At 39.4% G+C, this 72,089-nt stretch overlaps 5 protein-coding genes across 9 annotated transcripts; 2 read left to right on the top strand and 3 right to left on the bottom strand.

Moving 5' to 3' along the window:
• The first annotated feature begins 6,331 nt into the window (after positions 1-6,331).
• On the top strand, positions 6,332-7,719 carry LOC122034909 (uncharacterized protein At5g19025-like). 4 transcript variants are annotated; one of them, XM_042594264.1, is made up of 2 exons: positions 6,332-6,698; positions 6,792-7,719. In XM_042594264.1, exon 2 carries the CDS (start codon positions 6,799-6,801, stop codon positions 7,465-7,467), a length of 669 nt encoding a protein of 222 aa, XP_042450198.1. In that variant the 5' UTR covers positions 6,332-6,698; positions 6,792-6,798; the 3' UTR covers positions 7,468-7,719. The 4 variants fall into 4 exon arrangements, with proteins under 4 accessions (XP_042450198.1, XP_042450197.1, XP_042450200.1 ...); XM_042594263.1 differs by having other exon boundaries at positions 6,332-6,605; positions 6,676-7,719; XM_042594266.1 differs by having other exon boundaries at positions 6,332-6,605; positions 6,761-7,719.
• A 7,078-nt stretch (positions 7,720-14,797) lies between these two features.
• On the bottom strand, positions 14,798-15,580 carry LOC122033979. The gene has a single exon (XM_042593120.1). The coding sequence runs from the start codon at positions 15,578-15,580 to the stop codon at positions 14,798-14,800; it is 783 nt and encodes a 260-aa protein (XP_042449054.1).
• Positions 15,581-22,032: 6,452 nt separating this feature from the next.
• Positions 22,033-23,670, bottom strand: LOC122035030 (E3 ubiquitin-protein ligase SIRP1-like). The gene is made up of 2 exons (XM_042594393.1): positions 23,485-23,670; positions 22,033-23,256 (listed from the first exon to the last, which is right to left on the bottom strand). The coding sequence occupies exon 2, from the start codon at positions 23,241-23,243 to the stop codon at positions 22,239-22,241; it is 1,005 nt and encodes a 334-aa protein (XP_042450327.1). The 5' UTR covers positions 23,244-23,256; positions 23,485-23,670; the 3' UTR covers positions 22,033-22,238.
• A 2,097-nt stretch (positions 23,671-25,767) lies between these two features.
• LOC122035125 (protein LURP-one-related 5-like) lies at positions 25,768-26,538 on the bottom strand. 2 transcript variants are annotated; one of them, XM_042594512.1, is made up of 2 exons: positions 26,201-26,538; positions 25,768-26,132 (listed from the first exon to the last, which is right to left on the bottom strand). In XM_042594512.1, the coding sequence occupies exons 1-2, from the start codon at positions 26,474-26,476 to the stop codon at positions 25,773-25,775; spliced, it is 636 nt and encodes a 211-aa protein (XP_042450446.1). In that variant the 5' UTR covers positions 26,477-26,538; the 3' UTR covers positions 25,768-25,772. The 2 variants fall into 2 exon arrangements, with proteins under 2 accessions (XP_042450446.1, XP_042450445.1); XM_042594511.1 differs by having other exon boundaries at positions 25,768-26,135.
• Positions 26,539-36,090: 9,552 nt separating this feature from the next.
• LOC122035117 lies at positions 36,091-38,238 on the top strand. Its single transcript, XM_042594508.1, has one exon. It carries the CDS (start codon positions 36,957-36,959, stop codon positions 37,929-37,931), a length of 975 nt encoding a protein of 324 aa, XP_042450442.1. The 5' UTR covers positions 36,091-36,956; the 3' UTR covers positions 37,932-38,238.
• The last annotated feature ends 33,851 nt before the right edge of the window (positions 38,239-72,089 follow it).

Genomic DNA, 72,089 nt, shown 5'->3' on the forward strand with positions numbered 1-72,089 from the left:
ATATGATGATATGACCTCATCAAAAAAAAAATCTTGATAAAATGTCGTCTTGCGCAATTTTTTGTTGCCATTTGTCAAAATGATGGCATATGTTGACTTATAGCAATTGACAATCATACAGTCCATCACTTTGCTTGAGACTTAATTCACTCTCAACAAGAATCTAGCAAATTTCCTCTAAAATATAGTAAAATTATTGGAGAATAATCAAAAAGGGCATTATGAAAATTGTCGAAAGGGTATTTTTAAAAACTAAAAAAATAATAAAAAGGAAGCCCCCATTAGATATTCTTATATCCAAAATATCTCTTACTCCAGTGTTGATATATAACAGCAATAATTGACTATTTCATTTTAATTAAAATTATTATATATAAAATACTATTATATTAAATAAATTATCAATTTGGTCAAAATTATTTTAAATTAGTTATACAATAATAGTTAAATCCTAAAACTTTGAACCTAAATATTAAACCCGGAATATTATTATATCAATTTTTTTTCATCTCAATGAAAATTATTTAAACTTTATCAAAATAACTATAAATTGATCAAATTCACTTTAAAATAATTGTAACAACTATCTAAATATATATTATACGGTTGTAGCTGCTACTACTATAATAATATTGTATTAATTATTATACATTGTAATAACTATTACAATAGTATTGAAAGTAAAAAATTGTTGGACAATCTATTATCGAAGATATTGAAGAAAATTATTGAATTGAAATTATATAAAATCAGTTCTAACTTATCTGTTAAGATGACTTGAGCGGATAATCTCAGGTTGTCAGCGGGGCTGGTTCTGCCAAGCTTTCAGTGGTCCGAGTTGCGGAGTTGATGCAGTGCGTAGCAGAATCGGAAGTTGATTGCCGAGTCAGGAAGGGAATTCGCTGAGTAAGATACCGAGACATACGCTCAACACAGTTATCTTGAAACAAATTCACCCCACTTCTGGCTGTGTTTCGAGATTCTCTCGGGTCGTTTATTTCTCAGGATACAATGGCAAAACTATGAACGCAACCAAGCACTGGTTGTTCATGGCGAACTGAGAATGCACCCAAGTAGTTCAGTTGAACAAGATGCACAGTTGAGAGAGTTTTCCTTTTATCGGAGAGCACGGGTGGACAGAGGTTTACTTTCTACTCTTCCTCTCGTTCTCTCTTTCGCTTATCTTTTGCTACTATCTATCCCTTGCTCAAGATTCAGTCTCCTTCTATAGGAGCTCTCACCTTATCTGCAATGAATGACCAAATTATGATCATTTAATGTTGGGTTTAATGTCACCATTAATGGATTATGTCTTCATTAATGTCGAGACATTATAGAATTATTATTAATGAGTTTAATGTCGTCATTAATATTGAGATGTTATTAAATCACCATTAATGTTGAGACGTTATAGAATCATCATTAATTTCATATTAATGCTTCTATTACACTTTTGAGCAGGTAGCAAAACGTTGGCTCATTCTTTTGGGCAAATTTTGCCTCGGCCGGTTTGACATTCAACGCACGTAGGTCGTTTTCGCATGCGAGTCAACTTGGTTCAATGCAAATTCTAGCCCTAGATTTGTACCCACCCATGCGCACCCACACGTGAGAGATTCTCTCCCATGTATATATTTATAACATCAATGCATGTGCCATAATTTAAACCAACAATAAAGCCAAGAGACTTCTAATGTGTGACTTAAAAATTCATACACAATAGAGTCTATTTGTCTCCACCTCTTTATTTCATTCACATTTCCAACAATCCCCCACATGAATGGAACACAAGGTATGTGATAACATTCAATAGTTGAGTCAAGTATATGATAGGTAGATTTTACTCTTTGAACCTTTCCTTATGAAGATTTGTTTGCATACTAACTGACAGTAGACATAATGTTCTTGAACTATTTTATCGTCTGTGTAAGCACTGATAAATCTCACCCAAGACTTTCCCTGATACAACTCAGTTCTCATGAGTATGTTCGTTCTTGACCATGAAAACACTTGGTTCTGTGAAAAGCTCTAAGAATTGTGCCTCCAATTCTCTTCGAAACAACTCCACCTTTTTCTCACATAGGTGATCCATCGAGAGTAGTCATCTATTTTTCTTGATCATTAAAGTCCATTGGCTTACCCTGTTCCAGTCACTATTTTATTGGGCTATCCCCCATAGTATGTCTAGTCAGTATAAATTAGTTGTCCCTTTGAACCTAGTTCTTGGGATCTCCAATCAACATACGTTGAGTGTCTTCTGCACTGATCGTTGACAACAACATCAAACTCATTCCTCATGATGAGTTTGTAACTAACTCTTAATTTAATATTTTAGTTAGCAGATCCACTAGGTTATCCTTTAACTTCACATAGTCAACAGTGATAATTCCTGTTGAGAGTAGTTGTGTAATGATATTATGTCTACAACGTATATGTCTAGACACACCATTATACAAATGACTCTGTGCCCAGTCAATTGCCGATTGACTATCACAATATATACAGATTGTCGACACCAGTTTTAGTCATCTTGGAACATCTTCTAAGGATTATCGTAGTCATTCAACCTCTTCACTACATTTGTCAAGAGCTACAAACTCAGATTTCATCATGGATCTAGTTATTATAGTTTGCTTAGAAGATTTTCACAAAATTGTTATACCTCCAAGAGTGGATACATATCCACTGGTAGACTAGAGTCTTTTATATTAAATATCCAACTTGCATCGTTGTATCCTTCAATTACAATAGGATATCTCATATAGTGCAGTCTATATTCACGAGTATACTTCAAGTACTTTAGTACTCTTGTTATCTCTTTCTAATGCTCAACACCTGAATTACTTATATATCTACTAGTTTACTTACTGTGTAGGCCAAGTCTAGTTGTGTACAACTCATCAAGTACATCAAACGCCCAATCACTCGAGAGTATTCTATCTGAGAGATATTTTCTCCCCAATTTTTTGATAGATGTTGATTCATATCTATCAGCGTTCATGCCAATACAGTATCACCCTTGGTGAATTTCTCAAGAATCTTATCCACATAATGAGACTAGCTGTCTTTACATCCATCTGATGTATTTCGAGATTCCAAAAAGCGATTATAGCTAACAATACTTTTATGAAAATTATTCTTGAGACCGAAGAATATGTATCAAAGTAATCAAGGTCTTTTAATTGTCGATATTCTTTGATTATCAATGTAGCCTTATACTTATCAATTGTGTCATCTGACTTCATTTTCTTTTTGAAGTCCACTTGTAACATAGTGGTTTACTTCCCGAAAGAAGATCCACAAGTTCCCAAATGTGATTTTACAAGATAGATTCTATCTTAGATATAATTATCTCTCTCTAATAAGGTCCATCAGAAGAGTTATTACTTCTGAGTAACTTCAGGGCTCACTTTTCAACATGAAAATGATAAAATTCAATCTGTAGGATTTTTCTACTCAAGCTCTTTTATTCCGTCTAACCTCAACCTTGAATGGTTCCTCATTATCATTTTCGCCTTATGTTTCTCATGCCTGTTTTAAGGATCTAGCATTCTCTCAGATCTTATACGGAAACACATGCTCAAAGAACAAATCATTTCTCGATTCTATTATTAATTCTTGTGTATATCTGGTATTTGACTCATACACAAAAAATCGATAGACACTATTGTTATGTGCATATCTAATAAATTTGTAATCAATAGTCTTTGGTCCTATCTTAATCCTTTTCGGATCAGACACCAAACTTTGGCAAGACACCCCTAAATTTATAAATATTTGTAGGACAGTTGTCTTCCATTCCACAACTCATAAAAGTTCTTATCTATTTTCTTTCAGAGCACTTTATTTTAAAAGATAATTAGCTATTAACACAGCTTCCCCCCCACATGAATTTTGGCAGGCCAGAGCTCAATAAAAGAGCATTCATTATCTCCTTTCATTTGTGTTTCAGATAGTTCTTGAAGTCCTTCTAGTCTGGAGGCAACTTCTCAATGATAGCAACCACCTGGAAGGTTTCACTCAGAACTATCCCTTCTAAGTGAATTTTGTGCAAGATCACCTGAAAGCTCCTAGACTTGGCTGATCACCGTCTTGAAGTTAACCATCTTGTAGTTCAAGAATCGACTCCCAATAAATTTCTTGGCCCTTTCATTTTCCGTCTTGTACTTCTTGTACAGGGACTCCCACAGCTCCTTAGCCATTCTCTTAGTGCTATACACAACATATAGCGAGTCAGCAAGGCTATTGAGGATGTATGTTCGACAAAGGTACTCAGAATGAGTCCATGTCTCGACTGCATTGATGGTTTGCACATCAGCATCCTCAGCATGCTTGGGAGGGTCGTCGGTCAAGAATCAAGCCAGATTGAGCGTGATCAAGTAGAAGAGCATCTTCTGCTACCACTTCTTGAAGTTTAATCTAGTGAACTTCTCTGGCCTTTCCTCGTGGTTGATTAACACAGTTCTAATTAGGGGCGGAGGGAGCCTTCATGTGTTAAGTCTCTTACATCTCAACACTTTGTTCTGTGTCTATCTCAATAAAATGAAATTTATTTCAAAATTGTTAGAAAATCTGTTGCTGGAGATATTAGAGAAAATTACTGAATTGAAATTACACAAAATTAATTCTAGCTTATCCGTTAAGATAACCTGAGCAGATAATCTTAGGTTGCCAGCAACGTTGGTTCTGCTAAGCTTCCGGTGATCCGAGTTACAGAGTTGATATGGTGCATAGTAGAATCGGGAGTCGATTGTCGAGTTAAGAAGAGAATTCGCTGAGTATGATACTAGGCCTTCGCTCAATGCAGTTCCTTGAAACAAATTCGCCCCACCTCTGACTGTGCTTTAAGGTTCTCTAGGGTCGTCTATTTCCCAAGATACAAGGGCAAAACCACGAACGTGACCAAGCACTGGTTGTTAATGGCGAACTAAGAATGTACCTAAGTACTATCATGAGTAGTTCAACTGAACAGATGCACGGCTGAAAGAGTTTTTTTTGGAGAACACGGGTGGGCAGAGATTCGCTTCCTGCTCTTCCTCTCACTCTCTCTTTCACTTATCTTCCGCTAGTCTCTATCATTTGCTCAAAATCCAACCTCCTTATATTCACCTTGCCTGCAATGAATGATCAAATTATGATCATTTAATACTGAGTTTAATGTCACCATTAATGGATTTAATGTCTTTATTAATATCGAGACGTTACATAATCATTATTAATAAGTTTAATGTCGTCATTAATGCCGAGATGTTACGAAGTCACCATAAATGAATGTAATGCCACATTAATGTTGAGACATTATGGAATCACTATTAATTTTATATTAATGCTTTTGTTACACTCTTGAGCAGGTAGTAAAAAAATATTCAGGTGGCAAAACGTTGGTTCAATCTTTTGGGCAAATTTTGTCTCGATCGATCCGACATTCAATGCATGCAGGTCATGCTCGCACATGAGTCAATTTGGTTTAATGCAAATCCGAACTCTGGATTTACACTTATCCGTGCGCATAAATGCATGAGAGAGTCTCTTCCCTATATATATGTTTATAATATTAATGTACCTGTCATAATTTAAATTAATAATAAAGCTAAGAGACTTGTAATATTAGACTAAAAATCTATATATAATATATCATCTCTTATTTCATTTATATTTCCAACATGAATAATATTATAGTAGCCAGAGAAAAGAAAGAGACTTTTTTTTTTCTTTTTTTTGAAAAATATATTCTTATAATTTACATAATTTGAGATTTATCCAAAAATTTTACTCTGCAAAAGAACCTATAGTTCATACGGAAGATAAGTATGGGTCAAACCACATACAAAATAAAAATAACCCTAGTTCAAACCACAAATTCATCCAAACAAGTTAGGTCCATTGTCATACTATTTGGGGGAGTCTTTTTGATTTTTTTTTTAACTCATGTTTAAATATTTATAAAATTTGTGATGCTTTTTCAATTTTTGCCCTTATTCAAAATCCTTCCTTGTCCTAATATAAATTAGTTTTCACTTTTGATACAATTATATATTTTCTTGTTACACAACTTTTAGGGTCTAGTTCGGTTGCTTGACGTGCTTAAACAGTTATAGTGACCCGCAGAAAACATTTTTTACTTTCTAAAAGTAGTATTTATATGGGAAACCCTTTTTTTTTTTAATTTTATTTTTTGTACTTTCGATTAAAAACGGAATTTGTTTACGTTATTTTACTTTCCAAAAGTTATTTTTTAATTTTATTCTTTTGAAAATATTTTTGTTATTGTGGCAAATGCTTCGAAACCCATGCTTCTCTCTATTTCCACGCGTTTATATAAGCGAGACTCGATCCCTTCGTTTCCTCCCCTCGGACTTCGTCTATACGGCAACTGTCTCCACAGCCCAACGCCGATCTATCTCCCTCCCTTCCCCCCTCTCTTTCTCCGTCGCCTTGGTCGCTCAAATTCCGATCTCGATTCGGGTTCACGATCCCGTGGACGGAATTGCTTTCAATTGATCCAAATCGGCGTCAATCATTTCATTCCACCTCCGAGATCCCCTTCGCTTTGCCCTATCGGCTGATCGAGATTTCAGTTTGTTGGATTCTGCTGAGCGATTCAGGTAAATTCATTAGCGGTTTCTGAGATCTGATCTTTTCTGGTATTTGACCTCCTCGATCCTTATCCGGAAGATCGGAACTGCTGCTTCTTTGGGGTGCGATTTTGCTTGCGTCCGAATAAAGTTTCGATATTTCCGGTGTTTTGTCTGAGTGTTAGGACGATTTCGTGGTTGGCCTTGGTGATTTAGGGTCTCGATGGTGGACTGTCGAAGCTTGATCGAGTTCTGCAGGGCTTTTGAGCAGCACCGGAACATGGCCAACTCCCAGGCCCCGTCGGAGCGAGGGGGCGGCCAGTCGAGGAGGAGGAGCAAGTCTTTGAATCCCCTGTCCCATCCCTTCTGCGAACACTCCGCCTTCTCTGCCATCGACTTAGTGCTGCTGGTTCTGGTCCTTGTAGCGCTCGCTGTCCTCGCCCTCCCCTACTTCAAGTTCATCTTCCAGGAATCGTACGAGCTGCTTCCCGTCGCGATAGACGTTATGGGCGATGTTGTGTATCAAGCGCCCATTGCTTATGCTGCCGGACTGATCTTCATGCTTGTCACGGTGATTGTTGCCTGGGAATTCTTCAGTTACCATGCGAGGAAGTGCGGTAATCCCTACTGCAAAGGTCTGCGAAAGGCAGTAGAATTTGATATCCAGCTTGAGTCAGAGGGGTGCGTCAAATGCTTGCCACGATTGCCAAATGATGCTTTTGGGATTCGCCCCTTGGACTTGGGACAAGACCACAAGGAACTTGAAGCTGAGCTGAAGAAGATGGCACCACTGAATGGACGCACTGTTCTCATCTTCCGATCCCCATGCGGCTGCCCTTTGGGAAGAATGGAGGTCTGGGGAGCCAAGAGATCACGAAGGATCAAAAAGTAGGCAGCAGTACTTGATAAGTCCTCTAGTACTAGATACTTTTTTTCCCTTTTCCCCCTCTCAACAACAATAAACAAGAAGACAACAACTATAGCATATCAGGTTCATACATAATCATGGTTCACTCTTGTAGATTAAGGCTAGGGTATGCTATGTTACTTTGCACTTCATGGAACCAATCAGATCGTATCCTTGTTGCTATTCTGAAATTACTAAAACATTAAAATTACTGAATAATATCTTACAGTTTAGTAATTCCTTCGTTTGCTATACTTTCACTTATATTGTTCCCTGAACATTGCAGTAGATCTTCTTATAGTGGTACTCAGAAACCATGTTGAATTGACTTGTGTGGTATACCTACAATGTGCTTATTCTTTTCTGTTGAGATAGATGGTTATTTGTGTTATACATTTTGCCGGATAGAATGCATATATTCTATCTTCCTATTCAGTATATATACTATATGAATACTTGTTTATATAAATATGTTTGCATTTTGTCTTACTCTGTGTGCTAAGTTGAAATTTACAATGAGCACCTTCTCCCATGAGAAGTTTCGTAAATTCCAACGTGCTTTCTTGTTTGATACATTCTTCATCTGAATTCTGAACTAGAAGAATTCTTGATCATGGGCATACACATGACATGCTTGCTTCTATTCCCATTGACATGAAAGAATGATGTTCTGGGGCTCTCATCAAGACCAATTATTTCTTGCACAACTCACCTTGCAAATCCTGTCCAGTTCAATAACCCTGTGCGCATATGATTCGGAACTAGTTCATTCTCTTCAGAAGTGCTCAAATTCAGACTGTGTATTTCTGAATAAGGTGCAGGAAGTATAACTCATTTAAATTCTAGACACATAATGATCTTCTTAGATCTAATAGTCTTGCAGATGGGGAGAAGTTGCCATCCGTATTTTCCTTTTCAATAAAAAGGAAAATTGGTAGCTAGCTCCTCAGAAGTTCTTTCATGTAATGGGAGTTATATGCAGTGTTGGCAACTTGATTTCCCAACCCAATGATTGAAAAACTGGGAGACAAAAAGGGAAAATCATACTCCTGTTGCACTAACCAAAACATCATCCTCACCTAAGATGAGTATTCTCAATCAGATTTAGTTTATCGATGTCCATTACTCTTATCTTCTTAAGTCTCACATTGCATAAATTGGCCTAGCTGCAGTAGCTTCTCAGATCTGCCATGAATATAGCAGAACATCCAATAAGCATCGAGAGGGCTGTGAATTCATCTCATCAAATATTCTCCTGTCATGTGTTAACCAAATATTAGATATTTGATTAGAGCCGTTAATTTGAGTTGGCCCATCGGGTTGACCCGCCCTGTTAAATATTTTAAACTAATTGGGTTGGAATTTTATTATCAAACCTACCATAAACTGACCCGCCTAGGCCCGTGACCCATGCGGATCGGACCGTGACGAGCTTGGGTTGGCCCACAGATTGAGAAATACGAACACCTAATGGACAATTCCATCATCGATCCACTTTTGGTGAACATCTTTAGCAAGGATACATGGCAACTTGGCAAGTGAGTTTCAAGATCAGCAAAGAAAAACAATAAGAAGGAATAGATGGAAATGCTACAACAACTCAAGGCATTTGAATTAGTATGTTAATCCTTCATGTGTGTCTTTATTTTCAATGGCCAAAATAAAATCCAGAAAGCTTTCAAAGTCCATCTCACGAGTATTACCCACTCCAGCTTTACTTCAGCGTACATGTTCATCAAAGACTTTGCACGGAAGCAAATAAAGAAGAGACTTCAGGTTGTTCATGCTGTTATGATACATTAGTTTTTTTTATCATGGCAGTCTAGGTTCTTAAAAGAGGTGAATATTTTTAAAACAGAGAAAATGATAGCAAAGGCTTTGCTGCACAGAATATGTTCATCTTGTATGGAATTATTAATCTAGCTAAAGAAACAACATAGTGGTAAGCATTAGGTGTCATGAATGAAGTTCACATAAAAAATGGGCCGACTTGTGGGTTCTCTATCCATTTTTAATTTTTTTTAAAAAAATTTAATGGGTCCGTGGTTTGACCTGCCTAACTTGTAACCCGTCTTAGATTAGGTTGGGGTGAGAATTTTTCAATCCGCCAAGATGATGGGTCGGCCCGTCCCGTCCCGCCCCGTCAAATGGCTAGCCCGCCACAGGTTGACTCACCCCACCATGTGTTTGCCCATTTGATAGCTCTATAGTTGATCATGTCGAAGGAGAGGAAGATGATGTGCTGGCTAGATGACTCTGATGCTGATTGTGAGAAAACTCCCTACAAGAGGAACCTGGTGCTGCAGACTATCCTACGTGGAAAAAACAAGAACTGAGAGAAAAAAGTATTAGTAACCGGGTTATGGAGGGGTCCTCGGTGTAGGAACTCCGACGCTTAAGTCAGGCAAGTGGTGGAAGAAGAAAATGAAGAGCAGGGATGATGAACAGTGAACTCTGATGACAAAGCTTACCTGCACCTGAAGGTAGAAATCCTCTTATATAGTGTTACTTTTCCTCTCATTTCTGTGCTTTGTAGGGTAGAAGCTTCCGCCATATGACTCACACGGAGAATATTCCCTTAATTCTCTAACAACGGTTGCATAAGATGCCAAAAAGGAATATTATTAGGCTATTGATTTGGTGGGTCATTAATACGCTTTGCTGATAGGCCGGCTGAGTCCCTTTTAGTGTCTTATCCTGTCCGAAGGCGCGAAGTTGGAAAGCCAGGGAGATGGCAGTTCCGCTGACTGGATGAAGACCTCGCTCTCTGCAAATAAAACCAAAACCAAGGAAAGGCTCTCTGACGTGACCCTCCGACGCTCAAGTTAGAAATAGGAGAGAAAAAAGTGTATCAAGGATAAAAAAATTTCTTTCCTTTTTCATACTTGGCGTGCCCTTTTTATACCTTTTTTGGTGACCCTCCATCTTCCCTATTTAATGATATTGATTACCGACAAAGGATGTCTTTGTCTTGACTTCTTCTTATTTAATGATAGATGGAGTGCTCTATTTGGTTTTCTCTTTATTAATTATCCGTCTTTTCCTCTTTTATCATTTTATAAGTGTATAATGCCAACGCCATTCTTTAAGCCATACGGGTGGTCCGCTCGGCTCGGGCTGCCGGCTCGCGTAGCTTGTTCTCCTACCAACCTGACTAACTATAATTGTTTACTCAGATGGCCGATCGGACAAGGGACTTTCCGATCGGCCAATGATCCGCTTCCCTAGTATTGACCGCCTTGACTTTGACCTACACCGCGACCATTGACTCGTGCCAAGTAGGCTCTTCCTTACTGCCGCATCACAAGCCTCCCCTTCAAGTCTAGTCGAAAGAGGTTGCAAATCTGACTGACTGGATAAGATGTCGTTGGCGACTTTGAAGCCCGTTCGGCCCGAATGCTATAGTGTCCGATCGGATCATGCTCGATCTGTAATCGCTGGTTGGCCCACAAGCCGACGTCGATCGACTTCATTTCGTCGTTGCCGGGTTCAGTCCTGTGGCTCATTCCTTGTGCCGATCGGGAAGATGAGCAGCAACACTTGACAAATTGCCTTTTGTTATGTGTGTCCTAGGGCGAGTCTGATCGTGACTGATGTCATCCATATTTCTTGAAGATCATGTAAATCCCTGCTAATTATGGCCGAGCACGTGGCCATGCCTTTTTAATTAAGTGCATTAAATGTTATCCGGTGACCGCAGGACACACGTCCCTTACTGTCGTTGCATGCTTAATGTGACAGGCGGACATTCGCTTGTGACGAGACGTGCACCTTTTCAAAATTAACGGTTGAATATGCTTCTAGGTTTACGTAACCTTGGATCGGATGGCTGAGGTCGATCTGCCGCGATGTTTATAAGCCTCGCGTGCTTCACTGTCTTCCTCACTTTTGCGTCTTCGTCGGGGAGCATCTCAGCGACACTGTGTCCTCCGCCTTTTCCGTTAATCTCAGCGATTTCTCTAATAAGCTCTCTTCTCCTTTCAATCGAACCTATCTATTGTTCTTTCTTAGTGCCATCTCTTTCAGTCGAGTTTCTTCGTTGTTTCCCGTCGACTTTTATTTCCAATGGCAAGCTCCTCTCAACCTCTTGTCTCCGTCCCTGGGCTCTGGTATACGTCCATTGAGTCCAAGTTCAACGGAGGCAATGCTGAGAGTTTGAGAGCTGCCTTTGAAATTCCATCCGATTATCAAATTGGCCTTCTTTCGGCTTTTGACCGCCCGAACAAGCCGTCTCCGGGTTTCGTATGCTTCTTTAAGGACCAATTTATCGTCGGTTTGTGGTTCTTGATCCACCCTTTCTTCTCTTCCGTTTGTAAATATTTTCGTATTTCTCTCCACCAACTTGTGCCGAACTTCTTTCAGCTACTGTGCGGGGTCGTCATTCTATTTCGCCTGCACGACATTTCCCTCACCCCTCGGCTCTTTCACTATTTCAATTATCCCAAACTGTCCGAGCCGGGGATTTTTCATTTCCACGCCCGAGTGGGCCTAGTCTTCTTTGACAAGATGTCGTCCTCCAACAAGCATTGGAGGGACTACTACTTTTTCGTTCGTTTTCCCGAGCGGCCGAACTTTTCGACCAGGTGGTAATTAGAGGTGTCGAACCCTCCAGAGCTCAAGATATACAAGAGTCGTTTGGACTATCTTCATGCAGCTTCCAGCTTGGCCGGTCAGAAATACCACATACACAAGTTGCTGCTGGAGGGTGTCCTTTACGTGTTCGGCCTGAGTCCGATCCGCACAAGGCTTCCATCCAGCCTAGGTACGCTCCTTCTTGGTCTAACTTTTGAATCTAACTGATTTCTCCTTTTCTTTTGCAACCCAAGTTATGTTGCGTGCACATTTGGCCAACAAAGCGAAACTCACGGACGCGGAAATCAATGCTGCAGCCATGGCCAAATTGGAGAGTCGCGGCTTGCTGCCGATCAGTTCATACGAGGATCCGCTCGGCGAAAAGGAAGGAACTCAAGTGTTGGGAAGCGGCGCTAGCGGAAGCCGGATAGCCGAGAGTGATGCGGCAGCTACCATAACGGACCTTCTGCCTGAACAACTGTCCATGGTTCTGATAGCTGTTGCTTCGGAGTCGGCAACTTCTGACGAGCCCCTGCAACACCGCAAAAGGTGTCGAGCGGAAGGTTCCTCCCGAACTGTTACTTTAGCCCTCCAGACCCCCACCACGACCAGCTCTCGACCCCCATCTGAACAGGGTCAGATTTCTCTCCCACCCCCATCCGAGCGGGGTGAGACTCCCCTTCCTCCTCCTGAGCAGAGCCTTGGGGAATTCCCTGCGTCTTTGTCCTTCAACTGGACACCTTCATTGTCCAGGTTGCCTCAAGGGACGATCTGCATGCCGCCAACCACCTTCATGCCCCCATCTTTGCCGGTGGCGTAGGTGTCCCACATCCGGTCGATCTCCTCATAACCCACCGGCTGGATGACTTCTGCACCTTCTGGCCTGAGCGGCCAGAGATCGATAACGAATCCACTTGCCGACTGACGAGTACCGCCATCCGGACGACCCAACGTCCCTCACCCCCGAACATCAAATAAGAATATAAGGGCCGCTCGCATAGGTATGGGTTGATGCACGAGCCCATGCAGTTGTGGTAGCTCCGGGGGAACTGACGAATAGCCACACCAAGATGTCTGCTGGGGTATGTATATTTTCCCCTTTCTTTTGTCCACTCAGTTTGTATAATGCTTAACGTCCTTTGCAGTATTTGGTGGAAAGCCTGGTCATGTGCCATAGGCTTGCTTACCTGGAGCGTGAAGTCCAGCAGCTCCATGCTTCGAGCGGCTAGTCATCTGCTTCTCAAGCACAACTGGAGCAGATGAACGCCGAGATGACTCAATTAAGGGCCGATCTGAATAAAAGCTCCGAGCAGCTCGAAGCGGAGAAAGGCAAGAGCGCCGAGCAGGCGGTACAGCTGGCCCGACTTAATAAACATGCCGCTTCCTTTTAGTCCAAAATTCACTTGGTCAACACCAGGAAACTTCGATCCATTGAAGATCTAGTGATAAAAAAAATAAAGAGTTTCGTGTGTTGACTCAGAACCTAAAGGAGACTAAGGCCACTTTGAAGGCTGAGAGGGATCAGTGATCGGTAGACCAGACCGCAGCGAAGACCCAGCTCGCCGTAAAAGATGAAGAGCTGGCTAAGTTGAAGGAAGAGCTGAAGGTTTCCTGTGCGCCCTTAGAGACTTATCAAGGAGCTGAGTCGAACAGGTTTGATCTTATGAAACAAACCTACAGTTGCTTGGATGCTTTTAACGATAAGGTCGTCGATCGGGCACTCTGTCTATTCGACCTGGCTCTCGACGGGACGCTTGGTCAACTGAAGGAAGGCGACTACCTCCCCTCTGCCCTGACAAGTAAGGTCATCAGTCGGGACAAGCTGACTGAGTTACTGTCCGATGATGTTTTGGATTATTTAGAGTGAGTCTACTAAGAGTTACACCTTTGTAATTTTTTTTTTGAAGTATCAATGAAGACTTGTCCATTCGGCTAACCCTTATATGTTTTCTCGCCGTTGGGCATTTTAATTTTTCGACTTTTAATTCAAGCGTTGTCGCACAAACTCAAGTGTAGCCTAGCTGGGTGGCAACGAGTCATCTGTGTAGCCGACCAATCATTTTCGGATTTAAGGTTACCACTCGATCGCTGATGAAGACGAGGGTTTAAGGTCGTCGCTCGACCGCTGATGAAGACAAGGGTTTAAGGTCGTCACGCGATCGCTGATGAAGATAAGGGTTTAAGGTCGTCGCTCGATCGCTGATGAAGACATGGGTTTAAGGTCGTCGCTCGACCGCTGATGAAGACAAGGGATTAACGTCGCCGCTCAACTGCTGATAAAGACAAGGGATTAAGGTCGCCACTCGACCGCTGATGAAAACAAGAGTTTAAGGTTGCCGCTCGACCGCTGATGAAGACAAGGGTTTAAGGTCGTTGCTTGTCGCCGCTCGACCACTGATGAAGACAAGGGTTTAAGGTCGTCGTTTGACCGCTGATGAAGACAAGGGTTTAAGGTCGCCGCTCGACCACTAATGAAGACAAGGGTTTAAGGTCACCGCTCGACCGCTGATGAAGACAAGGGTATAAGGTCGCCGCTCGACTGCTGATGAAGACATGAGTTTAAGGTCGCCGCTCGACTGATTTTATCCGACCGACTCATGAGTCTGGAATGCTTACAGTTTTATTCATATTTGTCCTATATTTGGAAGACATGCACGCACATACAAGTAAAGATAATCATTTGCACCTCTTACTTGACCCTATAGGGTTGTAGGTGGTTCGCACTCCACGGCCGCTCGAGCCATCATCCATCTTCGTCCTCCAAATAATATGCTCCCGAGCGGAGTTTTTGCAAGACCTTATAGGGTCCCACCCATGGAGCTTCGAGTTTAGTGATGTCGCCGACTGACTTTATCTTTTTCCACACTAAATCACTGATCTGGAAGGACCGCGGGACAACCCTTCGGTTGTAGCTCTGCTTCATCCGTTGCCGGTATGCCATCAGCCAAACGGCTGCCTTGTTCCGTACTTCGTTAACCAAGTCCAGCTCCATCAGTCTCCGTTCGCTGTTATCCTCGTCGTAGTGCTGCACACGATCAGACTCTACTCCAACTTCCACTGGGACTAGTGTTTCACCATCGTACACCAGATGGAATGGCGTTACATCGGTCGCCTCCTTCGGAGTCGTACGTAGGGTCCACAGGACGTTTGGGAGTTCGTTGACCCAGCTGCCTCCTGCGTGGTCGAGCCGAGCTCGCAATCCTATGAGAATCTCCCGATTGACCACTTTCGTCTGTTCATTGCTTTGGGGGTAAGCCACTGAGGTGAATACCTGCTGGATACCATAACCTTCGCACCACTCTTTGAGCCTTCGACCGACGAATTGCCTCCCGTTGTCTGAGACGAGCCATCGAGGGATGCTGAACCAACACAAGATATTTTGCCAGACGAACTTAATGCTCATCTGTTCACTTATCTTTGCCAAGGTTCGACCTCCATCCATTTTTATAAGTAGTCCACAGATACGAGTAGGAACCTCCGCTGAGCTATCACCATCGTAAATGATCCAACGATATCCATGCCCCATTGGTCGAACGGACAGGACACCATGGATGTCCTCATCTCTTTGGTTGGCCGGTGTGGGATGTTGTGATATTTCTGGCACGACAAGCAATTGCCCATTGTCCGAGCGACATCTTCTTGGAGCGTGGGCCAGAAATATCTGGCGAGAAGGATCTTTCGGGCTAATGAACGGTCGCTTGGATGATTCCCATAGGAGCCTTGGTGTATTTCTTGGAGAATGTACTCTATGTCATCCGATCCGACACACTTGAGCAGGGGTCTGGAAAAGGCTCGCTTGTAGAGTTGATCCCCGATTAGCGTAAATCATTCGCCCCTTTTCTTTAGTATATGATTGGCCTCCTGATCAGACGATGTTACCCCTAATCGGAGAAATTCAATGAATGGCGTCCTCCAGTCGCTTGGGAAGGTGAAGCCTTCCATCCGATCAATGTGCGCTACCAGTAAAACTTGCTCGATCGAGCATTTAATCACGACTGGCGTTAACGAGCTAGCCAATTTGGCTAAGTCATTTGTCGAATGATTGTCTGATCAAGGGATCTTTTGTATAGTGACTTCTTGAAAACTTGCTTTCAGTTTTTCAAAGGCTTTTGCGTAGAGCTTGAGCCGAGAGCTATTTATTTCAAATGTCCCTGACAACTGCTGAGCGGCTAGTTGAGAATTCAAGTGAATGAGGACCTTTGTGGCCCAGACGTACCGCGCTGCCTGTAAGCCGGCGATTAACGCTTCATACTCGGCTTCATTATTGGTGGCTCAGTATTCCAGCCGAATGGAGAGTTGTATTCGATCTTCCCTTGGTGAGATAAGTAGTATGTTGATCCCGCTCCATTACCGAGTGAAAAAACCGTCCACATATACTCTCTAAGTTGCTTCTAGCTCCGCATTCTGGACTTCTGTGACGAAATTAGCTAAGACCTGTGCTTTGATCGCCGTTCGGGGTTGATATTGAATATCAAATTCGCTTAATTCAGTTGTCCATTTGATCAGTCACCCGGACGTCTCTGGGTTGAGGAGGACTTTTCCCAGGGTACTGTTAGTCATGACGATGATCGGGTGTGCAAGAAGGTAAGGGCGAAGTCTACGAGCAACAATCACTAGAGCGTAAGCTAACTTTTCCAGACTAGTATAGTGAGATTCAACATTTTTTAATATATGACTTAAAAAATACACAGGTTGTTGTTCATGACCGTTCTGCTTGACTAATGCCGAGTCGACCTCATGCTCGGTGGATGACAGATAGATCCAGAGAGGCTCTTTGACGCTCGGCTTAGCTAGCACAGGTAAAGAGTTAAGATACTCCTTGAGCTCTTCCAAAGCCCGGTCGCATTCTGCGTCCCATTGGAATCTCGTAGTTCGGCACAATACTTTGAAGAATGACAGACTTCAATCGGACGTCTTAGAGATGAACCTTGAAAGCGCGGTGATCTATCCGGTCAGCCGTTGGACCTCCTTCAAATTGCGAGGTGGAGGCGTGTCTTGTATGACCTTCACCTTACTCGGATTTGTCTCTACCCCCGCTCGGTCAAGATATACTCGAGAAAACGACCGCTCCTCGCACCGAACAGGCACTTGCTGGGGTCCAGCTTCATTCCATAGGTTCTTAAAGTTTGGTACGTTTTCTCAATGCCCATATAGAGGTCGGTCATTCGGAGGGATTTTATTAGTATGTCATCGATATAGACCTCCATGTTTCGGCCGATCTGCCTACGGAACACTTTATTCATCGACCTTTGGTAGGTTGCTCCGACATTCTTCATTCTGAACAATATGACGCTGTAGCAATAGGTTCCGTCGGCCATGATGAAGCTGGCATTCTCTTGATCTTCTAGGGCGAGTGACACTTGGTGGTAGCCCTAGTATGTGTCGAGCATGCAAATTAATTCGTAGCCCGCTGTGAAATCCACCATTTGGTCTATCCGAGGCAGCAGATATAAATCCTTTGGGTATGCCTTATTTAAGTCACGAAAATCAATGCAGCCCCACCATTTATTGCCTGGCTTGGAGGCCAGTACTACGTTAGTGAGCCAACTTGAGAATTGGACTTCTCGTATATGGCCTACCTCCAGTAATTTCTCTATCTTCGCCCGGATAATCAAATTCTATTCCGGGCTGAAGTCTCTCTTCTTCCGTTTGACCGGCCGGGAGTCCGGCCGGACATGTAGCTCATGCTGAGCCACGTTTGGAGAAATGCAAGACAATTCGTACGTCGACCAGGCGAACACGTCATAGTTTCGTCTGAGGTAGGCGATCAACTCTGTTTTCTTCTCGCTTTCTAGATCGGTGGTGATAAAGGTCATCGCCTCCGATCGATTTGGATGGATTTGGACCTCCTCCTTTTCATAGTAGACCAGAGTAGGAGGCTTCTCCATGATAGCGCTCACCTCCAAGCGAGGTGTCTTCCGAGCGGTTTGTGCTTCCGTTCTGATCATCTCCACGTAATAACGCCGAGCAACCAACTGGTCACCTTTGACCTCGCCCACTTTATCCCCCACCGAGAACTTGATTTTTTGGCAGAAAGTGGATACCACTGCTCGAAACTCATTCAGCGTCGGTCGGCATAGAATGACGTTGTTGGCTGACGGCACATCCACTAAGATGAAATTTGTCGTCCGTGTCCTCTTCCACGACTCTTCCCCGAGCGAGACGGCCAGGCGCAGTTGTCCGATTGGCAATACTTCGTTGCTGGTGAACTTGTAGAGTGGAGTCGTCATGGGCAATACATCGCTCCGGTCGATTTACAACTGATCAAATTCTTTCTTAAAGATGATGTTCACCGAGCTTCCTATGTCAACAAAGGTACAATGAATAACATAATTAGCTATTATTGCTCGGATAATCAGGGCGCCGTCATGGGGGATCTCTACCCCCTCTAAATCCTTCGGACCGAAGCTGATCTCAGGTCCCTCGGTCTTTTCCTTGTTGCAGCCGACTGCGTGAGTTTTAAGCCACCGCACGTACAACTTTCTCGCTCGATTGGAATCACCGCCGGTCGACCCCCTGACGATCATTTCTATTTCACCTCGGGCGGCGTTGCTCCTATTTTCTTCCTCTCGAGCTGAGTATCGTCTCCATTGGGCCTGCTCCTGAACAGGACTTGGACTGTTCCGTCGTTGAGATTGATGACAGCGTGATTCGACTGTTGTCTTCCCTTCACCCATCTGATCGGTGCCTATATCTCCGGTTGGACGATTGTGATTGATGATACTGCCTTCTTGGGGTCGGCCTATTAGCCAGGTAGCAGTCCTATGTATTATGAGTCGCCGACTGATGGAAGGAGCAAAATATCAGCGTCCATATTTTACCCCTGGAGGCTTTTGGGTGTCTGGCCCCAACGTGCTACACGGCATGCGTCCTAGGCTCGTGTTGTGGTTGGGTTCCTCCATATCGAGGCCCTTTAGGAGGTTGATGGTTGCTCGGTTGACGTCGCTCGAACGTCGCCATTAGTTCGGCGGGTGCTTCCTTTTTCCTGACCACCTAAGCTTCTTCTACATTGATGTATTCATTGACCCTTTTTTGTAGATGGCCAAAGTCCTTTGGCGGCTTTTGAATGAGTGACCGGAAGAATTTTCCTTCAGTGAGCTCCTGAGTGAAAGCGTTTACCAATACATCCGAGGAGACTGCCGGGATGTCTATCGCCACTTGATTCAAGCGTTGGATATATGTCCTTAAAGCCTCTCGCAGCCCTTGCTTCAGTGAGAATAGATTCACACTCGTCTTCTGATGGCGGCGACTGCTAGCAGAGTGATGCAGGAAGGCCGCTCGGAAGTATTTGAAGCTGTGGATCGACCCGCTCGACAAACTTTTGAACCAGCATTGTGCCGATCTAGATAATGTGGTAAGGAAGACTAGACATTTTACCCCATCCATGTATTGGTGCAATGTGGCTGCGTTGTCAAACTTGGCCAGGTGGTCGTCAGGGTCGGTCGTCCCATTATATTCCTCTATCGTCAATGGGGTGTAGTGCTTCGATAGAGGGTCATTCATAATCTCCTATGAAAACTGTTGGTTGACCTGTTTAGGCGAGTCGTCCTCCCTGGGTTTCCTTTTTCTTGTGTTTCGAACGGGTGTCTCATCAGAGGATGATCCCCGATCTCTGTTAGCCCGACCCCTTTCTTCTGCTGGGGTCTAAAACGACGCTCGACGTAGGGGGGCCGGCGCATGAGGTTCTTCCCCATAGGTGCCGATCGACCTCTTTCCCTTCAGGTCCTGAATGGAAAGATGTTCCGTTCGGTCTTCTCGCTCTACCCGGCGACTTTCCGTGGAAACTGCAAACTCCTGTACTTGTCGTTCGACCATCGCCTGTTATTGCTGTTCCTCCAATATCTTTGTCACTTGAGCCTGTATTAATGCGTCAAGATCCTCTCGCGTCAGCATCACTGTTGTAAGTCGTTCAGCATCTTCCATCTTCTTGCTCAGATGCAGGCTAAATTCTCACAGACGGTGCCAAAATGATCCTATCCGAAGGCGCGAAGCTAGAGAGCCGGGAGGTGGCAGTTCCGCTGACTGGATGAAGACCTCTCTCTTTGCAAAACAAAACCAAAACCAGGGAAGAGGTCTCTGGTATTGGCTCTCCGACGCTAAAGTCAGAAACAAGAGAGGAAAAAGTGTATAAGGATAAAGATTTTTCTTTCCTTCTTCATACCTAGCGTGCTCGTTTTACACCTTTTCTGGTGACCATCCGTCTTCCCCGTTTAATGATATTGATTACCGGCAGAGGATGTCTTTATCTTGACTTCTTCTCATTTAATGATAGATGGAGTGTTCTATTTGGTTTTCTCTTTATTAATTATCTGTCTTTTCCTCTTTTATCATTTTATTGCTTCATTAAGTGTATAATGCCAACACCATTCTTCAAGCTATACAGGTGGTCCGCTCGGCTCGGGTTCTCGGCTCACGTAGCTTGTTCTCCTGCCGACCGGACTAACTATAATTGTTTACTCAGATAGCCGATCGGACAAGGGACTCTCCGATCGGCCAATGATCCGCTTCCCTGGTGTTGACTGTCTTGACTTTGACTTACACCGTGGCCATTGACTCGTGCCAAGTAGGCTCTTCCTTACCGCCGCATCAGCGCCCATTCGGACCTTGTTCTCGAACGGGGTTGGGTCGGCTAAAGAGTGTTGACCATCTCGAGGACTCGGCCACATGGAGAACTCAGCTCGTTTGAGGACTCGACTCTTCTGAGGACTCAGCTCTTATGAGGAATCGACTCGGATTTCATCGAGCCAGGAGGACTCGGAATCCGATCAAGCAAAAGGTCATATCGGCGTCCCTTCTGAGGACTCGACTCGGGATTATGTCGAGCCAGGAGGACTCGTAATCTAATCGGGTAAAAGGTCCGATCGGCGGTCCTTCTGAGGATTTGGCTTGGGATTTCGTCGAGCTGGGAGGACTCGGAATCCGATCGGAAAGAAGGTTAGATCGGCGGCCCTTTTGAGGACTCCACTCAAGATTCCGTCGAGCCAGGAGGACTCAGGAATTTGATCGGACTAGTGGGTTGATCAGTTGGAATATTCGGCCAAGGCGCCGGCCCCAAGTGTTGTCCTCGTTTTGACTTTGACCGTCACATCAATCAACTCCCTTGATTTCGGCCCTCATCTCAGGGGCAGGGGCCTACCTTATTTCCTATCAATAGTCTTGACTAACTTGAATTACTTCAATGGCAAGAAGCATTATTGTACATTGCATACGGTATATGTGAGCTAAGGCAGTTCGGATCCTCTGTCCCCATTTCTCTCTGTCCCCATGTCCCACTACCGATCGGACGGGTCAGATTACATCTCAAGGATGCCTTGCACATCACGAGGATACTGCACACATATTAAAGATGTCATAATGCATTGAAATATAATCTGGTCCGTCTGATCAGCAGTGAAATACGGGGACAGAGAGAAATAGAGACAGAGAAATGGAGACAGAGGATCCGAACTAGAGCTAAGGGAGTTTGTTTTGCTTGCTCAGGAAGATACTTGAGTGATTTTCGAAAGAGAGAGGAATCTGATTGTATGCTGATGCAAGTGGCAATATTCTCTAGTTGTTTGCACATTTTCAGAGATAATTCATAACAATTGTATGCCTCAAATAACTTGCTCCACTCTTCATCATGTGCTTGTGCCGTTGTATTATATAATTGTTGATTTAACAACTGTTGACCGATTGAAGCTTGTGGATTCATCATATGATTTAAGCATCTTCGTTTCTTGCAAGTCCACATCTATTGTAGATCCCTACATCATCTGGTAGTTTAAGCATGTTAGCCTTGTTTTTTCACATGATACATCCTTAATTTACTTCTGAATTCAGCCTTCCAACATGGTATTTTTGAAGTATAAATACTTCAAATTACAATGTTTTCCCCTCAAATGGTGTCATTTTGGTCAATTCTACAAGTCATTATGTTACACTAATTAATGACTTGGTGATTTTATTTTTTTGGTTAAAAAACTATGAACAAATAAATTGCCAAAAATTGAATATTTTATATCTACAATCTGTTTTTCCAACAATCTCTTGGTAAAAAAACAAAGGTGCATACAACGCAATTTCACATTCAATTATTACATCTTCCATAAACAAAACAAGTTAAACAAAAAACACAACGGTCCAGAACAAACTTCAGGATCGACATCCACAAACTTTCACCATTGAAAGAGGACCCAACAAAGTCAGTTCTCACAATGAGAGTTGCTGCTTTCAGAGTTAGACGCCGCCGACGACGACGAAGATGGTGCATTCCACGATGAGTTCGCCCGGCTCTGCGAAGAAGGCGATAACGAGAAGAGTCCATTGAAAGGCCATGGGACAGGAACCCATAGCCCGTTATGATCTCTAGCCCCCCTCTCAACACTGGCGCCATCACTAGACCCATTTGAAAATTTTGATTCATCAGCAGGCAACTGAGACCTACAGACGGGGCAGGAGCTGTGGAGCTCCAGCCATGGCAAGATGCAACCACTATGGAACTTATGCCTGCACGGCATCTCTTTCGCTTCCATATCGATGTCGAAGTCCTCGAGACAGATCGAACAGCCTGCGGCAGCTTCCTCGATCTTGACCGTGAGCAGGGCATCTATGGCCTCTTTCTTAGCTGGTGGAGTGCCGTACCCGCTCGGATCATTGTCTTCCAAATGCTGCAACAGGATGTCCAGTCCGGGGCCGATGAAGTAGTCCCCCAACGAGGCGCCGACGCCGCCGCTGTTGATCGATTCCTCATGGCCTCCGTTTCGGTTTGTGTCCGACGATCCTTGGAGAAGTAGGGCCTGGTTGAAAGGGTCGATGAGAATTAGGTTTTCCCTTTCCCTTTCCCTTGCCCTTTCCAGACCCGCTTCCATGTTGCCTATGCCTGACCTCAGATCGTCTTGCAGGCTCTGAAGCAGCCGGACAATGGCAGACCCCCTGCGCCTCCGCCTCACGAAGTTCTCGAACTCGCGATCCAGATTGGGGCCTCTTCTGGATCTGGGTCGCCGAGCTGACCCGCCCAGCATCTCTAGCAAGATCGGAGCCCAGAGGGCGAGGGACGGATCGGAGGCGGAGTCATTTAGTCCCCCGCTCTCCATCTCTTCCACGAAGCCATCGTCGCAAAGGGGGCACTTCAGTTCTGGTTCCGCGACCGGATTCACCATTCGGCCGCAGGCATGGCACCAGTATCTTCCAGCGGGCGCTTCACTCATCTCGCCTCCGATGCTGCAAAAGCAAAATGAATCGATGGAAAAACCACTTCTTGGAAGAGCAGATCTGATCATATCTTAGCTCCGGCGAAACGGTTGAATCCAGGCATAGATCAGGGTCGTGAGAAGAAGAGAAACGCACAAACAGAGGCGACAACAAGTTTCATCTACTGGTCAAATGTTCCAAGAAGAGGAGCCAAAAATGGAATCCCTCAGCATCCTGCAATCAAAGAAAGGGATTTACCTTGTGCGTTCTTGGATGGCGCTGGATTTGTTCCTTCGGATCCGAGCAAAGAACAAGCAGGAAATTGCTCGGAAGGAACAGCCATGGTCCGGGACCTCTCTTTCCTCAATCGAGGAATTGATTAGTGTGGCATTTTTTTTTTTTTTTTTAATTTTTTGAGTGGCCAGTTCATTCCCGAAATGGCTCCATTATTTATGCAGAGATCTGATTAAATTAATGTTCTTGGATCGTGCTTCATTGTTTTTGTCCAAATTTAATCTGCCTCTATGTTTGGTTTCTCCCCGGGGAGGTTTTAATTTTAGTGGCGATGACGCTGCTTGCTATTTTAACCAACGATTAGAAAAAAAAAATCTGTCTAATTGTAAACGGAGCTATCAATAGTCACTTTTGTTTTGATGAGTAATTGGATGGAATAAATTTAAGAAACTCGTTTGAAATCTAATTGTGGAAAAGTGATATGGGAATTATAATTTGCACATTATTCAAAATCTATGTTTTTTTACTTAACAATATAGGAAAATATGAATGGTAACGGTATGCTCACGGATTTTAATCACAAAAATAACATTTTATAGTACGAAATAAAACTATACATACAGTAAATTTAATATATTTTGACAAACCTCTCGGCTGATATAATTGATTTAGGTAGGGATGTAAATGAACCAAGCCGCTCACAAGCTATTCGAAGCTCGATTCGATAAAAGCTCGTTTGAACTCGTTTAATGAGGCTCGTTAAGATAAACAAACCAAGCTCAAGCTTCGCAGTATTCGGCTCGTTAGCTCGTGAACACGTTCGTTAAACTCATTAAGTAATTTTTAAATAAAAATAATAATAATTTTGATATTGAATTTATAGATTTTACACTTTACTTATGAAAAATATAGACAAATATATTAAATTTATTTATTAGAATAAAATTATAAATTTTAATAATATTATTATAATTTTCTCTAAATATATAATGTAGTTTTTAATGAATATTTAAATTTATGATTTATATTTATTAAGCTCGTTTAGGCTCGATAAAAGTTCGAATAAGCTCGTGAGCCATGAATATATTCGTTAAATAAAGCTCGAGCTCGACTCGATTATAAACAAGCCAAGCTCAAACATTCAAGAGTTCGGCTCGGCTCGATTACACCCCTAGATTTAGGTAAGAGTATTACTATCAATAGATTTGAGGATGATTTTTAATGGATGCGAAATGTTTTGTTAGTTATCTAAACTCTTCTTTATATGTACTGTTATTATTGGGTAAAATCCTTTGTAATTTGTCTCCTTTTAGATAATGGAGAATCATTCTGAAGAGATAATTAAGATGATGATTTCACTGAACAATATAATTTGATAGACCTAGAGTTTACATTATATCAGAGAAATTAGAGATCTAGTAGCTTAATTGCAATCACTTGAGATAGACATGTTGAGTTTTTTTTTTTACAAATCTGTCACCTGACGGTCCTCCCACAAGTGCCCCATATCAATGAGAAAGAGAGTAAATTAGGAAACCGAAACTAGCTATCACATGTGAGGATAATTCAAGTTTTTTCTTGTTGTACAATACCCATGTGATTAATTGATAACATATATACTAACTATATTCACAAAATGGATTCAAACGCACCAACTATCAACTAAGCTGAAAAGTCAGAAAAATGGCGCCTTGTTCCACATAATGCCCAGTTAGTTAGAGGGTAATAGATTTACTATAATAGAGTAAGAGATTAATTTCCGACGGATACCTCTCGTTGAAAACAACTTCTCCATCCCCTAATTATTTGGGTGGTTGCTATAAGTTGACCTCATAATTTACCTTCCTTCATATAACATAGGGACGAACTATGAAAGATGATTGAGATGAATATAATCATCTTTGCTACAATAGAACAATGACTCAATTAATTCAGAAAATGAATTTAAACGCATCAACTACTAAACGATAAATTGCCCTAAAATCTTCATACAAAGTTTCAAAATATAGAGAGAGAGAGAGAGAGAGAAAGTAGAAGAAGAAGATTATCTCTGGTTTCTCTTCATCTAAGCCTCAATCTCAAAGCGATCTTTCCATCCATGATGATACACCAATATCAATCACGAGTTCATATCTGATTCAACACAACACGGTGGAGATTTTGTTTGTTCATTTAGGGGATTTTTTTCATAGATTTGGCCTAACACTTGTTCTTGGTCAAGTGGTAAGGCCATTTGGCTGACTCACTTGCTATTTCCAAATGCTAAATCGACACACAAGCAATCCCTCCCTCCCTCCCACCCTCCACTATTACTAGAAGATGCGATCCATGACGACAAGAAACGCCATGACGAGCTCTGCATCCACTCCTGGTTGAATCACCAAGCTGAACACATCGTCTCCCAGTGTCACCGAGTTGTTCTTCACCTTCTTCCTACTGATCCGCGCCACCACTTCCTCTCCCTTCCCGTCCTTGATCTCGCAGTTTCTTCTTCTGAAGCAGCCTTCAGTCCTGAAGCTGGCAGTGGAAGACGATGAATCCATGAACACCTCTGCTTGCTCACATCCGTTGAGGATTGACCTCCTCCTCATGGAGAAAGCATGAGTTCTGTGACTCATTTCCAGACCATCTCCGCATTTGAATCCACTCCATTTGTCACGCACGCTCAGAATCTGCTACATATATATATATACAAGATGTCTTAACTCATCCTCGAGCAAGAATTAAACTAGCTTTGTACCTGAGGCTTCAGAGCCATCAGAGCCTTCCCTTCTCCATCCATCAGCAGGAGTGCTCCTGCAAAGCACTTGTGCTTCCTCGAATAGTTGTCCACCCGGAAGGCCAGTCGCCCCTCGCTGTCGTAGATGGAGAACCCATCCGTTCCTTGAAACGCCATGCTCGACTTCTTCCACACTGTCCACGCCGACGGACTCAGTCTCATGGTTGCTGCAGGGCCTTCTTCATCATCATCATCGTTTAATTTTCTCAATGAAGGATGAACCCTGGACATTATCATCGATCCACATAGCAATGAAAAAGGTTCATTACAAGGTTGTCTCTTTTATGGATGGAACAGCAACACAGTTTATGTTTCGTAGATTTGTAGTCTTTGTTTCTTTGCGATCGAGTACAAGGTTTGAAATTATTGATATATTAATTAATTGCTATATATACATGCATCCTGTCTTTGTTTAGCAAAATGCTATGAAGAATATGATTCTAGCTAATTAATAGGCTGTTTTATTTAACTCACCGAAAGAGAATACTATATATGCAACTTGTTATAATTTTAAGAAAAAGATAATGCAAAAGCCCCCGTGAGTGGCTGTTCTATTTGAAGAAAAGCAGAATGTGTCAAAGATGTCAAATGTGAGGAAGATCTTGGATGGACAGAAGGTGGGGCCCGTGGAATTTGCATGCATCACAAGCTTTGTTGGTCTTCATGGAAGGAGAGGCAACTTGCCAAGGAGACAAGACAGTATGCACCTTGTCTTAGACATGCCATCTCTTTTCGATGATTCTGAAATATATATATTCTTGAAGCTCCTTCTATGTGACTGTGACTCCATAAAAAAAAAAAAAAAAAAAAAAAAAAAGAGAAAGTGTTTGATAACAGCTGGGTCTTTCTAATTAGAATCTTGTCTCGTGGTTTATCCATTTCAGAATAATATTATAGATAACATAGTATGTAGTGTCACACACAGAAGATCATGTTATCGGTTCTTTATAAATTATAAACAGCAGCTCGTGATTAAGATGGAAAGGAACAAACCATTGGAATAATCGTAGGTAATTAGGTGTTAGTTTATCTTGACTGATAAATTACACTAGTATACTTTGAGTGTACTGAGCAGGATCATTTAAGGTAAGTTCTTTTTATACTGACTTGATAAAAGAACAACACCTTAGTTATTATAGAAGTGTGTGTTCTTAATCCTAATATAATAACAAACACATATATTTAGTATTCATTTCTTTGACTTATCAAAGGGTGAGATTTAGCTCGATAAATCAATAGGCCAGATAAGTTGGGAAATGATATTACTTATAGTGTGTGTTGTTGATTATAGAAGGAAACTATGCCCTAGTAATCTAGATTGATAATGTCCCCAAGAGGAGCTCATAAGGATTGTCATGTTAAACTCTGCAAGTGAACTTAGTCCGACATAACGATAGAGTTGAGTGGTATTACTCTTGGACTAAGACATTAATTAAAATGAGTTGTCAGTAACTCAATTAATTATTGGACATCCGACATCTTAAACACAGGAAAACTAACACACTCATAATAAGAAGGAGCCCAAAATGTAATTTGGGATTGGTGCGGTAGTTCAGCAATAATTCTTTAGTGGAATACATTATTATTGATGAAATTAAGTTGGATGTTCGGGGCGAACACGGGAAGCTTAATTTCATCGGGAGACCAAAACCAATTCCTTCTCTCGATCGGTCCCTATCGTAGCCTCTTATTTATAAAGTATTATACCCACCTATACCCACCTTTATACCCATCCTAAGGTGGCCGACCAAGCCTTGCTTGGAGCCCAAGCAAGGGGCTGGCCAAGTTAATCCTTGGATGAACCAAGTGGTGGTCGGCCCTAGCTTGAGTCCAAGCTTAGGTGGTCGGCCACAATAAAATTAAAAGGATTTTATTTTTAAAATTTTTCTTATGGGGATTCCATGGTTTTAAAAGAGAGTTTAAAATTTAAATCTTTTCTTTTTATAGCTTTCTACAAAAGATTAAGAAAAGATATGATATCTTTCCTTATTTGTAGATTGAAAAGAAGATTTTAATTTTGAGAAAACTTTCCTTTTTTGTAATCATGTTCATGATTTAAAAGAGAATTTTAAAATTATAAATTTTTCCTTTTATAAGTTTCTACAAAGGATTAAGAAAAGATTTGATATCTTTCCTTATTCGTAGATTGAAAGGAGATTTTAATTTTAAAGATAATTTTTCTTTTTGGAAATCATCCACATGTTTAAAAGAAAGATTTTAATTTATAAAATTTCCTTTTATAACCAACCATGAAAGGATAAATTATTAGAGGAATTTTTATTTTAAAATTTCTGGAAACAAATTAGGAAGTTTTAATTCTTGTTAAAACTTTCCTTGTTTGGGATTATGAGGTGGTCGACCATATGATTTAAGAAAAGGAGTTTGATTTTAATTAATTAAAATTTTCTTTTCATGGCAAAGAAATTAAGGAAGGTTTTATTTAAATTTTTCTTATTTGTCAAGACCAAGAATTATAAAAGAGAGGGTAGGGGTGCCTTCATTGCTAATAACTCTATTCTATTCTCCTCTTCTTTTCCTTGGTGGTGTGGTTGGCCCTTCTAGTTCTCCCTTCTCCTTTTTCTTTCTTCTCCTTGGCCGAAACTCTTCATCCTTTGGAGTTTGGAAGGTGGCCGGATATTGCTTGGAGAAGAATGAGAGAAAGGAGACTTTGTTTCTTGCATGCCTTGGAGCTTGGTGGTGGTGGGCGAACCTCTACATCCTTGGAGGAGTTTTTGGTGGCCGAAACATGGTGAGGAAGAATAAGGGCTTGGGTGGTTCTCATCTCGGTAGATCGTTGCCCACACAACGTCTGAGATAAGAAGAGGAATACGGTAGAAGATCAAGAGGTCATTTCATACAAAGAAAGGTATAACTAATAATTATTTCCCGCATCATACTAGTTTTTCTTTGTATGAATTCCAAACACAAGAGGCATATAATTCTAGATTTTCGAAGTTGTGTTTTTTTTTATTTTTTCGATCTTGTGATTCGATTATTTTTTTAGTTAAACCTAATGTTATTTTAGGAAATTAAATATTGAATTTCGTTAAGAGACTTTGTCGAGGCAGTGGTGGATGCTCCCATACCCAAGAAGGTCATGTGCCTCACCATGTTTGACCTGGGAGCTAATTTCCGAAATAAATATTTAATTGAATTTGTAACATAGGTAGATTTGGATCAATAGTGTTAAGTTTCGCTTGCGATCCAAGTCTAAAACATTAAGAACAGATAAGTTAAATTTGGAATCAATAATGTTAAGTTCCATTTTATGATTCTGAATTTAATTTCTAAAGAACATAATAAATTGTTAGGAAAAGTTCGACACTTGTATAAAATTTTTATACAGTGGAACCGGTATGATCTTCCTAGGACCAACCAACAAAATGTACCACTAAGTGCACCATAACTGTGAAAAAAGATGGTGGAAAAATTCTTTCCGACTGACACAATGCCAGCACAACCCCTTCTTCAACCTTTTCTAATTCATCTTCTCGTAATGACTTTGCACACACTATCTTAAAATATTCACACAAAATAATAAGTGGTACAATTACCTTTCTAGACAACACACGATGAAGAACAATTTGAAGAAATTGTTCAATTATGATATGACAATCATGACTTTTTAGACCCATAATTCTACAACGTCCAACATCCACGCACTTTGAAATGTCAGATGACATACCACCAAGGACATGAATATCTTTCAAGATTGAACAAAATATTTTTTTTTCTGCTTTGATCATACAAAAACATGCGGCTGACAAATATTCTGTACCATCTTTTTGAGTCAGTGACCATAATTATTTCATAATGCCTAAACTTTTTAAGTCTCTACGTGCGACAACATTATCTTTGCTCTTGTTAGAATCATCCAAAAGTGTCCCCAGAATGTTATCGCAAATATTTTTCTCAATGTGCATAGGATCCAGATCATGTCTGATCAAATTAAATTCCCAATACAGTAAACTAAAAAATATGCTTCTTTTTCTCCACATTTGTTCGATCGACCTGCTTTTACTCATACAAATGGTTTTGATGCATTACTCTTATCATAAACCACATTTCTATTTTGGGTCATTTGTAGAACCTCGATCCAGACAATGATTTCAAATCTAATTCACGTCGCTCTGGCTTGTCGTAACTTGCCATTGTTTGAATTTCTGCTTCTAGGGGTAAGAACCGACGATGTCCTCTAAATGACCATTTTTTGCCATGCTTTAAGTATAATATATCTGTCTTATTAGCACATGTTGGACATGCATTCTTGGCATATGTGTTCCATCCAAACAAACATCCTAAACCAGGAAAGTCACTAATGGTCCAAAGTAATGCTGTCCGCATTTGAAACATTTCTTTTTTTGCACGCATCATAAGTTGCAATCCCATTTTCCCACAAGTCTTTCAATTCAGTTCATAAAGGATGCAAGTATACATCAATGTCATTTCTTGGTGCTTTTGGACTAGGAATTAAGGTGGATAGAATTATTGAATGAGGTTTCATGGATTCCCAAGGTGGCAAATTGTACAACATCAGAATAATAGGCCAAGTACCATGCGAAGTACTTTGAATTTTAAATAGATTAAACCCATCTGTAGCAAGTCTCAAAGGTACATTTCTAGGATCAAATGCAAATTCATGATGTCGTTCATCAAATGCCTTCCATGCTGGTGAATCAACTAGATGTCTTAGATTCCCATCCTCAACCCGTCCCTTAAATGCCATGGCATACTTTCAAACATCTTAGATGACAAAAATAGTCGCAGCAATCTTGATTTTAATGGAAAATACCAAAACACCTTGGTCGGAGTTTTCACTAAAAGCCACTTTTTCCCACTTTGTATGTGATTTCTTGGGCTGTTACGATAGGTTTTTTCATCTTGAAAGGTTACACACTTTGCAAGTATGTTCCTCTCATCCCCCCCTAATAAATCATGCGATCATTTGGACATGCATATATTTTTTCGTAATGAAGTCCTAATTTAGAAATTATTTTCTTTGCCTCATAAAAAGAATTAGGCACTTGTGCTTCAAGAAGTAGCACTCGTCGAAGAAAATCCAATAGCACCGTGAAGGATTTATCACTCCATTTCTCACTCACTTTCAACTGAAAAAATTCAACAAGAAATGTCAATTTAGAAAACTCAGTACATCTGGCATATAGCAGTTGTTTCCCTTCATCTATTAATCAATAAAAATCTCTTACATTTGACTCCATTTGCATATGACTTGTCGATGCACTCGAGTAATTTTCATCACTTACAAATGAACCTTCAAGCATCCCAAATGCTTCAACTAATGTTTCTTGTGCCATGCGTATATGGCTAGTCATCTCAGTAACGTGTTCCAACAAAGTCTGAAATCCACTGCTCATGCTTTCGTGAGACATTATAGGCGGTTTTTCTCCATGATAATCCCAACTATGATAATCTCGTAATATATCATTTATAATAAGATGTTCATGTATTGTTTCACGATTATGATTCAATGAATTTATGCATTTGTAATAAGGACACAATTTCGTGACTCCATGAGTTGAATCGATAAATGTGAAACGTAAAAAGTGTAGTACTCCTACCCGATACTCAAGACAATCACGAGGGCATTCCATCCATGCTTTCGGCATTATGCAATCTTGTTCAAATATTTTTAAAATTTAAAAACTTATATATTAACAAATAATTCATCAAAAATTAAATAATTTAATAAAATAAATTTGTAACGTTTTCAAATATATATATACACTATTATTCAAAAAAAATATATACATTATGAATTTCATGTTCAATTACAAAACAACCCCCCTAAGAGAATAAAATTTCATCTACAATCAATAACATGAGTCATCAAAATAGAAAAGCAAACTTTGGTGCATGTTATAGTTATAAGAGATCAAATCATATAAACCTGTAAAATAATAAAACTCCAAATTTTTTACAATTCAAATCAACAAAATACATTAATTCAATATTCAACTACAATTGTTAATTATTGGTCTAGATACACAATAAATAGATAAATAAAAAAGACTTCAAAAACTAAATCATCATGTTCTTAATTGAAATTAGAAAAGTTTGAACTCTAAAAGTTAAAATTGCATACCCGAACCAATTGATTTGTGACATACGAGTTTGCTACCTTCTTTTCTTAGAGATTCTAAGGCTGATTAGAGGAGTTTTTGTGTGGTGAAAGATACTATTTAGAAAAAAAGTCATAGTCGGCGTCGCGCGGATAAAGAATTTAAGGTTTTAATCTTTTCGTGGCCTACTTTTAGATGCAGTTCCAAACAACATCTAAATATATCTATTGCACTGACCATCTAAAACTCCTGCTGAAAGACATCTGTTGAAGCGGTTCTAAAAATCGATCCTACAAGAGGATTTAGCCACGGTTCTTCAAACAATGATATATTGCAGCGGTCCTCTAAAATCACTTCTGAAAAGCATCTGTAGAAGCAGTTATAAAAATAGATCGTACAATAGGATTTAGCCATGGTCAGAGACCGCTTCAAAATATGATATATTGCAGCGGACAAATTTGGCCACTGCAAATCGTCGATATTAGGATCAGTTTTGTAAACCGTTGCAAAAGGCGATTTATAGTAGCAGGTTTTGCACAACCGGTTCAAGATATAAGAACGGGCCAGCGGCTATGGGACCAATTTAAAAAACCGGTGCTAAAACCGCCATTTTCTTTTGTAGTGCCTTTGGAGCCGTAGCTGTCTCTTCTTTGAGTTAGTTGAGCTTTAGACACTATAAAATTAATCAGGTTTATCAGATGGAATAGACCGATGGAACATACAGCTAGATTCACAAAACATATAGTTGGATCTAGATAGATCGTAGAACATGTAATAAACTTGGTGAATTTACAATTAATAAAGTTATATAAGAATTCTTTAATTATCTATGAATTTATTTTTATTTAATTGTATTCTTTAATATTCAGACAGATGAACTATAGCGATCTCCTACTTGTAGGGAGGTATTTGACAAGACACGTAAGAAAAAAAATGACACATATGTCGATTATCAATTGAAGACATTAGAAGTAAAAATATAAATTTGAATACCTTTAATTATTAACAATGAATAGATTTTTTTAGTTGAATATATATCTGATATAAATATTTTTTTATTTAAATAGGATGAAATGATTGTTAAAGTTGCACATGCGTCTCAGCCTGCTATAAAGGGAGACAAGGCGTAAACTCTATCCACCGACTAGTTAAATGAAATTTATTATAATGTGCTCGGTGGAAGGAAAAAAGACCTTCTCCCTCTACAATCTGGGCTCTCAGACGAGAGTTGTATATGATCGTGTAATGACTCATAGAGCCAGGGGTTGTCTGAGGAGATCATTTACTAAAGTACAAGCCTTAAGGGAAGAAACCTAGATTTGAAGAATTGACTCTCAACGTTAGAGCAACAATTTGAAGAGTCTCGGTAAGCCCAAATGAGATATGAGCAAATTGGACGAGAAATGCAAGAATTCATGATACGAATGAGTCAAATGTTGTATGATTTTGACTATTAGGAGACTTAGGACTCTTACCATACTGATCAGTAGCTGCGCTAACCTTTAACTCATTATTTTTTATTTATCACTCATGAAAGATGTAAAATAGATCTATTATTATTTTTTATATTAAATGCATCTCTAATTATATTACATCTTTTCAAGAACATTATAATAATGATATATTCTATATATCACCATCAACAGATATTCAAATTAATATTCAAATATCTTTTTTTTAAACTTATAAAATTATTGTCTAGCTAATATTTTTTTTATTGTAATGTTCACCTTATTTAGTTTACATTCAATTTGATGATCGTAATTATGATGATGTATTACTTTCTATAGTATTAAATATTACTAACTAGTTTTGAAGTGAGATTGGATGTATTCACTAGGAGATTTTATTATCATTATTATTGTATTTGGATTTATTAGATTCGTATGTTTATTAGTGAAATTTGAGATGTCTTGAATATTCATCTTTGTTTGATTGAATTTGAGATGTTGTTGGATTAGATTTGAAATGTATTATTTGTTATATTGTTTGTGTATATAATGTGAATACGTGGATTTTTGAATGAGTTGTAGTGTTATAAGATTGTTGTTTGTGTGGATTTGTAAATGACATGTGGAGTTTGTATAGTTTATTACGTTGTATTGTTTGGTTCTATAGTGTGAATTTGTTGTGAAAATTATTATTTATGATGGTGTGTTGATTGATACTTTATATATAAATAGGGAAAAAAATAGGGAGTGCTATAGAACACAATTTAGTGATGGATATTTCCAACGCTAATAGGTTTTTTTGGGACAGTTGGGATCCTCTGGTTTGTAATTTATGGATCAGGAGATGGTCCATTGCATGAGTACCATTGATTTGGGTCGGATAGACTCCATTTATAAATAGATGGGGTTCATCTAAATCAAGAGTCTAAAAAAATAGATCATCCTCTAGTCCGCAAATTACGGACTAAAGGATACGTGCTCCTTTTGGGATGGGTTATTTTCAGATACATCAATAACTTTTACGGCTATATATTCATCTTATATTATCTAATTAATAATAATAATAATTCATAATTAATAAAATTTATTCGTTCTAATAATTTATTTTAATAACTGATTTATCCTAGTACTAATTTAAGTTGACCGAGACATATTGGATATCTCTCAACGATATCTTAAACTGAATGAATCTTAATTAAGGGAAACTAACACTGAGATAATTGTAAGATATATTCGCTTTCGAAGGAATCCAACTCTGACTCATGCATGAAGCTGTTCGATCACTTGGAGTTCATTGTCACCCACCTTTTGATTTGGTCCAAGGGAGTTGTTTAGGATTTGTTCTCTCGTTATTTAAATACGGCGCTAAGGAATTGTTCCTTCTCTTGTTTGTTTCTAAAAAGGTGAGATCATTTACGTTTGCTAATTTGACAACGTCCTCTCTAAAATTCATCGCTGACTTGACCTCTAAAACTGACTTAGTCAGAGCTGATATCATAAATTGTCATTTCTTGTTCTCCCAGACTTAGCTTCTAAAACTGACTTTGTCAGAGCTGATGTCAGAAATTGTTATGTCGTGTTCCCATAAATTTAGCTGAGTTGATAAATAATAGAATGATTGCCACATAAAATTTTAAAATCAAATTTTGAAATTGACGGAGTGTAAATCTTGTAATATATGTAAACTCATCTCATCTATCACTTGCCGTTCTCAATTATCATAATTTACTTTTTTTATCTTAATCCTAAGATGATCTGACGAGAATACTAGGATAATCGTATTCACCTATTGCCACAGAAATTGTCATGCCGTGAGTAAACATTTTCTGTTGTTCATGTTGTCACAAGTTTTCCAAACCTGCTGGCTCACCGTTATTTTCCAAGCCAACTTGTAGCGGATCCACCCGGAATTGGACTTCACTCACTGGATTCCTCCCGCTGGACCGTTGGACGCCGGTGCTTTTAAAAGCACGCGTCAACCCGAACCAAGATCGTCGGACGTCCCACTTGTCGCGCTGACACCGTCAGTTGGATCTCGTCCAATCGCCCGATTCGGTTCGCACGATCTCGATCGTACGTACGGGATCGATCCGTCGGTCTTAAAGGCCATCGAAGCAGGAATATTTATGAAAACACCTGGTTTTTTATATAATTATTTATAAAGGAAAAAGGGTTGTCGACTCGAGCGGATTCGGAACGTTAGGAAAAGGGCTTTGTAGGAATATTAAATAGTACTGGGGGTTTATTTGTGTTTTTATTCGGCTGTCTTCTTCTCGTGAAATAAATAAATATATATATACATTTTGTTGTTGAATTTTCTTTTATTTTTTAATTCTAATTTTTCTTTCGTCCATTTTCTCTCCTCGTTGTATCCTCTTCTCTCCCTCGAGTTTCCATTCTGTTGTTTCGGAGAAATTTTAGGGTTTTTTCTGAGTCCCGTCTCGCTTGGTTCGGTCGCGATCTTTGGAATCTAGTCCACAGCTGGCAAGAACGAAGTTTCCTCCGGATTCAGCGAGATTCAGGACTCTCTTTGGGGAATTTTATCTTCTTCTTCTTCTGCCGTGGTTTTGGTTCCGGGTCTGGACTTGTTGGTTCTTCAATTGATTGCCATTGGAAAAAAGGTGGAATTTTTTTGATTGATAGCTGGGTTTCTTTTGGGCTTCAGTGTTGCAAAGGTTTGACAAGGATAAGGTTTATTACTTGAGGGGTTGTAGTAGTTCTAGAAGCTATAATTCTATTTCACTTCAAAGGATAAGAGAAGAGAGACATTGTTCAAGTCCGAGTCGATCTTTGCTTTGTGATGGTTTGTGTTCATCTTGCTTCAGGTATTTGGGGCAAGTTTTAGCTTTTGAGCTTGCCCTTTTTTTGTTTTGTTTTGTTTTGTTTATGATCCATAAGAATGTGGCAAATGTTGGAACCCTATTGTTGTCTGAAAGTTGGGACCTTTCCAATTGAAAGGTCATATCTTCTGGTTAACCGCAATTATATTGCTCTCTGATTTCGTAGAGATTTCTTCTTACTTGTTCTTCTGCATTGCCTCCGCTTAGTCCTAGAAGACGATATAGGAGGAATACATATGTTATATTGTCTGTTTACCAGTGTTTCATCCTCATCCCTTACATATTGGTGAGGAATCTCAAGACCAACAAGAACCTGCATTGGAATTTAGCTTTGAAGATCTTGTCCATGAAGCTCTTAGGGTCAGTTGAGTGTATTCACCACTTAATGATTCTCCTTGGACTCAATGTATTGCTGTTTGCATACGAGTATAAGGCCCAAGCACCAGGTGCATCTGCTGCGAGTTCATTGAATACACTTCTTCAGGATTATGCTTACCGTGCTCTGGTTCGCCCCATCACTGGAGTTACCTACAATGGTACTGTCCCTATGAATCTCACTGGTATGAGGATTGCAGCAGTAAGACTCAGGAGCGGGAGTTTGAGAAGGAAAGGAATAAGCTATAAGGAATTTCAGATCCCACTTGGTCTCATTGTGCAGCCCTATGTGGAAAGGCTGGTATTGGTGTATCACAATCTGGGTAATTGGTCGTCTTTCTACTACCCTCTTCCTGGCTATACCTATCTGACTCCTGTTCTTGGACTACTTGCTTATGATGCAACAAATTTGTCCGCCATAAATTTGCCAGAACTAAGCATTGTGGTTTCAGGGTTATTCATCTCTATTAATTTCACAAGCGTAACTCCTGTTCGCAGTGGTGCCATAGCTAGATGTGTGTGGTTTGGTGTAAATGGCACATCTAATTTACAGGAATTGGCATCAAGCAATACCTGTTCTTCAATATACGGCTTAGGCCACTTCTCCATTGTGGTTGACTCTAGCGAGATAGCTCCTTCAGAAGCACCTAGTTTACTGCCAGGGCCAGGTCCAGGGCCAGTGCCTAGCCCCAGTGGTTCTAAGAACAGCAATTCTAAGGCATGGAGAATTGTTGGGGGTGTCGTTGGTGGTCTTGTGGCTCTAGTTGTCTTAACACTGCTTGTTTTCTGTATACACCGCGCTAGAAAGAAAAAGAAGATGGTACAGTTGGAGCAGCATGCAGATGCAGGAGTACCTCTGCAAACAGCAAGGATTGGAAATACACCGATTCCTGTGGCTTCAGGGACTCGGACACAGCCACTCCTCGAGAATGAGCTTGTCGCTTAATTGATATTGCTTTTGCCAATTATGGAATCACTTCAAGGATGGAGCATCATGAACTAGTTGGAGACTGTCTTTTCAGGTGTTTCATATGTAAAGAACCAGCAGCCTGCCATTGCTGTATTCTACATTGTCTTGCATTGGTTGAGATGGGGTTAAACTTTCATCATAGCTTGCGGTATCCATTCTTTCTTGTAAAGTTGTTTGTGTTCAAATGGTTCCAGTCCTTATTTTTTCACTGTTCCAGTATTTTGTTGGTTGAAATATCTTATTGCCATGTAGAAAACCACCAAGAATATGACATTTGTTGCAACTGGAGATTTTTCTATTGTTGGCTGTCATGCTTAGAGAAATCTTGCTAATAAATCTGAGTTATGATTTATTTCATTTTGCACTGCCCTATTCAAATAGATATGCTTTTATTCTTGACAAATCTCTGCTCATCAAACTAGCAAAATTTCTTGATAAGATTGTGATCATTTTTCTCTTGAGGAGCTTTGTTCTTCATTAGTTCATCATGATATCGGTTTCTGATTTTGCCAAATGCTCATAGCTCGTCTGCATGTCTGACTTAACCATTTGCAGTTTTTTTTTAAAAAAAAAAACCATAGGAATATTTTTTAAAAAAGAGATAAAATTATAGTATTATGACGGTGATAAATTAAAAGTTAAAATGGTATAAATTAGTCTTTTCAGTACATTTGCTCAAACTTTTCATTCTATTCCTTCTACTCACTTCTGAGTAATTCTGATGAAGCTGTTTATGATACTATTTTCAAGGCATGTTTTTATTTCTTTTTCTTTTCATATTTTTTTTAGTGAAGCGGAACAGAAGAACTCCTGATTCTCGACTACTGACTAGATTCATCATGTTCTTTTTGCCATTTTGCTAAGCTATTACTTCTGATAGATTATCTTCTGAAGACTTTGATTGTTTCCCCATTCTTCCACCATTTGCTATTGCCAAACTTAAGTTCTGATGAACAAGCAGTTTTAGAATGATGAGAAGCTTATGATATATGATTATCTTCCTTCTGTCAAGGTCTTCTCCCTTTGACATGGTATATGTTTCTTTAACTCCATGTCTTTGCACTGATAATGCTTCTTGACTCAATAAACAAATACATGTAGTTTGAGAACTCGTGTTACTGATAGTGCAACATTTGATCTACTTTGAGAACTGAGTACATCCACTACCTCAGATTACTCTAACTAGTCGCATTGTTTTCTGCTTGACTAGTTGCAGTTTTGGCTGAATATATAAATTTACAGATTTCTTCTGCTCTAAATTGTTGGATGTGAATTGTGGAGTTCCTGATAGTCCAATTGGGATGGTGGCAAACATTGATAGATCCTGTTTTATTTGGGGAAGCCTTTTAGGATTTTATGAAAATCAATATTTCTTTTCATGGAAGGGTATAATACAATACATGCTGATACCTTGGGAACGATTTCCCATTCAGCTCACCGAACTCAGTGGCTCAGATCCACATCAATAGGCCCGTTGACCAATCGGCCACGTGGCATCAGGCCATGTTGACTCTAGAGCACCCCTCCCTCACCCCTTTCGGTCTCTATGCGCTTGGCTTTCCAAGCAGCCTTTAGCACAGGATTCCACTGCACATAACTCAGAGGGAAGCCTTTAGCACAGGACTTCACTGCACATAACTCATCCCTCTGAACAATGTGGATTTCTATTCACCCTTGCATAATGGGTTTAACCCCTAAAAAGACTGCAAACTCTAGTCCACTGCAAATGTGACCCTGATAGAGATGAATGTGGCCCTTGTATATGGTGGGCGCATGAAGTCTAATATAATGATCACAGATTGATTTTTAGAAATTGATGATCATGATCATTTTACCATGTACCTAATATATGTGTACCTATATTTATTTTCCTCCATATCCGTGAGGTTGACACTAGATGTAAGTATCCCATGATAGTTTTGATGTGATTAATCAAGTCAAGTTATGCACTTGGCTTTCCAAGCAGCCTTTAGCACATGACTCCACTGCACATAACTCATCCCTCTGAACAATGTGGATTTTTATTCAGCCTTGCATAATGGGTTTAACCCCTAAAAGGACTGCAAACTCTAGTCCACTGCAAATGTGACCCTGATAGAGATGAATGTGGCCCTTGTATATGGTGGGCGCATGAAGTCTAATATAATGATCACATATTGATTTTTAGAAATTGATGATCATGATCATTTTACCATGTACCTAATATATGTGTACCTATATTTATTTCCCTCCATATCCGTGAGGCTGACACTAGGTGTAAGTATCTCATGATAGTTTTGATGTGATTAACCAAGTCAAGTTATGCGCTTGGCTTTTCAAACAGCCTTTAGCACAGGACTCCACTGCACATAACTTATCCCTCTGAACAATGTGGATTTCTATTCACCCTTGCATAATGGGTTTAACCCCTAAAAGGACTGCAAACTCTAGTCCACTGCAAATGTGACCCTGATAGAGATGAATGTTGCCCTTGTATATGGTGGGCGCATGAAGTCTAATATAATGATCACAGATTGATTTTTAGAAATTGATGATCATGATCATTTTACCATGTACCTAATATATGTGTACCTATATTTATTTCCCTCCATATCCGTGAGGCTGACACTAGGTGTAAGTATCCCGTGATAGTTTTGATGTGATTAACCAAGTCAAGTTAGACTTTGCGTATTTGCTGCCTTACGTCTAAGAGTGCAGGGACTTAGAAATGCAAGAAGTTGAGCGGAAGATGTGGCAGACGAGAAGGATTACATGAGAATCGAGTTGACGGGCTCGGTACATCCGAAGGATGAGAAGTTTTAGAAGAGTATGCCAGTGGAACGAAAAGGATGCACATGGCATTTTCGAGGGACAAGAAGCCGGAGCAGAAGACTGCTTGAGAAGAAGGTTGTAGTTGGATTCAGGTGAGCTCAACTTTTGAAGGTCAGAGGATCACCTAAGCGACCGGAGATAAAGCCAATGACCGAAGAATGCTCCAGACGAGTTAGCACCGGGCTGACTGGTCCGGGCGCCTAGACCGTCCGAGTGTCTGGACCACCAGGGTGCTGAACAGGCGCCTCGTTGCAATGGATCACTCTTCTGGTCCACGTCAGCAACGGTCCGGGTGCTTGGAGATGGTCCAAGCTTTTGGATATGAAAAATTCTATCTTTCAGCCGTTGCGCAGAGATAAACTTTGCCACGCTAGAGGCACCCAGATCACTATCTAGGTGCCCATAGTCCGCCAAGTCAACAACAGATAAGTTTGACCAAAGTACTATAAATAGAGCTCTAGTTCACTTAGTTTAGAACAACACTTGTATTACTTCTTCGATTTCTATTTTAGTGTTCGTACTTCAACTTCTATAAGAGGCTTCTTTGCCTACATCAAAGGAGAACTTTGTTAGTGCTTTCAACGTATTGGATTAACAATCTCCCCGGTTGTAACCAAGTAAAAATCGGTAGCATTTTTTTAAACAATTTATTTTTGATTTTATAACAAGTGTTTTCTAATCAAAGTCAAAAGTTGTGAGTGTTGGGACATCCGCGGGGCGGGGCCGGGGGGAGGGGGGGTGAATAGCTCGTTCGCTTGACTTCAATGATGATGTTACAGGGGAAAAACTCGAAGCAAATCTCCCCAATGCTAACACAAATGATTACTTGGTATCCACCTTAAGATTATGTGACTAATCTAAGGATCTACACTCGAGCACACTCTCCACTATGAAAACACTTTTTCTTGGAAACAATCCAGAGGTGAAGAAAACTCGTACGCACTCACACAAGCATACAAGTGAAAACCTCTTCTTACTTGATTTCTTGTAACTTGTAGATGTCTCTTGAATCTTGGAAGTGCAGCAACACTTGTCTCCAAGAACCTTTAAGAACCGGCGATAATGGCGGAAAGAAGAGCATGAGTGATTGGTGAAAAGTTGCGCATTTAAACCTCGCCGACGACTTTATTCTGTCACGATATAGGGCTCCTAATCGATTTAACTTGCTCCCAATCTATTGCCATGTCAGATCCAATCAATTCCAACCGTCTAAAGCTCACAACCTATGCAATTGTCATATCTCAATCAATCGACTGATCGATTAAGGTAGCTAGATCGATCAACTGATCGATCCAGATGACTTCTGTGCTCTTACAGAAGACCCTGGGATTGATTGACCTCCTTCCCAATCGATCCAGCACAGCTCTTACTGTACATCACGAAAACTCCTCTCCAATCGATCAACTAATTGATTTGAGTAGCCTAATCGATCGGTTGATCAATTGGGGAGAGCACATTGTGCTCTCGAGAATGACTGCTAATCGAATTGATCGATTGGGCTGTCATTGCTCATAGGACTCTCCCAATCGATCAACTAATCAATTGAGTTATGGTTTAATTGATCACCTGATCGATTGACCAACCCTAACTTGCTTAACTCAAGTCTAGGGTTTCCAAACCCAATATCCGATCAATCGTGATCGGTCGAGACTCCTCATTGCCTAGTATTTGGTCAACCTTAACCTGTTGGGATTTCGTCATCATGTGTTTGGTCAATCCTTTAACCCACTTGGACTTTTTCTCCTTGTACTAGTGTCTTGTCAACCTTGATTCACTTGGACTTACCATCTAATGCCAAATGTCTGGTTCTCTATGACCCACTTGTACTTCCACTCACTAAATGTCCGGTTAACTTTGACCCACTTGGATTTCTACTGTCTAGCTTCACTCACTAGGATTTCCTTATTGCCTAACTTCATTTACTAAGACTTTTCCACCTGCGTCACTCTCCAAGATTTCCATCTGCCTAACTTTACTCACTAGGAATTCTTAACTGTTTAGCTTCACTCACCAGGACTTTCTCACTTCCTAGCTTTACTCACTAGGGTTTTTCACCTGACTTCACTCACCAAGATTTCCAGCTACCTAATTTCACTCACTAGGACTTCCCATCTGTCTAGCTTCACTCACTAGGACTTTCCAATTTGTATGGCTTCACTCATCAGGACTTTTCACACCAAGTGTCCGGTCAACACTGATCTATTTGGATTTTCTTCTTCTACCAACCTTGTCCTTGTCTAACTTTCAGTTAGGACTTTCTAGTCAAGTATCCTATCAACTTTGATCTATGATGCGGCGATAGAGGGAGGCCCATATGGTACAAGGTCAACTGTCAAGGTGGAGGTCAAAGTCAAGGTGGTCAACACCCGAGTGTCAAAGGGCCGAACGGAGGACAATTGCAATGACCATTCGGGCGGTCAGGCCCCGACCGACAGGAAACGGGTCTGAGTAGACCCCTATTTCAGCTTGGGATGATACACAAGACAACCGACTCTCAATACGGAGCAGTAGAACACCGAGGGAGACCACATAACTGGTCTTAATGGAGGAAGATATGTTACTACACGGTCACAGCATAGAAGAACCACGGAGGTCGACAGAGTGGAGGAGTCTCGGCCGAGCGGCTACCCCACTTGGCCGAGCGGCTACCCCGCTCGGCCAAGCTGCTACCCCGCTTGGTCAAGCAGCGAGAACTGGCCATGGACGGAGTGGAGTCCCAGTCGAGCGGCTACCCCACTCGGCCAAGCAACGGGACCACTGTAGTATCTCTCGACATTCTTTTGAAAGATAGTACCACTGACACGAGGCATGGTCGACAGACGGATCGTATTACAGAAGTTTCTACTGTCACATCAGAGATATGCATGCCCTGTTAAAGTATGGTGTCAGAGGTACTTTCCTGACAAGATCCTTTTATGGGATACATGGGAGAGTGTGCCTATGCCTTGAGAAGTGCGTACGCTATCCACTAGGGCTCTATATAAAGGGGGGTCATCATCGGCAGATGTACGCATTATCTACTGTTTGCGCATAGTGCTACTATTGCTCTGCTTCTCCATATTTTCCGGTGATTGACTTGAGCGTCGGAGGGTCAACGCCGGGGACCCCTTCCCTGGCTCGACACTGACGTTAATTGTTTTGCAGAGCGAAGCGAGGCCCACAGTCGGTCAGTGGAACCGCCACCTTCCTAGCTTTCCAACTTCACGCTTTCGGACAAGATCAACATACATTAAAATGAATAATTTCAGAAGAAAACATACTATAGCTACATGATGTATTATGACATGACATGTGATATTTTTCATGATGATATGAATGCAAAATATGATGTCATGACATATGATAGGTAAATAATCACGGCAAGTTAGTATAAATGAAATAGTTAGATTATCTATCTAAGTGTTTCTATCCTTAAACTATTTGCTAAACTAAGACTAACCTAAGTTGCCCGTTTCTCCTAAGAAAAATACAAAATTTTAACTTGGCATTTCTTTAACTTTTCCTTTTTGTGCCAAATTTAATTAAGTCCAAATCTTCAAATTTATTGGTACACATTTTACTCTTCCAAAAGAGTAAACAATTTAACCTTCTTATTTTCAAGGAGTGGTATTGCCTTGAAAATGCTTTAAAGTGCCAACTTCATCAAGGTTGAGTTAATTACCTTTCTAATTTGAGTTGACACTCTCTAAACCCATCTAGAATGCAAAGAACACACTCTTAGGAACCCAAAATCTATTGGTGCTTTTTGGGTGTGCTAGGTACTCATTAGGGATAACTTCCCTAGTTACCTTTCTAATGACCTTCCTAGACTTCTTGGAAGTCTTAGTCATGCTAGACTCCTCTACGTCAACTCTAGGAATAACTTTCCTTGTGACTTTCTTAGTGACTTTTTTAGTCTCTTTAAAAGTCTTACTCACATTGGTCTCTTCAAGGTTAACTTTAGGGGTGGACTCCCTTATAACCTTGACTTGATTCCTATACCTAGGGTTAGTTTCATAACTATATGGAACTCTATGGTAAGAAGGGACATCCTTTTTGACAGAAAGTTTATATCTTAAACCCCTCCTACCATTGGATGGTTCTTGTCTATCTATCCCAAGATTTTTTCCCTTAAACCCTTGGACACCATTTATCATTTTCTTGAAGGTCCTTTCTAATTTATCAAGTCTTGACCTCAAGACTTGATTCTCCTTCCATAAATTCTCAAAATTTGATTTTCCATTAAAACCTTGAGTCTATGCATGTGTAGGAAGATATGACTTCGATCTGGTGCATTTGACTTAGTGGAACTAACTAAAACTATCTCTTACTAATCCTAGCTGGTTAGACCAAAGTTTTATACTAAGTTCAATAGGCAGGATTATTTGAAAAATTTTGAAGGTGTGGTTACTTTAATGATGTTAAGGTGACTCATCACAGCTTAGACATTTATCCAAAGAATATCTGCTTATTAAACTCAAAGCTAAACTCGAATCTAACCCAAGTTAAACCAATCCTTGAAACCCAACTTAACTCATCTCATAAAACCATAGGATTCTCATTGTCTGAAAATATAGATTGAGCCAGATGAATAAGGATAAATTAAATTAAATTAAATTAAATTAAATCAAAATAAATAAATAAAATAAAATTATAATTAATTCTAGTTAATCAATCTTAAATTTAATAATCAATTCCTTTAAACTAATTAATCTATCGTATTTATAAATAATTATAAGTATATTATTTTTACCGGAAACCTAAGACCTTAGTTAAGGGGGAAGATATTTCTTTAAGTGATTTGCAAATTCTAGTCTAATCTTATTTTTTTTAATTTCTTTAAAAATTTTCATTTTCTTAGTGTTTAAAATTTATTTTGGCTTTAGTCTAGGTCGAACCCCTAGAAAGCATGATCCTATAGATCTAGGCGACGAGCATCGCATAAGTACACTAGGTCTGCCTTGATTGTGTATTAAAAAATTTAGAATGACGTGAGATGCATAGACCTTTTGTTTGGACTTCAGATGCTTATATCAGCGCGTCAACATAAGTCTATGCGATAAATACAACAACACATTGATCAAATTAAGTAGTCATTTTTTAACAATTTCTAACTGGACATTAATACTTAACTTAACTAACCAAGTGAACACTGTTATATTCTGTATAGCTAATTAGTAACTAAAGGTTAGACATTTAAGAACCAATTTTAGATGAATATTTTTAAACTAAGTTTTATTTATTTTTTAACAACTTAATTAATTATTAACTTAAATTAATCATTAACTTAAATTAATTTTTAAATTAAATTAATTTTTAAACAACTTAATTAATTTTTAAACTTAAATTAATTTTTTAATTGAAATTAATTTTTAAACAACTTAATTAATTTTTTAACTTAAATAAATTTTTAAACAATGTAATTAATTTTTTTTAACTTAAATTAATTTTAAAACAACTTAATTAATTTTTTTTACTTAAATTAATTTTTAAACAACTTAATTAAAAAATTTTTAACTTTAATTAAATTTTTCAGCAACTTAATTAATTTTTTTTCCAACTTAAATCATTTTTTTTTCAAAACCTAAATAATTTTTAATAACATAATTAATTTTTTTACTACATTAAAAAAACTTAATTTAATTAATATAATTAAAATTTAATCAATTTTTCTCCTTAATTAAAATTTTTAAAACATAATTCAAATTTTGGTGCGTCTGCCGGGAGAATGTAATTAAACAAAAATATTTCAAAAAAAAAACTGCTACAGATGCCTGGAGAGAGTCTAGGCGCCCCGCCTCGCCTCCGCAAAACCAGCCCACAGTTTTGCGGAGGCACCTTTATTTTATACGATCTGGGCACCCAAGCTAAATCTGAGTACCTGAACAATGGTTACATTAGGGGTCGTGGAGGCATCCCTTCGCTCACCCCTCTCCCCTTTGTTCTTTTGAAAAAGCTCTTCACTGTGCTTTTAAAAGCAAAAGCAAAAAAAGAAAAAAGGGGAAAAGAAACTTTAAGTTTTTGTTTTACAAATTCTTAAACTTTTCTCCTTGATTCTCGAGCCACGTTGTTGAGGATCAACCGAGATCGTCATTTCTTTTATAAATATTTAGAATGCCTCAATAATTTTTGGAACTTAGACTTTTTTTCAATGTTTTAGTAAAAATTAGTCTTTAATTTTTATTATTGTTGAGTAGGAAGAAAATGACTGATGTCGGTGGAGGCCCCTCTAGGACACCTAGCAATGATCCTAGGTTTTCTACTGAAGGACATAGGGTTAGATTTTCATCCATTTCTTCTGTGCATTGCCTAGTCGGTATTTATGTAGAACTTACTTTCAGCATTCTTGCATCCCTAGTATAGAAATTATTGGGTATTATCAGCTACATGGACTAGTTTATTGTTCCAATTCGATTAACTCAAGTTTATGTGCCGAATTGTACAATAATTTAGTCAAAGTGGACGATTTTACATATAATTCTAGGTACAGAGGTCACATTATCTTCTACCGCCCTTCGAGACTTCCTCGGCCTGCAACCCTCATCTACTCCCTTTGTATGTTACCCTCCTAAGGATTTACCATTTGGTGATCCCTACTCCCACATCACTTTGGATACGATCTATTCGTATTTTTTTAGAGGTGAGAGGGTACCGACTGACACCCAGTTTCGATCAGTGACACTTAGTGTCCGACATTACATTCTCTATAGGGTCCTGATGAAGTGCATCTTGCCATTCACCACTAGAGATGTCGCTATGATGCAACCTTTTCACTCTTTCCTCGTATATGCATTCTGTCATAGGTTAGATATAGATATTAGCCTTCACATATTCCGTACCATTATCTACTCAGCCAATATCTGCACTAGTAGACGAGTCCACATGCTCTACTACCATATTCTGATTGCCTACTTACACTCATTGGGTATTGATGTCACTATAGGTGATATCACACCTCTAAATGAGTTCTGCATGATAGGTGCTAGGAATCTATCCTTAGCCTCTATACATATAGATGATCATGGTATAGTGTCTTGGAGGGAAGCCCAGTATCAGTCAGACCAACATCAACTTGTCCAGCATCCCCCTGTCCCTAAGGAGCAACCTCAGGATGATCTAAAGGCAGATTTGATACTTGAGTATCTACCGATATCACCACCTCTACTGATCCAATGTTTTCAGACCGAGTTACACATCTAGAGATGTCTATGACTAGCTTATGGCATGAGGTACATGATCTTCGAGAGGAGATGAGGTCTAGCCATCGAGAGACACTGGCTGGACAACAACAGATTCTAGAGATACTCCAATCATGGGGTCCAACCCATCGATCGTCATCCTCCTCTGACTAGACATTTTGAGTTGTATTTTTGCTACTCCTTTATATTCATAGCTTTTGGAGTCGTACTTGATGCACTGCTATTTTGCTACTTCCTTCTCTTCCATTATGTTCTTATGCATTGTTTATTTTCTACATTAATGTCTGGCATTACTTATCCCATATTATGTCTGTCTTTATTTTACCTTAGTTTTTTTTTATGAATGCCAAAGGGAGAGGGTAAGGGTTAATGTAGAAAAATAACAACCAAATTTGATCAAGTAATCAAATTCAAAACTAACTTAGATCATTTATGCATATCATCTTTCAATATTATTTTTTTCCAACTTTAATGTAGGTTGTCATTGCATCAAAAAGGAGGAGATTGTTGGTGTAGTGTGCACTAATGACCTAACTCAGGTTTTGATAAATGACAAGTGGATTAAAGTTAGAGTGTTTGTGATCTAATTACTTTACCAAATATGCAGGAGTTGACGGGTCTGGAAGAGATAACACCAGGCTGAAATCTAACTAGATCCGTTGGACCCAATAACTAGTGTGAAGTCCAGATAGGTCTGCGGGACCAGATATCTAGATGGAAATCGATTTGGGTCTGCGGACCTGACAACTGGCAGGAAGACCTGGTGGGTCAAAGGCAAATCAAGCGACTGTAGTTGGTAAGTAAAATGTAAGTTACTAGAGAAGAGATCTAGTGAGAACATGTTCCATATTGAGGGAATAGTTGGTGTCGATCTAGCTTAGATCCATTTGGAAAACCTAAGCTAAGACCTTGACTAAATCCTGGTTTGGGGGAGACAGAATTTAATTACTACTACTACCTTATTGTACTAACTCTATTTTGCAGGATAAACATATTTTAATTGCCTGTGCTGAATCATAGACATGCTAGGGGGTGAATAGGGTTCGTCGAAAATCACGAGTTAAAATGAGTTGCGCAGCAGAAAAAAGAAAATAATGAACAATGCTAACAAAGTCAAGTTTTACTTGGTTCGGAGCATATGACGACTCATACTCCAAGGTCCACAATCTTCGATCACTTTCATTGGGAAATCACTATCAGTTCAAATAATATGTTACAAGTATTGAGTATAAGAACTGAAATAATTGTTACCGACAAATAGAAAAGAAATTGAAATATTTCATTCTTTAAACTTTAGAGCAGCCTTTCGGTGTCGTCGAAACCTTTTCAGAGCAGCACATAAGAATAAAACTTGTAGCAGATGATATTCCAAAGCTGCTGGTTGAAGGCCTTTATATAGGCTCATTTCGGGCGCCTGGAGTTCCTACCAGGCACTTGGACTATGCTGACATAGTGAGCTCTCGTCGAAACTTGATCCATCAAGCTTATCCACTTCCAGGCGCCTCGACCCCCTCCGGACACCTAGACCATTGACATGCGTTCGGCCAGTCATCGGACTCCAACTCAGCTTTTGGGTAACTTTTGTGGTCCTGGCACCTGGGTTGACTCCAGGCGCTCGGACTGCTTGGGTGTTGGGCTAGGCACCTACGGGCTAAGCTGATCTGGGTGCCTGGACCCTGGGCGCCCATACCCTCTTTTTCAGCCTTCACTTCCCTGTAAAAAAAAAATAGTCTAGACATAAAAATTATCCTGCAAAATAGAATTAACACATTAAAAATGTAATAATAATAGTAATTAAATTCTATCTCCTTGACATTAGGATCTAGTCAAGGTCTCAGCTTTGGTTTCCCAAATGGATCTAAGCTAGATTGACGCCTATAGTTCTCTCAACCGGAGACGTGTCCTCACTAGATCTTTCCTTCAGTTGCTTACATCCATTTATCAACTATAGTTGCTTGACTTTGTCTGTAAGATATCACAAAATTCAATAATAAATATCATTGGACAAAAAATCTTATTGGATTTTTCGAAATTTTTAGAAATTTTTCGGGATTTAAACGGAGTCCGTATGACCCGTTTTGAGAGGATGAATTCGAGGTACAGAGGAGGCCTGTTTGGAACACCATTTAAGTGGGGGTTGATTAAGGAGAAAACTTAGAGTTTAATTAAATTAAACCTAAGTATTTAATTAAGCCCTAATTCCTTATTCTTTCATTCTTTCTCCGATTCTTTCCCCTCACGCGAGTTTTTCCTTTCTCCCGAGCCCTCTCTCGCGATTTCTTCTCGCACGATCGCCGGTCGCCATGAACTCACCGCCGGCAACGATCCCCTCCTCCAGCGTGCCTTGACTGAGCTTCCCTCATCTCTCTCTCTCTCTCATGCCGCTGTGATCCGCTTCTTCCCCGACACTTCTCTTCCTCCTCTCTCTCGGTTGCCATCGTGTCTCCGCCCAGATGTCGGCGATTCTCGATCACACCAGTGATGTCCAACCCATCGTCACTGGGCCTTCTTCTCCATCGATCGCCTGCGCTGTTCAACTGTCCCCTCATATCGCCGACCCCTCTCCGATTGTCACTACGGCTCTCCCTCCAGCGGCGCCCTAGCGTCGTTGTCTCCATGCCATCATCGTCGCTAGAGGTCATGGGGCCAGGTAAGTGATGTCGCCCCATTACCTGTGCCCTAGTTGGATCAGTGTCTCTTCGATCCGGTAGATGCCGTCGTCGGTCGAGCCCTTCTTGTTCCTGATTTCTAGTCGATCTTTGTGGTGGACGGTGCCTACATTTCCCGATCTTTTCCTTGTATAGGGATTCAATTTCGATGAGTTCTTTAGCTCTACCCAATTTTGTTGTTTGACTAGCACTGGCTGATATCATCCGACCACCATGTTTGGTTGTAGATCAAGCTGTGGAGACCAAGTGTTCTATCAGATTCTGGCCAGAATCCCACAAATTGCCTTGTACCAATTCGGCCAACAGTGGAGGATCGTTGGGGGGGGGGGGGGGGGTAAGTTGTTAGTTAATGTTATGAATCAAGAATTAGAGTTGAATTCTTGGTTGAGGTTGTATGGATATTGATTTGGGGTGTTTGAATTGAAAGGTGCAGCGGGTTTACTATGGTTTTGGCTATGAGTTTCCAGTAGGATACAACTTCAGCTCTTCAATTGTGGGTCAACAACAATATATCCGGTTTTAGGTGAGTTTTTGAAGATTAATTACATGTCTATGTTTGAGATGATTAGGGTGATGTAGGTTGAATTGATTATGGATTTGGTTTGATTGTTGATGGGTAAATTATGTTTAGAAGATTGAAGGATTTAAGGTGCATTGGATTGATTAATAGATTGTGGATTATGTTTGGATCTAAAAGGAGATGAATTAAGAATTATTTGGAGGAATAATCAGAGATCAGATTTGAGTGGAGTTATCCTAATTAGGCAGGGATTTTATTTAGCTATTTTAATTCTTGTGAATTTAGCTAAATAAAATATATATATATTGATCGCAGGACTTGGATTCGGGACGAGCGTCTCGACACGGGATTACTTGGCATGATCTACACTTTAAGGCGGGTATTTCTTCCTTGGCTCTATGTAGATTTTTATTGAGCTTAGTGCATGGTTTTATGTGATGGTTTAGGATGCTGTACCTTATCATGTTCGTTTGTTGTTTTCCTGCTTGATATCGATGCTTGACCCTTGAGATGATCTATTTAATTCTTATACAGTCTGCACTTTGGTTATCTATACTTTGTGGTATTTTTACATGTAGAGTATGCATGGTAGGGGATACTTTGTTGGTGGTATTCATATGAGGTTTGTCCATTGGTATGTCGTGTATACTTTTGTCTGATGAGATGATTGGAGGAGTTGTGTTGATTGTATATTTGTTGTATATACATGTGTCTGATGTGTTTACTGGAGGATACATGTTGATTGTACCTATGTTCTGTGTACATGTATCTAGGGGGATTGTTGGCGATTCTTGGTTGATCATACATGTGTAGTTGCATATATGTGTTTGGTGGGATATGTGGAGGTATCATGACGAATATACCCGTGTTTTGGGGCACCCATGTGGAGTTTGAGTGTGCATGGATGATGATAGTGTTCGTATCATGATTATATATATATATATATATATATATATATATATATATATATATATATATATCATGTTCATCATTCATTACATACTGACGACTATTGTCTCTCTTGTGGTTGAGAGGGTTGTCAGTCTTTTATAGTTGTCCATTCGACCACTATTGGAGAGTGGTAGCTTGGAGCTAGTCCTGTCGCGCTTACTCAGCCGCTCAGTGTTCTGTCAGCCTCGACCACTCTGGAGTAGTGAGTCTGAGGGTACAGTAGTTAGAGGGCTAGAGATGTGAGTGGTCAGGGACCCTTAGCTATGTAGTTATATAACTGCTTAGCTGACCGTCCGCTTCGGCCGCCTATAGTGGTGCTTGTACTGGAGGCTAGTACGGTTTGTCACGGACCCAAGCCTCTCGGCCATACAGGGGTCGTGGTGTCTAGAAAGGTGGCGGGGGTGACCATGGAGCATGCATACACATTTTTGCATATGGTGCGCGGTGCATCTTTGGAGATATACTTGCATACATGCCTAGTAGATACTAGATGCATGTGATTGTGGTTGTTGCACTTGTTTGAGATATGATTGTTGCATATGGTTGTCATGTTGTATACATGTCATTTATTTTACATGTATATGCAGTTGTATTTATATTGCACAGGTGTCATGAGTGGGTTTGTTGCAGATCCGGTGAGTTTATTTATCATTGTACCATATGTCGTCTCCAGATTGGGTATGTGTTTATCATCTTGTCAGTTGTAGTATGTGCAGTTTGTGTATGACAGTTATGATCGTTATACCATGTGAGATAGACTGGTACTGGTAGTTTTCTTTATTGGCTATGTCAGTATGATCATGTTCTTTATTCCATACTGAGACTGTATACTTTTGATCTCCATGTTTGTTTATAGACCATGCACTATCTTGTCTATTACCCGCTGAGTTACCTATACTCACCACTGCATTTATACTTTTGTGTTTTCAGGTAGCAGTTAGATGTTTGGTGTGTCGCTTAAAGTATTCTGTCTGCCGGGCCCTACGTCACATCTGAAGATCGTTTCGGGTTTTGTATCTATTTTATTTGTATTTGGTATTCGCTGTATTTGATGTGTTGTTGTATTTATTGTTGTGATTGTTGTATAAAGCCTAGCCGGCTAGCAGTGTGTTGATTTGTGTTGTATTGGGCTTTCGTTATCGTTTTTCCGTTGTGTTGGTTTAATATAGCCGAGTGGGCTGTCTATTGTATATATATAACTGCGTGGTTGTGTTTTATTCTTGTTTTAGCCGAGTGGGCTAATTTTATAACTGCGTGGTTGTGTATATATTCCAGCAGCATGTGACTGATGTATTTTGTATGTATTTATGCTTCAGATTGTCACCGGTACAGGGGAGGTGCTGTCAAAATTTTTCGGTAGCGGCTCATTTGGGGGCGTGACAATTTTTGGTATCAGAGCAGGTACGATGCCTGCTATTCGTGTTTTTGGGTTTTGTGTTTCAATTTTCTTGATGTGACTTTCGGGCTTTGGGACCAGGCAGCAGCAGGTCATCTCCAAGCAATAGGAGGTATGTTTGCATGTTGTTATCTTACATTTCTGTTAGTTCATGCATAGTTGTGATGTGTGTTAGTACTCTCTTGTTAGTACTTGCCTAGTTGATTGTATCATGCATTTCATGTGTTGGGTCAATCACTGATAACGGTCGACCCTATTGGAGATCAAGGATTATAGTCTCAGGGGAATCGTCATATGATACTACTAGTAGTTTTGGTGTCTGTTACTATTAGTTGATTAAGAGTTAGAGTCATATACCAGTCTCTATTATTATTAGCTGGGTAGTTGGTGGTGTTTGTATACTTATGTTGACTCGGTTAGTAGAGTACCGGTGTACTCCTGTTGAGGATTGGTCTACCTGTTTGACTTGTGCAGTGGGGTTTGACTTATCTTAGTTGGTTTCGTGATCCTATTAGTTCGGTTCGTAGAGGATTGATTTACTCTTGTTGATTCGGTTAGTAGAGAACCGATTTACCCTTGTTGACTTAGATAGTTGTATATCAATTTACCTTAGTTTCATCATTGGATGATTATTTTGCTCTTGTTGGATCAGATAGTAGTTGACCGATTTATTTTTTTAGTCCGACCAGTAGGGGACTGACTTACTCTATTTTTAGAGATTCCTATATTTGGGGTTATCTCGTGCTTGGTTAGATATTTTGAGAGACTCAGTTGAGTACATGACTTGTACCGTCATGGAAATGACTGAATTAGCATTATATCATCGTCGGCTTAGTCAGTCTGTAGAGGATTGTCGTATCCTATTCCATGGGGACTTTGACCTTGGATCGTCTGTACCTTATTGGATGACTTAGAAGGTATTCGGATAGGATACCCCACGGTATAGAAAAGTTGGAATTAGTTGCTTAACCCTTATGTGACCCGGTACCACGTGAAGGGGGAAGCAGAGAATGCTTTTTGGAGATCAGGGCATCACTTAGTGATTTTTGGACGTATTTGGAGAGAGAGTACTTCTTTACCTCTTTCAATAGCATGATGGTTTATAAGGCGATGATCAGTCGACTCGTCTAACGCTGTTCCATGGGAGATCCTGACTCATGCAACTATTGGATATGATTAGATATCCATGATGTACTTAGTGATATATACCTCACAATAGTGCGGAGGAAGTGGTGTTAGTTGAGTAATACCTTGGAGGTCCGACCGTAACTAGGTATAATTTCAGATGATGATCTTCGAGGGATAGAGCGTCGATTGACAGATATTTTGATCAGCTATTTAGTTGTAGCTTTCCTCTATCTTTGTGTTCATTGCTCGATACTGGAGGTTTCTGAACCTCAGGGTGGAGCAATCACAATATGATGGGGTACAAGACAATAGTTAGACGACTCAGCTAACATTATCTCTATCAGGTGGCTTGAGACCTTGACCACGTGATCATTTTACCAGATCTTGTAGTCTATATCTCATATTAGAGGGTTTGACCTTTTATCGGTATTTGTCGAGGGACATATATAGGATGATTATGAGGGTGGTGGAGATATCTTCTTGATGGGTAGACTCTTAGTCAACAGCTTGTGTGACCCTTTGACTTTGGATTGACATTCTTTTACTGTGGATATTTGATTATCGGAAAGGATGAGATGATGAGATTTGGCAGACCTTTTGGATACGTTTAGTTTGTTGGTAGTGGGAGTTGAAGGTTGGATGTTTTCCTTCTACACTATCTTTATTTAGGAGACTATCTGGTATGATAGATTGATGTTGAGGATGATTTTGATTGGCGGATGTTGAGAGATCAGATGTTGTGATATGTTGTCTTTTGATGATCTATTAGTGGATATTTGACTTGATGATCTATTATTTGGTGTTTGATGTTGATAGTGACATGGAATGTTGTATGCCTGTGATATATAGATTTGTTGATTTGTAGTTGACAATCAGATCACAGATTTGTTGGGGATCTTATAGTGGAGAGTGTCTGTTGTATGAATATTATGAGTCCTTGGTGTTACCATTTAGGCATACCGTGCCCTAGATGTTTTTATGGACTCGATGTATTTGGTGTTCCTAGGGTGTTTGGATCAATTTTCATTGTCTTCATTGACGATGTTGCGATCTATTACCGATTTGAGATGGATTACATACACTATTTTCCCATAATTCTAGGGGTGTTTCGACGGGAACATTTATATGAGAAGTTCAGTAGTGTGTATTTTGAGGGTCTTCGGTAAGATTTCTGGAACACATGGTCACTGGTGGAGATGTAGGAGATAGAGGTTGATACCAGTTGGAAGTAGTCGTAGTCTATACCGGAGACTCGTACCTTCCTTGGTCTGGTTAGATATTACCGGAGTTTGATTGAGGGTTTCTTCAGCATTATGCAATTGACTGGACTGCCTAGGAAGGGAATAGAACTTTCCTGGACGTATGCTTACAAGATCAGTTTTAGGAGTGAAACGAAAAGTTGTTAACTGCATCGTCTTAGTTATGCTTTCTAGTGTGGGCGGATTTGTACTCTACACAGATGTATCATACCTGAGGTTTGGTGCAGTTTCGATGTAGCATGGGCAGAGTAGTCTTGTGCCAGCAGTTAGAAGTCTCGTGTAATGAGAATGAGATTCTTTATTCCATGGGAGATTATGTGTATTTCCGAGTCACTTCTTATCCAAGAGGAGTTACTGCAGGAAACACATTGATCTGGATTTGCGATACATTCGGGTGACACATGATGTTTGGAGATTGGAAGCATTCTTATTGGTGGAATAATAGGAAGAAAGACATCGTGGATTTAGTAGCTTGAGGTCTAGTATGTCAGCAAGAGAAGGTTGAACATCAGATGTTAGTAGGATTGTCTCCGTTGGTTTGGATACTAGAGTAGAGTTGGGAGCATGTTTTGACGGATTTTGTCGTGGGATTATCCAGGACATTGAGATGATATGATGCTTTGGGTAATCATTGTTGAGTTGATGGATTTACTCTTTAGCTATCGATTTGTAGGACAGATTCTTTGGAGTGAGTAGCAGAGTTATACGGTAGAGAGATTAACCGGTCTTCATGGTATATCTCTGAGTGTTATATTGGATGGAGATCAGTGATTTCACATCATGATTTTGTCTGTGGATACAACAGACTTTGGATTAGGAGCTTCACTTTAGTATAGATTTTTTTTTTTACCTCGGACTGATGGATAGTTTGAGCGCCTTATACAGATGTGGGAGGATATGATGATAGTGGATTTTGGTTTTCAGAGGTAGTTGATTTATCCCGCAGTTGGCTAGATTGCAGAGTGGGAGTAGCGGGAGTAGGGTGAGTTCATAGCTCACAGAGTCATCGCTATTCATTTGGAGGTGGATTGTCATGTTTGGAGATATGTTTATGATGCTACGGTGGAGTTGTAGATGAGGATTTTGTTTGGTTATTATACTTGGAGTGAGTGGTATATGAGTATGCGGTTTGGATGTTACCCTTGGATGAAGATCCTTGAGTTGACCAGTAAATTTGGGGATCAAATTTTTATTAGTGGGGGAGAATGTAAGATATCGCAAAATTCAATAATAAATATTATTGGACGAAAAATCTTATTGGATTTTTCGAAAATTTTTAGAAATTTTTCAGGATTTAAACGGAGTTCGTATGACTCGTTTTGAGAGGATGAATTCGAGGTACAGAGGAAGCCTGTTTGGAACACCAGTTAAGTGGGGGTTGATTAAGGAGAAAACTTAGAGTTTAATTAAATTAAACCTAAGTATTTAATTAAGCCCTAATTCCTTATTCTTTCCTTCTTTCTCCGATTTCTTTCCCCTTACGCGAGTTTTTCCTTTCTCCCGAGCCCTCTCTCGCGATTTCTTCTCGCACGATCGTCGGTCGCCATGAACTAACCGCCGGTAACTATCCCCTCCTCCAGTGTGCCTCGACTGAGCTTCCCTCATCTCTCTCTCTCTCTCTCATGTCGCTGTGATCCGCTTCTTCCCCGACACTTCTCTTCCTCCTCTCTCTCGGTTTCCATCGTGTCTTCGCCCAGATGTCGGCGATTCTCGATCGCGCCAGTGATGTCCAGCCCATCGTCACCGGGCCTTCTTCTCCGTCGATCGCCTGCGCTGTTCAACTGTCCCCTCAGATCGCAGACCCCTCTCCGATCGTCACTGCGGCTCTCCCTCCATTGGTGCCCTAGCGTCGTTGTCTCCATGCCATCGTCATCGCTAGAGGTCACGGGGTCAGGTAAGTGATGTCGCCCCATTACCTGTGCCCTAGTTGGATCAGTGTCTCTTCGATCCGGTAGATGTCGCCGTCGGCCGAGCCCTTCTTGTTCCTGATTTCTAGTCGATCTTTGTGGTGGACAGTGCCTACATTTCCCGATCTTTTCCTTGTATAGGGATTCAATTTCGGTGAGTTCTTTAGCTCTACCCAATTTTGTTGTTTGACTAGCACTGGTTGATATCATCCGACCATCATGTTTGGTTGTAGATCAAGTTGTGGAGACCAAGTGTTCTATCAGATTTTGGCCAGAATCTCACAAATTGCCTTGTACCAATCCGACCAACAGTGGAGGATCGATTGGGGGGGGGGGGGTAAGTTGTTAGTTAATGTTATGAATCAAGAATTAGAGTTGAATTCTTGGTTGAGGTTGTATGGACATTGATTTGGGGTGTTTGAATTGAAAGGTGCAACGTGTTTACTATGGTTTTGGCTATGAGTTTCCAGTAGGATACAACTTCAGCTCTTCAATTGTGGGTCAACAACAATATATTCGGTTTTAGGTGAGTTTTTGAAGATTAATTACAAGTCTATGTTTGAGATGATTAGGGTGATGTAGGTTGAATTGATTATGGATTTGGTTTGATTGTTGATGGGTAAATTATGTTTAGAATATTGAAGGATTTAAGGTGCATTGGATTGATTAATAGATTGTGGATTATGTTTGGATCTAAAAGGAGATGAATTAAGAATTATTTGGAGGAATAATCAGAGATCAGATTTGAGTGGAGTTATCCTAATTAGGCAGGGATTTTATTTAGCTATTTTAATTCTTGTGAATTTAGCTAAATAAAATATATATATATTGATCGCAAGACTTGGATTCGGGACGAGCGTCTCGAGACGAGATTACTTGGCACGATCTACACTTTAAGGCGGGTATTTCTTCCTTGACTCTATGTAGATTTTTATTGAGCTTAGTGCATGGTTTTATGTGATGGTTTAGGATGTTGTACCTTATATCGTATTCGTTTGTTGTTTTCCTGCTTGATACCGATGCTTGACACTTGAGATGATCTATTTAATTCTTATACAGTCTGCACTTTGATTATCTATACTCTGTGGTATTTTTACATGTAGAGTATGCATGGTAGGGGATACTTTGTTGGTGGCATTCATATGAGGTTTGTCCATTGGTATGTCGTGTATACTTTTGTCTGGTGAGATGATTGGAGGAGTTATGTTGATTGTATATTTGTTGTATATACACGTGTCTGATGTGTTTACTGGAGGATACATGTTGATTGTACCTATGTTCTGTGTACATCTATCTAGGGGGATTGTTGGAGATTCTTGGTTGATTATACATGTGTAGTTGTATATATGTGTTTGGTGGGATATGTGGAGGTATCATGACGATTATACCCGTGTTTTGGGGCACCCATGTGGAGTTTGAGTTTGCATGGATGATGACGGTGTTCGTATCATGATTATATATATATATATATCATGTTCATCATTCATTGCATACTGACGACTATCGTCTCTCTTGTGGTTGAGAGGGTTGTCAGTCTTTTATAGTTGTCCATTCGGCCACTATTGGAGAGTGGTAGCTTGGAGCTAGTCCTGTCGCGCTTACTCAGCCACTCAGTGTTCTGTCAGCCTCGACCACTCTGGAGTAGTGAGTTTTGAGGGTACATTAGTAAGAGGGCTAGAGATGTGAGTGGGCAGGGACCCTTAGATATGTAGTTATATAACTACTTAGTTGACCATCCGCTTCGGCCGCCTATAGCGGTGCTTGTACTGAAGGCTAGTACGGTTTGTCACGGACCCAAGCCTCTCGGCCATACAGGGGTCGTGGTGTCTAGAGAGGTGGCGGGGGTGACCATGGAGCATGCATACACATTTTTGCATATGGTGCGCGGTGTATCTTTGGAGATATACTTGCATACATGCCTAGTAGATACTAGTTGCATGTGATTGTGGTTGTTACACTTGTTTGAGATATGCTTGTTGCATATGGTTGTCATGCTGCATACATGTCATTTATTTTACATGTATATGCAGTTGTATTTATATTGCACAGGTGACATGAGTGGGTTTGTTGCAGATCCGGTGAGTTTATTGATCATTGTACCATATGTCGTCTCTAGATTGGGTATGTGTTTATCATCTTGTCAGTTGTAGTATGTGCAGTTTGTGTATGACAGTTATGATCGTTATACCATGTGAGATAGACTGGTACTGGTAGTTTTCTTTATTGGCTATGTCAGTATGATCATGTTCTTTATTCCATACTGAGACTGTATACTTTTGATCTCCATGTTTGTTTATAGACCATGCACTATCTTGTCTATTACCCGCTGAGTTACCTATACTCACCACTGCATTTATACTTTTGTGTTTTCAGGTAGCAGTTAGATGTTTGGTGTGTCGCTTGGAGTATCCTGTCTGCCGGGTCCTACGTCACATCTGAAGATCGTTTCGGGTTTTGTATCTGTTTTATTTGTATTTGGTATTCGCTGTATTTGATGTGTTGTTGTATTTGTTATTGTGATTGTTGTATAAAGCCTAGTCGGCTAGCAGTGTGTTGATTTGTGTTGTATTGGGTTTTCGTTATCGTTTTTCCGCTGTGTTGGTTTAATACAGCCGAGTGGGATGTCTATTGTATGTATATAACTGTGTGGTTGTGTTTTATTCTTGTTTTAGCCGAGTGGGCTTATTTTATAACTGCATGGTTGTGTATATATTCCAGCCGCATGTGTCTGATGTATTTTGTATGTATTTATGCTTCAGATTTTCACCGGTACAGGGGAGGTGCTGCCGAAATTTTTCGGTAGGGGCTCCTTTGGGGGCGTGACATTGTCTTTGACCCACCATGGCTTCCCGCCAGTCGTCAGGTCTCCTTGCCTAGGGCTTCCTTGCCTAGCCGCAACTAGGACTTCCTGCCCCTCGGCTCATCCGACCTACTAGGACTTCCTTGCCTAGCCGCAACTAGGACTTCTTGCCTAGTGTCTAGTTCTCTTGATTCGGACACGAGAGCCCCCACTTCTTCGTTCGAGGTCAATATTCCATCCACATGGTTCGATTGAACCATGGCTTTCGATTGAACCATGGTTTTTGTGCACAGTCGGCGGTTAGTCCTTCTGGCAGTCCGGCTCTGATATTAATTGTTAGGATTGAAAAGAATTTAGATATCTCCACAATGGCATGATATTGTCCACTTTGGACCTAAGCCCTCATGGTTTTGCTCTTGGGCTCTACACAAAAGGCCTCATACCAATGGAGATATCTTTCTCTTATAAACTCATGATCTTTCCCATGTCTTTTCAATGTGAGACTATATTTGCAACCTTGCAACTCCAACAGCTTCGACAATCAATGATCAAGGAACTCTGTTTTTATTCTTGTAATATTTTATTTTCTAGTTCTTATACTCAAATCTTTGTAACTTATTTTCAAATTGATAGTGATTTCTCAATGAAAATACTCAACGAGTGTGGACTTTGGAGTATGAATTGTCGAAGCCTCTGAACCAAGTAAAAATTACTTGTGTTAGCGTTTGTACTTTTGTATTTCTTTTCTGCTGCGTACTCTCGATTTTTAAAAAATCTACGAATGCTATTCACCCCCTCTAGCATTTTAACGATCAAACCTAGCACTGAGTGCTAACCAGAAAGGTGAACCAGATTCAGGCACATCACTCGACGAAGATGAAATTGTATTTATGGTAAGAAAATTTAGTAAATTCTTTAAGTCTAACAAGTGGCAGGCTAAGAAACTTCCACAAAGCAAATGAAAGGTATGATGCTATAATTGCCAAGAAGAATGGCACATCAAGGATAACTGTTCAAAACTAAAGGAGAAGGACAAGAACAAAAGACCAACTCGGACAAAACTCAAGAACCTAAAGGCGACATGAGATGAATCGTCATCATCAGAGTCAGAAATTAAAGTCTACGCCGGACTTGCACTCCAAGAAGATGATGAAACAAGTTCATCCAAAATGAGCATAGAGAACATCGATGAAATGAGAGCTATTTCAGAAGGAATTGAAGCAGCAATGAAGGGGGAGCTTTAGATAACGAGATCGGCAAGGTAAATGATGTATAATCTCTACCTCCTGATAAATTATACAAATTTGTTAAAATACTTTCGAAAAATTCTTCTTAATTAGAAATAGGAAATAAAAAATTTACAAAAGAAATTTAGAATTAAAATTTATTTTAGCACAATCATGTCCAATAGAAGAATTGGATAAAGTCAAAAATGATAATTAAAAGAACACATAGAGTTCTTGAAAAAGAATGATGTATACTTAAATTCAAGTTCTTTTCAAAATTTAAATTTTAGAAATCATGGTAGGCTTAATTGATATTTTAGATACCATAAGGGTCAAATTGCAAAGGTATCATAAAATTTAATTTCTAAAAATATCTTATTAATCTAGTGGATATGAACCTATATTGGGATCCAAAATCATGTCTAGTTTAAATTCCTTTTAAATTTTATTGATTTACTAAATTAGAATTGATTTACTTAGAAAAATATTTTTTTATACAAACTTACTACTAGTATTTTTTGTTCAAAATTTTTACAGTCACAAGACAACAAATTCTCTGCTAGAATAAATATTTTTAAAATTTTTTGACCGTTAATTAATTTTCAATCATTTTTATTAAAATATTAATTTTTAATATTAAAATTCTCAAAAAGTCAATCTTCAAAACTTTAATTTTTCTATATGTATTTTTTATTTTACATACTTGGAAAAAGTTACAAGATTTTTGAAGCTCAAAATTTAATTTTCAAGTATTTTCCTTTGTAAATACATATTTTTGCATAAAATAATTAATTTTCACTAATATTAATATTTTATTTACAAAAAGTTTATCTCGCATTGGATAAGTATATTTAACAAAGACAAAAAATTTTAGAAATTTTTAAAGATTAAAAATAATTTTAAAATTATTTCTTAAAAAATTGGTTTTTAAATTATAAAAATTAAGATTTTAAAAAAATAATTTTCACAATTTTTCTAAAATTTATGTAATCCTTAAAAAATTTCCCTAATTTTTTCATTGATTATCCCTATTTTTAATGTGATCAAAGGGGGAGAAATAAGATTAAATCTAAAGGGAGGAATAATTTTTTTTCCAATTTATTGCATTACATATTTATTAATTGCATTTGCATATTTATTTATTTTACTATTTTAGTTTAACCATAATTTAACTTGGGTTGATCCACATCAAAAAAAGAGGTAATTGTAACTATACCGTGGTAGTTTTGATATGATCAACCAAGTCAAGTTAGACTCTGTGTATTTGATATCTTGTGTTTAAGTGTGCAAAGATTTAGGAACGCACGAAGTCGAGCGGAAGATGCAGCAGATGAGAAGGATGGCACGAGAATCAAGTCAACGGGCTGGGTGCATCTGAGGAACAAGAAGCTACGGAAGAGTACGCCAGTGGAGTGAGAAGATGTGTGTGGCGTTTTCGAGGGATGAGAAGCCGGAGCGGAAGACTGCTCGAGGAGAAGGACGAAGTTGAGCGGAAGATGCAGCAGATGAGAAGGATGACACGAGAATCAAGTCAACGGGCTGGGTGCATCCGAGGAACGAGAAGCTACGGAAGAGTACGCCAGTGGAGTGAGAAGATGTGTGTGGCGTTTTCGAGGGATGAGAAGCCGGAGCGGAAGACTGCTCGAGGAGAAGGACGAAGTTGGGTTCAGGTGAGCTCAATTCTAGAAGGCCGGAGGATCACCCAAGCAATCAGAGATGTAGCCAGTGATTGGAGAAGGCGTCGGATGAGTCAGCACTGGGTTGTCTAGTTTGGGTGTCCGAACCAACTAGTCTGGGTGCCCAGACCAACTAGTCCAGGTGCCCATGTTGGTTGTTACTCGGAATACCGTCCTAGTTTCCCTGTACAAAAATTTGTACAAGCATAGAACTATCCTAGCTACCCATGTGTTCTACTGAAGTTAAATTTAGATTGCAAACGATGTTTAACATTACTAATCCAAATTTTCCCTTTAGAAGTTAAACTTGAATTGGGAACGAAACTTAACATTCTTACTTCAAGTTCAACCTATGTGATCTTCCTAAGTTAAACCATAATACAGAAGTTGATCAAATATCTATTTCAAGGATTGACTTCTAGGCCAAACGTGGCGAGACACTAGGCCTTCTTGGGTATGGGCTCATCCACCACTGCCTAGACAAAGCATTTCGAAGAAATCGGATATTTAAAATTCTCATAGTAAACTAGGTTTAACTACAGAGACCTCAATAGAAACACATTATCGAAACATGAAATCAAAACGAATATCGATAACAAAAATGATAATTAAAATTGATTATCTCTTGTGTTTGGTTTTACAAGATCTATACAAAAAGGATGCACTAGTTATGATGCGGAAACTTATAACTAGTTATACCTTTCGTTGCTTATAGACCTCTTGATCTTATATTGTATTCCTCTTCTTATCTCGGATGTCGTGTGGGTGACGATCTACCAAGACGAGAATCCACCCAAGCCTTCTTCTTCCTTCTAAGTTTCGGCCACCAACTTTCTCCAAGAGATGATGAAGTTCGACCACCAACCAAGCTCCAAGTGATGCTAGGAAACAATGCCTCCTTCTTCTCCAAGCATGAACTGGCCACCAATCCAACCTTCAAGTCTTGATGTTGCCGGCCACAAAGATGAAGAGAAGAGGAAAAGCAAAGGGTCAGCCACCACCAAGGAAGAGGAGAGGAATAGAAGATGTGTCCATGGGTGAGGCACCCCCTCCTCCTCTTTTATATTCCTTGGTCTTGGCAAATAAGGAAAGTTTTGTAACAAAAATAAGACTTCCTTTTTCTCCTATGACATGGCCGGCCATATGTTTTCTTTCCAAGCAAGGAAAGATTTTAAACAAAATTAAAATCTCTCTTTTAAAATCCCTTTTGTGGATAGTTATAAAAGGAATGTTTTATAAATTAAAATCTCTCTCTTTTAAATCCTTTTATGGATATCTATAAAAGATAAGATTTAAAATAAAACATGGTTACCAAAGGAAATTTTTATCAAAAATTAAAATCTTTCTTCACGTTATAGATAACTACAAATAAGGAAAGATTTCAAATCTCTCTTTTATTCCTTTGTAGAAATTTATAAAAGGAAAGATTTTAAAATTTAAAACTCTCTTTTAAAACCAACATAAAAGGAAAGTTTTTAATAAAATAAAAACTCTCTTTTATTTCCTTTTATGACCAATCTAAAAAAAAGAAAAGTTTTATATTAAAATTATCCTTTTAAATCCTTTTTATGGATCTCTATAAAAGGAAAGATTTTACAAAATAAAATTTCCTTCTCTCCATGATGTGGTCGACCACTTGCTTGGGCACCAAGCAAGGCTTGGCCGACCCTAGCTTGGGCTCCAAGCAAGGCTTGGCCGGCCCTAACTTGGGCCTTAAGAAGCTAGACTTTGGGTGGATATAAGGTTTTATATAAGAGGCTACAATAGGGACACAGAGGAGGAATTGGTTTTGGTCTCCCGACGAGCTTGAGCTTCCCGTGTTCGCCTCGAACACCCAACTCAAGTTTATCAATAATATCTCATTCCACTAAAGAGTTATCATTGCACTATCGCACCAATCCCATATTACTATATGGGCTCCTTCTTATCATGAGTGTGTTAGTCTCCTTGCGTTTAAGATATTAAATGTCCACTAATTAAATGAGTTGCTGACAACTCATTTAATTAATATCTAGCTCCAAGAGTAGTACCACTCAACCTTATCGTCATGTCGGACTAAGTCTACCTGCAGGGTTTACATGACAATTCTTATGAGCTCCTCAAGGGGGCATCATCAATCTGCATTACTATGACACAGTTTCATTCTATAATTAACAACACACCATATAAATAATATCATTTCCCAACTTATCGGGCATATTGATTTAACGAGCTAAATCACACCTTTTGATAAATTAAAGAAATAAATATTAAGAATATGCGCTTGTTATTATATCATGATTAAGAGTACACACTTCCATAATAATAGAGGTATTGTTCTTTTATATAGTCAGTATAAAAAGATATTACCTCAAATGGTCCTGCTCAATAACACTCATAGTGTACTAGTGTAATTTATTAGTCAAGATACACTAATACCTAATTACACTACAACCACTCCAATGGTTTGTCCCATTCCATCTTGGTTGTGAGCAACTGTTTATAATTTATAAGGAACTGATAACATGAACTTCTGTGTGTCTCCTCACACCATGTTATCTACAATATAAATTAAATGGACAACTACACTTAGCATAAATGTAGACATTTGACCAATGTGATTCTTATTTCAAATAAATATTTATAAAAAGCTAGACTTTTAGTATACATTCTAACAGCCCGGACCACCTAGCCTAGGAGTCCAGACTACTAAGGTACCGAACAGGAGCCTCATTATAGTGGATCACTCTTTGGGTCCACGTCAGCAACAGTTTGAGCGCCCGGAGATGGTCCAGGCGCCCGGACATGAAAAATTCTATCTTTCAGCCATTGCGAAGCCGTTGCATAGAGATAAATTTTACCACACTGGAGGTTCTCGGATCACCATCCAGGCGCATGGAGTCTGCAATGTCAAGGAAGGATAAGTTTGACCAGAGCACTATAAATAGAGCCTTGGTTCATTTAGTTTAGAACAACACTTGTATTACTTCTTCGATTTTTGTTTTAGTTCGTATTTCAACTTCTGTAAGAGGCTTCTCCGCCTACATTAAAGGAGAACTTTGTTAGTGCTTTCAACGCCTTGGATTAACAACCTCCCCAGTTACCAAGTAAAATCTGGTAGTCTTTTTTTATGCAATTTATTTTTGATTTTCTAACAAGTATTTTCTAATCAAAGTCGAAAGTTGTGAGAAGGGTATATTTCTAACTTTCAGGCAATTCACCCCCTCTTGCTGGTCGTATGGGACCAACACTAGGAGGGATGTTAATGTAGTAGATCTATTTTTTTTATAGAGATAAATGTGCCGTCAGGGATGGCTTAGTTGGTAAGTACATGGGATCATGCTTGTGTTTTATTTGAGATGTGTCCTAAGACAATCATCTTATGGTTTGGACTATTTATTTTGATAAATATAGATTCACTATTTGAGTGTATTTTACTTATGTGTTTGAATAATCTTAAACACATTTATTGAATGTTCGTAATACGTTTCATGGCATAAGATAACTTGTGATTGGATCACAACTAGTGAGAGTCTTTGCATGTGTAATTATGAATGCATTGAAACATTCCCTAGTCAATGAATTGATATATTATGACATTATCAATTTTGTAAGACTATTACGAGTATGGTCTAACCAAACAGTTGTTACTCACTAGCTAGAGACATTGAGATATTGAGAGTTAAACATGCATGCTAGTTATGATAATTAGTTCATTGGAGTGACATGTTATAAGACTTCATATGGTTCTCTACATTTATGGATATGTCTATGAAGTACTTACTGCAACTCGAGTGAAGTTTCCTTTAACTTAAGGTATTCAAGTCACCTTGGTCAAAAAAACTTATACTTTGACATCTTAAGCAAAGTATTCCTTCAAGAGATATGAACTCATGATGATTGGGTATAAGTCAAAGTGCCCGAAGATTTTTTGGATATCCCACAGAGCATTCACTACTCCCTGCAAGAAGATGTATACCCTATGACCATTTGTCAAAGTTGTTACTCAAAGCCTTTGCAAAGCATCACATGTTAAGAGTATGAGACTTTTAGACACATGATTGGAGTAATTTGAATCCACAGGATGAGTAAATATTGTTGGTACCCCAAGATTGCTTTGATGTGATCAAACAAGTTAAGTTAGGTCATATTGTATTTAACCCTGTGTCTAAGTGTGCAAGAACTTAGGAGCACAGGAAGTCGAGCAAAAGACGCAGCTACCGAGAAGGACGGCACGGGAGAGAGCCGACGAGCTCGGTGCGTCTAAGGGACGAGGTGTTATGGAAGAGTACACCGGCGGATGAGAAGGGAGCGTGCAGTGTTTTCGAGGGACGAGAAGTCGGAGCGGAAGATTGCTCAAGGAACAAAAGACGCAGCTGCCCGAGGGACGAAAAGCTATGGAAGAATACACTAGCGGATGAGAAGGAAGCACGCTGTGATTCCGAGGGATGAGAAGTCGGAGCGGAAGCTTGCTTGAGGAGAAGGCCGGAAGTTGGGTTCGGATGAGCCCTATTCCGGATGGCTGAAAATCACCCAAGCAAGTGGAGCCGGAGCGGAAGACCAGGACCGAAGCAAGCAGAGTTGAAGATGGAGGCCTGGAGAGAAAGTCAACAAAATGTTGACTTTTCCCTTCGAGGCGCACAGAACCATTCCGAGCGCCCAGAGCAGTCCGGGGAGCTGGGAACCAGTCCGGGGAGCCCGGAACCATTCCGGGCCCCCGGAGCAGTCCGGGGCACCCAGAATCCTGTTCCGGGCGCCCGAAACCCAAGTTTTATCAGTTTCGACGTGGCCTTTGACCATTGCGTCAAGGATAGAGTTCTATCCCACTCTAAGAGCCTGAAACCCTTCCAGGCACCCCAAGCAAGGTTATATAAGCAGTCCTGCTCCTAGAAACTAAAAACAACAAGAATTATTCAAGCAACACTTGTATACGCTGTTGGATCGAGACGCGCTAGAGGGGGGGGTGAATAGCGCTCGTGGCTATTCCGTTCGATTATCGGAATCGTAAAACTATCAAAGTAACTATACGCAGCGGAAATAACAAATACAATCACAGAGGGACACAAGAAGTTTTACTTCGTTCGGAGCCTAAGGCGACTCCTACTCGAAGGCCCGCGATCCTTGATCGCTTCCGGTGGGCAACAACTATAATCTCGATAAGAATTACAAGTTGAAGTACAATAAACGACAATAAATAATTATACCGATGACAAAGAAATGAAGATCCGGAGCTCCTGGTCGTCGGGCACAAGTAGCAGCACTTCGAAACGTTGTTTTGAGCAGCACGTAGCACTGGAATCACTTGAAACTTGATATCCTTCAATGCTGCTCGAAGTCCCCTTATAAAGGGCATCCAAGGCGCCTCCATAGCTCCGAGTCCACCGTGCAGATGAGCGCTGACCATTCTGCGCCTTATCACCTTGAAGGCGCCTTCAAGGGTCTTCAAGGCGCCTTCCAAGGCGCCTCCAGAGCCAGCTAAGGCGCCTTCAACCCTGTTTCGCGGCCAGGTCAGCTTTTGTACCCGAGGTGCCTCCAAGCTCCATGGAGGCGCCTCGGACACTGTTCATCCGAGGAATTAGGTTGCTCCTTTGCACCTGCAAGTTATGTTAGTCCCAAACACAATCCTGCAACACAAAGTTAGCACAATACATATGATAAATAAAGTATAGACAGTCTCCGGACTGTCCGAGTCTGACTTCGAGTTTCCGACCGGAAACCCTAGGTCGACCCGACGCCTACTGTTCCCTCTACGGGGAACGCGTCCTCACCTACTCCACTCAGGAGATTTACTTGTTGCCAGTGCGATCCTCCAGATCGACTGGACTTTTGCTCAGCACTCGACGCTTCCGGACTTTCTGCTGGACATCCGCTTCCCCGGCTAGTCCAGTCTTTCACCTGGTTCGCGACACCAGGACTTTCCACCTAGGGTTACCACCCCCTAGGACTTTTGCCTGAAGCCATCGACCTGCCAAGACTTTCCGCATAGGGTTACCACCCCCTATGACCTAGGGTTACCGCCCCCTAGGGTTTTCCCTTTGCCTAACCGCAGCTAGGACTTTCCTCCATCTAGGGTTACCACCCCCTAGGGTTTCACCTGCCTAACCGAAGTTAGGACTTTCCTGAAACACTCATTCAACATGTTAGATAACAGAGAATCTTAACTTTGAATCCCTTTGCCATTATCAAAACTTAGGTTCGATCGTCGGATGCTTCCTGCACCAACAATCTCCCCCTTTTTGATTATGGCAACAAAAATTCAAAGTTAAGAAAATAATGCCATTAAAAGAAAAGCATGAAAATACAAGCATAATGATAGTTAAGTGCAGAGTTAAATTAAGTGCAGAGCTCCCCCTTAATATAAAGACTCCCCCTTAATAAAAGCTCACTTTTTAAAATTTGAATTTCTTTCAATTTTCTTTAATTCTTTGAATTCTTTGAATTCTTTAATTCTTTAATTCTTTGAATTTTCTTCTACTCTCCCCCTTTGCCATATATTAAAAATCAGTTGAAAGCAAGTTTTAAGATTTTAAGAAAATAATCTTTTTGAGAGAAGGTAGAAGAAGGCTAATATATGGATGATTTCGAATGATGCCTTTAGCCACTTTTGAGACTTGGTTGTTTTTAGAAAGACATACCTAACTAAAGTTAGAAAAACTTAGCTAGATTTTTTATTTTTTTTTATTTTGGAGCCAAATTGTTTGTAAAGAAATTTGAAGTCTCAATTTACTTAGCAAAAGTCTTTTGAAAGCCATGAGTTAAATTTTGCAAGTAAAGAAATATGCTTTTTAATCCTTTTAACTTAGAAAAGTATTTTAGCATTTAGAGTTAAAATTTATAAGGTGGCTAAGTTTGAGAAAGTTTGAAGGGTGCTATATGAGTCACTTTAGCTAAGCCTTTTGTAAACAATGAATTTTGAGAATGTAGGTTCAGTTTAAAAGGTACTTAGCGTTAAAACTTAATTTTGAAAAGATAGGAGTAAGAATTTTTTTTTTTTTTTTTTGATAAAGAGGGAGTGACTAAATGTTTAATTTAGGTTATTTATTTTAGTTGGTCTTTAATTCCAAGCATGAGGTTAAATAGATTTTAAGTTATCCAGATTGTTTTGTTCAGGTATCAGAGTCCTAAAGTATGAGCATGCTCAAACTTCAAATCTCCATTTCCTTCAGGGCTAATTCCATATTCTTGTAAGTCTAGTAAATTTAGGGGAGCAAGATTTTCAAGTTAGTTTTTTTTCAAGTATTTTTCAAAGGATTTTGAAATAAGTTTTTCAAGTATTTTTCAAAGGATTTTGAAGTAAGTTTTTCAAGTATTTTTCAAAGGATTTTGAAATAAGTTTTTCAAGTATTTTTCAAAGGATTTTGAAACTAGTTTTTCAAGTATTTTTGAAAGGATTTGGAAATAAGTTTTTCAAGTATTTTTCTAAGGATTTTGAAGTAAGTTTTTCAAGTATTTTTCAAAGGATTTTGAAACTAGTTTTTCAAGTATTTTTCAAAGGATTTTGAAACTAGTTTTTCAAGTATTTTTCAAAGGATTTTGAAGTAAGTTTTTCAAGTATTTTTCAAAGGATTTTGAAATAAGTTTTTCAAGTATTTTTCAAAGAATTTTGAAACTAGTTTTTCAAGTAAATTTCAAAGGATTTTGAAATAAATTTTTCAAGTATTTTAAAATAATTTTGAAAAGATTTTTGAAAATGATTTTGAAAGATTTTTCAAATAATTTTGAAATGAAGTTTTAAAAGATTTTTAAAATGATTTTGAAAGATTTTGAAAATGATTTTGAAAGATTTTTCAAATAATTTTGAAATGAAGTTTTGAAAGATTTTTAAAATGATTTTGAAAGATTTTTAAAAGAGTTTTAAATAATTTTGAAAAGATTTTTAAAAGATTTTTAAATAATTTTGAAATGATTTTAAAAATATTTTTAAATAATTTTGAAAATATTTTTAAATAATTTTGAAAATATTTTTAAAAGATTTTTAAATAATTTTGAAAAGATTTTTAAATAATTTTGAAAAGATTTTTAAATAATTTTGAAAAGATTTTTAAATAATTTTGAAAAGATTTTGAAAATATTTTTAAATAATTTTGAAAAGATTTTTAAATAATTTTGAAAAGATTTTTAAAAGATTTTGAAAAGATTTTTAAAAGATTTTGAAAATATTTTTAAAAGATTTTAAAATAATTTTGAAAAGATTTTTAAATAATTTTTAAAAGATTTTTAAATAATTTTGAAAAGATTTTTAAATAATTTTGAAAAGATTTTTAAAAGATTTTTAAATAATTTTTAAAAGATTTTTAAATAATTTTGAAAAGATTTTTAAATAATTTTGAAAAGATTTTTAAAAGATTTTTAAATAATTTTGAAAAGATTTTTAAAAGATTTTGAAATAAAGTTTTAAAAGATTTTGAAATAATTTTTAAAATATTTTTAACAGATTTTGAAATAAAGATTTAAAAGATTTTGAAATAATTTTTAAAATGATTTTAAGATTATTAAGTTTTGAAAAGATTTTAAAATGATTTTTGAAAAGAATTTTTAAAAGATTTTGAAATAAAGTTGAAATTTAGTTTTGAAAAGATTTTGAAATAATTTTGAAATTAAGTTTTGAAAAGATTTTGAAATTGAGTTTTAAAA

This window comes from Zingiber officinale, chromosome 11B, assembly GCF_018446385.1.
Source record: "Zingiber officinale cultivar Zhangliang chromosome 11B, Zo_v1.1, whole genome shotgun sequence".
Taxonomy (NCBI): domain Eukaryota; kingdom Viridiplantae; phylum Streptophyta; class Magnoliopsida; order Zingiberales; family Zingiberaceae; genus Zingiber; species Zingiber officinale.

Excerpts from the sequence above, each read along its gene's own strand:
- LOC122035125 (XM_042594511.1), bottom strand. The coding sequence starts at position 26,476 with ATGATAATGTCCAGGGTTCATCCTTCATTGAGAAAATTAAACGATGAT. Across the intron at positions 26,136-26,200 it reads TGATGGCTCTGAAGCCTCAG|CAGATTCTGAGCGTGCGTGA; the intron begins GTACAAAGCTAG and ends ATATATATGTAG.
- LOC122034909 (XM_042594264.1), top strand. The coding sequence starts at position 6,799 with ATGGTGGACTGTCGAAGCTTGATCGAGTTCTGCAGGGCTTTTGAGCAG.
- LOC122033979 (XM_042593120.1), bottom strand. The coding sequence starts at position 15,580 with ATGGGGCATGGATATCGTTGGATCATTTACGATGGTGATAGCTCAGCG.
- LOC122035117 (XM_042594508.1), top strand. The coding sequence starts at position 36,957 with ATGAAGCTCTTAGGGTCAGTTGAGTGTATTCACCACTTAATGATTCTC.
- LOC122035030 (XM_042594393.1), bottom strand. The coding sequence starts at position 23,243 with ATGAGTGAAGCGCCCGCTGGAAGATACTGGTGCCATGCCTGCGGCCGA.